The sequence below is a fragment of the Wolffia australiana genome, chromosome 4, assembly GCF_029677425.1.
Source record: "Wolffia australiana isolate 7733 chromosome 4, ASM2967742v1".
NCBI classification, from domain to species: domain Eukaryota; kingdom Viridiplantae; phylum Streptophyta; class Magnoliopsida; order Alismatales; family Araceae; genus Wolffia; species Wolffia australiana.
This window is the reverse complement of record NC_135838.1, coordinates 8,867,691-8,939,779: the sequence shown is the minus strand read 5'-3', so window position 1 is coordinate 8,939,779 and position 72,089 is coordinate 8,867,691. Positions and strand designations below refer to the sequence as shown.

The window sequence follows — 72,089 nt, the reverse complement described above, 5'->3', positions numbered from 1 at the left end:
CGTCGCCTACCCCGTAGTCGTCCTACGTCAAATGGCTTTGAAAAAATGTTTTTGAACACAAGTACATCAAGTGTTTGAGGAAACGCAGAAACGGATATGTTTTTCAAACTTTTTTCTTTTGATTGAAATCAAGTTATTTTGATTTTGAGGGGGATTAAAGAGAGGCTTCCGCAATATTTCTTTGATGCACTATAGTATATCAATAAAAGATATTTAAATTTTGATCACTAACTAGACTTCGTCACCGTTTGGGGGTCGCTGACGACCATATGACCATATGGCCAACAGGATTATTATGGGCCACCTCGCCCACCTCTGGCACCACCAAAGTCGTATGTGCCGGCGCTTACCTAGGCGTCAGACGAACCATATGTTGCCCCGGCGCCACCTGCTGCACTGTTAGTCACGCATGTTGCACCATACCGTTTTTTATACAGTATGGTTAGTGGCTCCACTTGCACCGCATGTGCAAAGGAACGCTGACCTGCCGATCGGACAACCTGCCGTAATTCTGGAAATTGACTATAAATAAATAAATAAATAATATAAAAATCATATAAATCCCATACAATAATCCTATAACAAATATCTTACCTATATAAGTAGTGATCTATAATTGAAAATCTATTGTATAGTTATATAAATACTTCCTAATGTGTCGTGCTACCTCTTCACTCACTAATATCCCTCTATACTTATACTTAGTACATTATAGTTAATACTCTCTCTTTACCTATCTTCTTAGTATATAAAATTAATACTCTACTGCTTCTATTATATCTAAATATGATATCTAACTCCTTAATTCTTTATTATTCTTAGTATATCTAGTACATATATACTCCTAGATATTTGTTTTCTATAGTTATCTTATTAAACTAATATCCTATCTACTTGTTAATTCCTCTTACTACCCTATTAATCTATATACTTACTAATTACTTAATTCTTCTTATTATCTTTAGTATTATTACTAGATTTTAATATATAACAGCTCGATTGTTGAATATTAACCTAAAGGCCAGTCCCTGTGGAGACGACCTTACTCCAACTATACATTTGAGTCGGTTCTATATTTTATCAAATTTATTTGATTGTAAGCAAATTAATTACAACGACAAATTTAAATCAACACTGCAATTTGCCTTGGTCAAATTGGCGCCATTGCCGGGGACTGGCGTCCCTTAGGTTGGTTTGATTTCTTGAGTTGTTATTTTCTTTATTATTACTAGTATTTTCTATTTTTTTGATTTGATTTTTTGAGTTGTTATTTTCTTTATTATTAATAGTATTTTCAATTTTCTTGAGCTTAACGTTGCAGGAAAATAAATTTCATTTTATAGAGGCTAATTGGGAGAAATCCAAGGTGACATATTTTCTCCCTAATTAGGCTTATTTTAATTGAAATATTTCTATACTTGCTTGCATTCTTTCTAATCCTGTTGTAGGTGTAGAAAATATTAAAAAATACTTCAAATATAGGTGAAATTTCATTTTCGAAACTCTTTTATTTCACCATTTTTTATATTTGTGTATTCTCTAAATGTCTATTTTTTATGAATTTACATTTTACCCTCTTGAAGATATATTATCGAGCATCTCTATGTACCTATCTTCTCATGCTGAAACATGAAGGGAAACTATAATTGGAATCATGATCATTCAGAGCATGAAGACCCATCCTCACCATGGGATAGGTATGATTCAGCGAGTAGTTATCTGATATCGTACTCACAGCACATATATTCAGATATCCAACAACACAACCCTACCCCCAACTACTCTGTACCTCATCACTATTATGAGGGTGATCATAGCCGTTACCTAGCACCTCATGGCTTTCCTCCAAAATTTCACCCAAATTTACATCCTAGAGAGGACTCGTTCCATAATACAAGCCACAATTATTCATATTGGGACGATTACTCCTACCCCCAACACTCTCATGGCATACCTTACAAGTATGATGGATCCCCTACACATCATAACATATATGATCGCTGGGATCAAAGCACGCCCACGACAGCAAGGGAACCTGCTTTCTATGCACTGGATGCAAACTGGTCATGGAAGTTGTTGATCTGCAATGCCCATAGAAAAGAACAACTCGTAGTGTCCCTCAATGATTTACATGCATATATTTGTGATTTGTGGCCCTTACGAAAAAGGGTGACGTGAACAATCTATGTGTTCCAATGATGGGAATGCTTAAATTATGTAGCGACATGACCAATACCTTGCCTCTTATACATAGGGAATGTGAAGTCTATGAGATGTTGAAATTGAGACAATTGATCAAGAATCTCGAGGACAACATATTTAGAGAGCACAAGGAGTTAGGCAAGAGAATCCAGGAGATCATTTATGAGGATGACTATGAGGAGTTCTCTCATGATAAATGGGGTACAGAAAAGCAAGATGAAAGGCGGTCTAATCACCTCCATCCACCTAAGCAAAGTGAATATCACACTTGTGCTTACCATGAGCCACAACAGGAACATAGTTTTTCTCCCTTAGAACAGGAGAGAAGTTAGGAACTATATTACTCTCTTCCTAGAGAAGACTACACATATGCCATGGATGAACCCCACTCATCCCCCCCCGAGCAATCTATGCAGGATGTGATGATGGAGCAATTAGAACTAATCAGCAATAGATTAGATAAGTTAGAATCTCACCATGATGATGACTCTCATCATAATTTTGGAAATGAACCAAAACATATCCCTAATTGCACATTGGAAGAACTCCTAGGGAAGGATGCTAGCGTCAACATGGAGATGGAGCATCCAATCCTTAAGGATAGTGATGTATATCCCATGATTATCAGAGATGACAAAGATGATACATACAAGTTAGATGATCATACATTTAGAGGACATGGCACACATTTAGAGTCCTCTTGTGTTACATTAGAAAATCTACCAGAGGAGTATTTAGGATGCAATTTGGTGATCGAGCCTCCATTTTATGAGGATTTTGATAGAGCTTCTATGATCAGTATAAATGAAAGGGAACATACATTTGAGGATCTTATATGCATAGGAGAGAACACATGTTCATACTCTCGTGATTTTGAGGGTGATGAGAAGTCAAATTTAGAGGAACCACTTGAGGATCAAAATCCAAAAGGTTGGCTTGAATTTTTTAAGTACATTGAAGATCATTTTAGAAGGGAAACTTTTCCGTTCATTGAATATCTTTTAGAGGATCCAAAGCACCCTCACTTCCCACTAAGAATGAAATCATACTTGTTAGAAGTCAAGGGATTTCTAAAGTCAACCTTAAAATACAAATATATTCACATGGGCGTAGAATTTATTTTATGAAATTCTATGTCTGACTGAAGACTATAAAATCAGTACTTGTTGGGAGACAACCCAGTCCACAATCTCAGTTTGATGTTTCTAGTTAATTTTAACTTTATAGTTAAAATTTTATTTGCTTCCAATAAAATGACTGAGGAGGTGAATCCGTCGAAGCCGACACGTGCCGTAGAGCAAGCCGACCAGGAGGATGCCAAGCTATTGGAAGCCAAGGAGCTAAATAAAATTGGTTCTTTCTACTTCTGCTATTAGTGTTTTTCACACATATCATCCACGAGCTTGAGTTATCAATGTGGGTAGTGAATTTTATTCATACCGTGTGCTACATTAGATGCTCCTTCAAGTGCATACGCACATAACCCACTCAAAAATTCAAGACCATAATTTCTTAGATGAAGAATGACCAAGGGGTCTGGCATCTCTAGAATAGTGTGGTGAAACACCTAAGGACAAAGAGAGGTGAAACTAGGAATCTATCACACGATCATGATCAACATTCCTTCGTGTCTCATCCGAGAGTATAGTGTGTGATTCCCTGTATTACCTAGTGAATGAACATGACCAATCTGAACTTCTGAGCCTATTTTCCGATCATTGATTCTCACCTTATAGCTTTGAGACATGCCGTAAATCTCTCATCCCATGCCTAAGCTCCTAAACACATAGCTTCGTCCTGCAAGTGATTAAACTCTAACACCTACGAAAAAAAAGGTAGAAGTTAGATGAATAAGAAGCAAGATATGGAGCAAGACCAGAGAAATGTGCGATCAATATGCCTCATATATTTTTAATAACGGAAGGCAAAACAAGCCAGAGCCAAAATACAAAGGGGAAATAAAAAAAGAGCTAAGAGGCATCAAGCTTATTCATCCACATTTTCTCAAATAGAGTGGACGACAGTATCGATGTTTAGCTAGATGGTGAGTTCAATGGATGTTGGATAGTACCAAAAGAAAGAGCCGGATTGGAATTCTACGAAGTGTATAGAGAAGCTTGTAGAGGATTCAACTCTTGACGAGCCCAAGTGGAAAGAGAGAATGATAAGTGGTGAAAACATCCCTAGCCTAACCCTCACTTTCAAAGGGAGCTAACCCACTTGAAAGAGAAGTAGACCATAAAGTCAACCATCATCACAAGAAGAATTTTGGCTTGGTTATGCGTCATTGCTAAGGGAGTAGCAATGTTTAAGTAGGGGGGGTGTGATAGACCCAAAATATGTGATGTAATTATACATATTTTAAGGGCATTTTGGGATCATTTCATGTAGATTTTACCTAATTTCATAAAATATTGCATCTCATGCAATAAATGGAGAAAATTAATAAAAATTGCATTATAATATCATTCTTTATGCATGGTATAGAAATTAAATATTTCTTAGTTAAAATATAAATTTAAGACTTGTTTAATTTTCTAATGTGTATTTAGTATGTTGTTTATGAAAGTGCAGGAATGAAGTCTGTATTGAATTTGAAGAAACAAATAGAGAAAATTTAATAGAAAAGAGAGAGATAAATAAATATGTAAAAAAGGGGCCTTATTGGGCCGGTTAAGGAGCAGACCAAATGCCGGGCCTCAAGCTAGCAGCCAGGCCAGCGAGCGCAAGGCACTCAAGCTGGCCCAATTGACAGTGAAACCCATAAACAAGGAGCCTAATGCGTAGGCCCAAATCGAGCCCAGCACAGGCAAACAGAGATTGCACACGAGAGGCATGTATTTTATTTTGACTCAGTTATTATAAACCACGCAAAATTTATACACTACGTCATTTTTTAGAAGTTTCCCATATGGGATATAAATCCCATAACACATTTTCCGACCGCGTCAGGCCGGGCCATAAAATGAAAATATGATCGCAGCCTAGCGGGCCACGATCATAAGGAAATAAGAAGAAAAAAAGAATCGGGCTTTGAACCAACCTGGCCTGAAGCCCCTGCCTTTTCGGGCTTATTTAAAGAGGGGGATATGATATCAGCCGTCCGATCTTCTTCAAGAAGATCGGACGGTGGAGATCTATCTCGCCAAATTTAACTATTTTATTTCTTTTTTTAGGCTGATGCGGCCGCGGGACTCATCGACAGACAAATGAAGAGGGGTGAAGGGGACATGTAGTGCTGATGGGGCAATGACGACGCATGCTGATGTGGCTCTATGTATATAGGATCATAGGGTCCACAACTGTGATTTAACCGCAGCTCTTGGCATTTTATAAGAATGATCCAATGGCCAGGGGCATTAACGTCCTCTCTCACCCCTGGCTATCGATAACACCAGCCAAAGGCCGTTCTTGGCCGACGGGGGGGACCAGCCATGATCCAACGGCTGGGGAGGGCCACCAGGGCCGTTTCCCTCCATCAGACGGCCTCTAGGGTCCCTCCCAATGCGTTAAAAGGGGCCGAATGCTCCAAATTCCATCATCTCTTGACTGACATCTTGCGGCAGAGGATCCATCATGTGGCGGCAAGAACGGTAGGAGGGCCGTGGCAACCTCCTGATTGTCCGAGAAGCTCTGGGAGGCTTCTAAAAAGAGCTAGGATCGCTTGATTCTGCGCCAGAAAGGGAGAGAAGCGAGGGGCAGAACGCATACTGAAGTTAAGTGATGGTGATCGGTGTCGCCTCCCCTGGCCTCGATTCAGGGCAAGAATCCAGTAATCTGAACTCTTCTTTGTTGAATTTCAATAGTTTCATGGTTAAATTTGGCCTCAACTTTGATCCAAATATTGTTACCTCAGCGTTTGCTAGACATTTCATCATACATTTCACGTTTTCGATGAATATACTTTCATTTACCTAAGCTTACCCCTATCAAATTTATAAAAATATAAAAACCTAATCTACTCCCTCTTCCACCATTGTTTAGGTATTCTGTCAAACACCTCACGGGTGTTCCATAGAAACATCCTTTTATAATCTAGCTTCTCTCTTAAAATGTATATAATACATATAAAATACATATTATTAATTATAAATACTATATTTTATATCTCTTCCTCGACCCCCTAACGGGCATTTGATCACGTACCTCTCGGGTGTTTGACAAAATTGACCCAATAATTCTGGAAATTGACTATAAATATATATATATATAATATAAAAATCATATAAAATCCCATACAATAATCCTATAACAAATATCTTACCTATAAAGGTAATGGTCTATAATTGAAAATATATCTTACAGTTATATAAATACTTCCTAATGTCTCTTACTACCTCTTAACTCACTAATATCCCTCTATACTTAGTACATTACAGTTAATAATTACTTAATACCCTCTCTTTACCTATCTTCTTAGTATATAAAATTAATACTCTACTGCTTCTATTATATCTAAATACTATATTTAACTCCTTTATTCTTTATTATTGCTATTATATCTAGTACATATATACTCCTAGATATTTGTTTTCTATAGTTATCTTATTAAACTAATATCCTATCTACTTATTAATTCCTCTTACTACCCTATTAATCTATATACTTACTAATTACTTAATTCTTCTTATTATCTTTAGTATTATTACAATATTTTAATAAATAACAGCTTGGTTATTGAAATATATGTGGCCAGCAAGCCAATCACACATTCCATATCTAGTTCCATGTTCATTAATAGAACATATTCATTATGGTTCACGCGTGAAGCTTATAATGAAGTCCATGAATACATGATCCGACCTAGTGAATTATGATGATATCACAATACGGAGATCCTTAGTCTTTAAGCATGTGTCTAAACATTCATATTCGAAGGATACACGAGAAGGACATCAAAGTATCCGAACAGAATAGCACTATCTAGCCTCACTCATATGATATGTATGGTCGTTCTTGTAGCCATTAGTGTGGAGACACTAAGGATAGATGGTGGGTACTTTTCATTAGAAAGAGTTCAATCAATGGATCCGTACGAATCCCTGAATGGTATTATACCTAACTGTGAGTCAGGCTGATTGACATCATGACTGTGTAAGTAGTCCTTAGACTTGAGACACCAAAGACATTTTGTGGATGGACAGTTGTACTTTGGCTTTGTCCAATGAGTCTCTAATCATGGAATTCTAAACGGTCTTAGTGCGGGTACATCAAGAAGTTTATGAAGACGATTAAGTTGTCAAGATAGGATCGTCCACCCTCGGTATAAGAGGTGACAGCTCAAGGAAGATGATGTGATGAAGTCCTTGGCCAAGGGAGTGAAATATCAGAGAAGAGTTCTTCAATGATTTTCCGAATGCATCAGTACTAACTCGGATGACCGACTAGGGTTTGACAGTTGACCACACCGTAGGGTATCCAAGGAGCGTCAAGTGGATGAAGGATTATACATACACGATAATTGATGACGAACAGGTTCCATGAGTGAGTTGATACACACTCCTCTGTATCTTCTAGGACAGGAGGTGTAGCTTGGCACCCCATGCGTTGGAAACTCGACCTATCGATTGGGTTAAATCGATGCAACATTAATAAATACATATGATGATATGGTTAATTAATTTGGAAGGCCAATACAGGTTATTCGGCGACTGGAGTCTTTAACTAGACTGGTACATGGGCCTAGAGGGTCACACGCAAATGGTCTTTTGGACGTCAGAAGATATACTAAAGTTTTGGGGGTTTTTTTGAAAAATATCCACTAAGTATAAATAGGGGAAGGCCCTGAATGAAATTCACCCACGAAAGAATTGTTCAAGGGTCATCCTCCTTCTCCCACATTCCAACACCCCTTCTCCATCTCCAATGTGATCGGGATGACGTAAAGACGCCAACGGAGAAAGAATGAGGCTCGTCAACGAGAAGGAGGAGATCCGATGTGCCAAAGATCGCGTGGATACATCTAGAGGTTGCACATTTAAGTAGCTTGACTGGGCTCCATCCAGGATCTACGAAATCACATATGCAACCTGTGTAAAGGTACATTGTTTCAATGATTTTAATGATGCCGTTCGATTCAGTCAACTCTTCCGCTGCGAATTATTTCGATTTATTCATCCATATCTAGCCCTCTATAACCCAATAATGACATGGGTGACCTCTCATGCGTCTCACACGAGGATACCAGAATTGGTGGGCTTACCAAGATATTACGAAAGAACGAGAAGGATGGTGTGAGACAAAGGGAAGATCCTACGATTACTTGGAAAGTCATGTCCTGGAAGCTTAGAGATAAATATATTCCTAAGCTCTATATGACGTGACTCCTCTTGAAGTGGATGGATATCAAGCATGGCAAGTGCAAGGTAGGCAACTACATTGAGGATTCGAGGAGCACAGTATTTGCTGCAGATCCAGATCACACTTTTGTGCATGGCCTCTGTCTTGAGTTGGGTGTTAAGGTGTTATAGCAATGAGTTCTCTTTCAAGGACACGACTCCCCCGACAACCCTGATCTCCTTGACTAACTACAGTAGGGCTTTGCCGATTACTACCCTCATGCTGCTGCCGATAGACCCGTCGAGTGTTGTCCGCTCATCCCGCATTCATCTGCAACCGGCTTGCGAGCACCCATCCACTTGCACCATTGCCAAGCCATCGGTGTTGAAAATACCATATTAGCCCTCTCCCCTGATCTGCACTTCCACATTGATAACATGATACATTTTACATGTTTTTAGTACTGCTAGTTTATAATTTATCATGTTATTACTTGAAATGACCAAATAATTGTGCATTGGCTAGAAATTCCAACTTTTGCACATTATGTTTATTTTTTACTAACTTCACTAACTTGTATCAGTTTGATTATTGATGAGCATTTTATAGTTCCAAATGTGCAGAAATTTACAAGAATTGGAAGATCCATTTCTGGGGAAATTGGAGAATTTTTGGGAGCTAAGTGATAATCAAAATGGGCTGAAATAATGAAACATTGTTGTGGGCTTTTAAAAGAGAAATCAGAAGGGCTTGGGGCATGGCCAGACCTACCTATTGGGCCTTCAAACACCTTACAAAAGAAACAATCTGAAAATTACAAGGCAAAGCTCTCAACCAATGGAGAAAAAGAGGCAAAATGGCAAGACAAGACAATATAAAATGCCCAAAGGGGTATCTTAGTAATTCTTAAAATGTATAAATATTATTTTCCTCCCTCACTTCCCCTCATTATGGACATGCTTTAGCTAGTGGCTGGTCAGCAGGACGGCGCATATTTCAGGATATAGGTTGTTCAACGTGCTTAATGTAAGTTTGTTGAAGTTTTCATTCAATCTTATCTGTTTTTTTCATTGACAAACGCCTTATCCTGGCATAATAGAAGGATCTAGACTTGGGAGGAAGCATTGAGGACTCACCAGGCTTGCATTGAGGTTTAAGGAACCTAGGTTTCCATTTTCACATCATCATCCATCCGCTTACCCTTAAAAGCCATCACTTTCTCATTCTAAACATTCAATTCCCCTACTATATCTCTCTAGAAAATTTGCATTCTATATCTTGATCTTGGTACATATCCCTAGTTCATCCTCTTGAAATTTCACAAAAATTATCCTTAATTTTTGCCTTTGAATTCTATCTCAAACTCCTATATTCTCTCTTCATTTTCTCTCTCTATCTCTTCATTTCAGCCACATTTCTCTCTCTAAAACAGTTTCTTACTCTCCATAGAATGTATTACAGTCTCTATATAGATCCTCCTTCGCTATTCCTTTCAAATTTAACAAAAACAAAAGTGTGTAATATTTCCATGATTGAGGGCAAAAAAAGAGGAGAGTGGGTCAAGCCCAACAGGGCTTAGCCCATTTGGCTAAGTATTTGATGGGGGCCCATCCAGATGACGCTAGGACGGGACAACTCCAGCCACACCGAGCTGCTCGCGCCGATGCTTGCCATCCGGGGGTTAAGTACTCCGCGTAAGCATCTTATTTTCGTCTTTTATTTGTTTTGTCTTTTTGTTAATTTCGTTCTTGGATTTTACGGACTGGGCCGGTGTTTGGGCCTCGTCCTCGTTATGTTTTAATTTTGCTTGTAACCGTTAAAGAGAGGCCGAACCACGTCTCGTGACAGTTCTTGCTCTCCATGATCTCACTTGGCACCTATCCTCACTATATAAGGGGATAGCATGCCCAAGTGAAGGTTGAGGCATTTGTTGAAGAAAATTTACAAGTCGTCTCCATCTTAGTTTAGATAGGAACTAGAGTGTAGAGAGGAGTGGCTATCCTCGTCCATGACAAGATCACTCCGTGGTTAGAGCCCATGCCGTCACGTCGAGATCACTCCATGATGACGTGTCTCAACACCCCGTCGAGGCTACTCTAGGAAGCCTAAAGATTCAAGAACTCGTCAACTCTTGGCCAGAAGACTGCTCCATCGAGATCATTCCGAAGGTGTTCAAGGTTCAAGATTTGTCACCACTGGAGGAAACGTCGTCGACCGTCCTCGTCAAGATCACTCCGGGTATGTGCCGCCGATGTCCTCTCCTAGAACTCTGGCCATCGTCCTGCAAGAACCCGCCCCTAGGCTAAGAACGTCCCCTCTTGGATTCTGGGGTGGTTAGCCTTCAAGAAGACCCCCATCTTGGCGGTCACTGGTCATCCCACGCTATCATCAACCCTAGCGCAGATGCTGCACGCGCCGGGTCCTTCCACCCCGCAACATGCCCGCCTGCCCGTGCGCCCGACCTCCTCTACCATGCGTCGTCCACTACTGCGGGCGCAGGTCTTCCCTTCGCGCTGTGAACTGCCCATGGCCAAGCGCCTAGGCTCCGCATGCAGTGCCCAGATCTGCGACCGGCGTCCTGCACCTCACCCCGGCCTCGCGCATCACGCATCCTCCACCCCGTGCACTGCGCAGCCAGGCGCCCCACGCCGTGCGCTCGGCCACGCGCGTGTCCCAGCTGCACACCCGCTTTCTAGGCCCCCGCGCGCTCTCACGCCCTGATGAGCGCGCACTGCGAGTTTCGCCGCCTCGCCTACCACGCGACCATCCTCACGCACCTCGCCCTGGCCTCGCACAACGCGCACCCTGCACCCCTCGCACCGCACGGCTAGGCGCCCCACGTCGTGTGCTCAGCCACGCGTGCTACGCGCCCCAGTTGTGCCATGCGCCAAAACCGCATACACCCTCGTGGTCCCATCCCGTGCACCCAACGCACTCTCCAGCGGCTCTGCTTTTCATCCCAACAGACTCTCTGTCGGACACCTCCTATCATCACATCTCACACAACGTCTCCGAGCCCGCCATCACCTTGATCACGTAATTCTCACTCTGGCGTGGACTATCATCAATCAGGTACCTATCTGTCTTCCCTCTATTATTTCCAGCATTATTATCTACTGTAGTGCCGACACCCCCTATCACTACCTCTGCCGAGCTTACACAACATCGTCTATAGGATAGCCAGCTTGTCGAGTGATAGGATTCTTCTTGCGGCAAAGGGTTTTAATCGTTGACTTGGACGTTCGACATCTTTGGGCCGTTAAACGCCCCTTACTCCTTAGACGTCATAGTTGGTCCCAAGGGTCAACGGGAGTTTAATCTGATCAATATCTCGTTTATTGATTGACGACGACTTTCCCTCCTTATTTGTGGTCGCCCCATTATTGCACATCCAAGGGTTTCCTCTCTCACCGGGCATTCATTCATATTAATTACGAACCCAATCATCTTTTCCTATGACGTAATACGAGCCGTCCGATCCCGGCACACCATTGTATTACATCAGTATTGACTTGGCCAAATTCAGCTGAACCTCAGTGGGTTGACCGACAAAAGAACCACTGGTCATCTGGTCTGCCGCTACAGCCGTCGCTCCGCCGCTACAGCCGTCGCTCCGCCGCTGCTCCTCTACAACCGCTGCCGGCGATCGATAGTAAAGGTATTTTCCTTAGTTTTTGTATTTTAAAATTCCAAAAAAAATTTAAAATCCTTAAGATAATGTAATAAATATTTAGTGTTTTAAACATCTACAAAAATTTTTAAAAAAATATATTTACCTCTCATTTTAAATATTTCCAGCTCTTTGTATAAATTAAGTTCAAGAAATTCAAAAAAATTATATTTCATATATATAGTGTTAATTAAAATTAAAAAAATTAGTCCCGATGTAGACGTTGCAAACGAGTTGCATTGTTAGGGTTTGGTACCCATCAACCCCCCTCGCAAACACTCGCCGATTTGCACCCTGCGAACTGTGCTCCCATGTGATATGACCTTATATCGTTCGAGCGATACGATAACCTTGAGCTGCGTGTAGTCGTTCCCTCTTGCTGAATCCGCAACAAGGTCGCTTCTTGTTCACTTCTAGATCAAGAAAGCACCAAGAAGTCCACCACTTGGGGTGGGTTCTTGGGTCGGCGTCGCCATCAGATTGCGTTAGTGAAATTCTCCATCAAATTTCCCATCATGTTCGCCGTCATCACAGCCTCCGCCACTGCCAACTTGCTCGTCTTCACCATGTTCATCATCATGAACGCGCCATAGATTTTTTCAAGAACCGCCACCAGTCCATTCTATTTGCTCGATCTTAAATACGCCATGCTTGCATCCATCTCGACAGCTTGAGACCCCTCCGCGTGCAATTGCATGTGCCAGCCCAACACGTTTGGCGCCCATCTCCACCGCCCATGAATGCGTGCACTTGCGTGCACACGTGCGACCTTGTGCAGCCTCGTGCACGTGCAGACGAATACCTGATTGACCGCTTGCGCCAGCCTTATGTGACCACCGAATTGCTTCTTGGAAGATCAAGGATCCTGTTCGACCAAGAGATCCTTTGGATTATGGTACTCTCTACTACAAGCTGCAGCTTCTTTCAACCAGTCTGATCACATCATCGGGTCTCTCTACTCTGGACATGGAGCCAGCCAATTCAGGTTGAATTCTCCCCTGCTCGCAGTTTGTTTACTCGCTATAGTATTGTTGAAATTGTGTTCTGCTGCAAACAAGAGTTCGACTTGATGTGTAGCACTTAGCCTCTGTTGTTGTGAGAGATAGGGAGTTCTTTCTAGGCACTATCATAGGTTTACTGAAAGAGATTGGACGCCATTGGGTAATTCATTTTTCCTCCCATTTTTGTAGCATGTAATTGGTCCGAAGGGATATTGGGAAGTCTGATTTAGACCCAATCAAACTCCGTCAATTTAATGGATCGTACGAATTGAACAACACTATCTCGTACTTGACATTGATTTTAAAGGATTGCATCATATTAATATCGTATCTCGTTGTACACCCATACCCACTTTGTGTTGTAACACATGATGATGGATCCCGGCTCCTATGTACTTCATCATGTGGGTATCAGAGCCGGTCATGTTAGCATTCACTTAGCACGGTTGGTCCAATATCACCCTTACAACTTTTAATTCGCATTGTGCACGACATATTTTGAAATTCAAATCATACATTACACGTCATTCCATTTGCATCTTCGAACTCGTAAAAAACCTTAGCAGGACCATTGACCATAAGGATGGTTCAAACTAGGGCACAGCTACGGAATATTGTAGACCACGATAATGTCGAGGAGGATCCCATATATGATCCCGACGGTGTGGATCTACTACCCAAAGATCCACAATCGGATCAGTTCCAAGCTGAACATCCTAAAGACACAGAGGTTGAATTACCTCCTAGTGTAGTTAGGGACACTGCACCAAACTAGGGGTTCAAGTTGATTATAAATTTAGATATAACTAGGTCATTTGTAAGGTTATTAAGGAACCAATCAATAATTTTATTACCTTACTAGTAGTACTTAGTAAGGGTCGATCCCTTAGGGAGCTAGGTGGCTAGTTAGGATGAATTTCAATAAGAATTTTAAGTTTCAGAATTTTTAGTTGTTAAGATGGATTATTTTCAACGAAAAAATATGATTACTATTTTTACTAGGTGTGGAAAATTTTCCATGCAAAGCCTAGACAGAATATGATTACTAAGATTTTTTTCAGAATTGTTTATTGTCTCTAGGGAGAGATAAAAAATTCTGGAGTTAATTAGGTTGTAATTCCCTTATCCGGTTCAAAGTCGTTGAACCGGATGAGAGAGAGCTGACTGAATCGTTACCGAACTGAGTTAACTCAGTTTGGTAATGATTTGCGACAGTTTGAGTAAAGAGCGAGAGAGAGCACGCAGTCGTGGGAGCACAGCCGCTGAAGGGGCGCGCGGAAGTGCCATTTGTGCGCTGGGCTTCGGCGCTTCACCATTAGTTGTGCTGGTTGAGGTGCTTTCATGTGCAACGGACCAAAATGATGATATCTGGAGTTCCAGATATCGTTTTAACACGTGTGAGTAGGCATTGGATAGCTTAGGACGTAAGGGTTAAGACTGGGGGGAGGTAGAATGAGAAGAAGAAAGAAACCTTTTTGTCACACCCAAGGGGCCCAAGGTGATCTCTTCAGCTCCTACCACCTGGCTTCAAGGTTCAGGACGCTCCCTGAAGACTCCTTGCACCTTCAGGATGAAGGTGGACCTAAGCACTAGCTTAACAAGGAAGAAAATGAATAGAACAATACTCAAATTCTTGGATACCCTCAAGGAGGGTGAGAGGGGCCCTTTTATAGGGGTACATGTGTTTTCTTCAGCCATTCTTGGTGGTTGGATCATCGATGAACGTCTAGGATTGAGGTCTTCAGGCCTCAACCCAGGTAATCAGACCCCAACCAACCAGACTCTTTCCCTCTAGGTTGAATTTGGAGGGAAAAAAACAAGTTGGTTAGAGTTAGAAAAAATAATCCCTAGCCCTTGGATTTGAGCTGGAATGGATGGATGGATGGGTTCCACGTCATGAATCCTGGACTGGATCCTGACCTTCAGCTCTCCACCAACCAATAACTGCCCGCTGGAGTCCCCCTTAGGTGTCTTGATCATCCTGAAAGCCTCCAAGGACCTTCTAGAAGGTTTTCTTCATGCTCCTTCACAACAAGCCTATCGATTGAGTCTGCTCCACTAATTAGCATGTATCTTCTTATTCATAGCTCCATTTGATCTGAAATTCTGTCCTACGTTTCAAGACTCATGTCTTGACTTCCTCATAAAATTTCGTAATTTTATGACCATCGAAAGCCAATATTTGACCGGAAAAGACAACATACTAGGGAAATTGTTAGATTCATGTCCCACTTGACTCATTGGGTCTAGTGGGGTTTAGAAATATCCCATAAATCCTAGACAATGTAACTTGGTAAAATACATGTCAGAGCATTGATGGAAACCTCAATTGAGTAAAAAGGTAGCTTTTTAATTATTGGAAAAAGTGGAAGACATGATCTCATTATTATGTAAAATAATAGTTTTTGATAGTGTTGAACTGAATTTCAGGGTAGTTATGATGAAGAATGCATGCAAATGACTACCGTTATTGAACTTTATCACACCCTGGGTCCCTACCCGTTCTAGTGGGTCATCTAGACCCATCATTCCTACAGGATTTGAAGACTGTCTAATGTGCTTTGGCTTATTTAACTAGGCAGCTGTCGAGCGGGAACTTAGTCCCCACCAAGCCGACAAAACCCTTATGAGGAGTAGTCCATTTCCACCGTCGGCCAGGGAAGCTGTACCACCACCAGCCGGACGATCCAACGGGCAACCTACATGCCAACAATGGTATCATCGTCAACAGCATTGGAAGAATCACCGACGAAGATCGCAACCTCCGGAGCGGTATCGCTTTTTGCGATACCAGGAAGATTGACACTATCCTTCGGATAGGAGCTTCCGTCAACCGGAAACTTGTTATTTTCCACAATAGGATGTTCCCGTTCATGCAGAACCACCTCTGCGAAGTCATCAGAATGATACTGAAGGGTACCCATACGGGATGGCATCACCGCCCTATGCCAGAACCAACACACATGTTGTGCCCCAAGCGCAAGGTTACCCGATAGGCCCGAATGGACCTCCGTACATTGCTCGACTGAATACTGTACCCGGACCATATGGTTCAACTATAAGCCATATTTACCACCGCACCTCACCCATATGGGGCGCCTCCAGTAAATTCCATGTATCCAACTCAGTATGTGCCGGCCCACCATACACGCTGCATGAATCCTACAAAGTTTCGGAACCTCAACCAGTGCCACCAATGGCATATCAGGTGGAGTCAATTGCTCGCCCTCCACCTTAGTCAACTTATGGGCCGCTACCAACTTACGGGCCAACTGCCCCCACGGCCACCCAAACGGCACATCTACATCAATACGGGCCAAGAAGCACCTCATGGATATGGGGAGTACACCCCACTGGCAGCCCCAAATGTTACCCCAACACCCAAACCCATAGATTATTATTGGCCACAAGATGTTCGATGTCAAGTACTAGTTCAATGTCATTACGATGATGACAAGAGAGATCATCGTAGGGAAGCACATAGGGCTATGCTCTAGAAAAGCGCTTGAATGGAGGTTCGCATATATGAAGGTTTAAGAAACCCCAAAGTTTACACGGACTGGGAGTCCAATCTGGAAAGTTATTTCCAGTCGTATGACATGGATGATGACTTATGTGTGTCATACAATGAAGCTCGGTTTTGTGGACAAGCCAAAATTTTCTGGAAGAATGAGAAAGAAGCGGCTTGATACTGTGGAGAACCTTCTCCTACTTGGGAACAAATGTCAAGGTGACTTAAGGATAAGTATGTTCCCAATCTGTATATGACCCACGTCGTGCTTAAATCAATGGATCTTAAGCAAGGAAGGCAAAAGATCAGTGACTACATTGAGGAATTTGAGGAATTCCGGATGCGATGCAAATTTGTGGAAAGTCCACAAGTCAAATTTGTGGAAAGTTCCTTATACATGGTCTAAGAAATGACATAGGGGTACGAGTGCTGAAACAGAATCCAGCCACAGTGGACCAAGCTTATCGCTTGGTTGAGAGTAACAAGTACACAATAGACGATGGCCTACTCTGGCTGCACAATGGATGATAGCCTCCAATCCTACCGCAGCCACTGCTGCTAGAACTTAAGAGTAACCCCGGATAGTCAAAGGGGACTACCACCACCTCTAGAGTTACTTCACGACTGACTATAACAGTGACTATGGCTCAAACCACATCATCGGTTGTGTCTACGGCACTGCGGCCACCGCCACACGTGAACCCATGCAATGTTTTAAGTGCAAGGGACTTGGACGTTGCTGAACTGATTGTCCATCACTCTTGCACATGGACATTCATGGAAATCTGATAGAAGCACTGCCGAAAGACAACTTGGAAATCGGTGAGTATCCAGGAGAATTTCCGAAAGGAAAAGAGTATGAAGAGGCCCACGGCTATATCCAAATTACTCCAACGGCACCCTTTTCAGAGCAGCAAGTAGTGAATTTACGGATTCAAAGGGATGGGTTGGAAACCGTGAGCTCAAGCACCACTTGATCAGCTTTTAATCGAGCTCCCGCCCCTAACCCCACAATAGCATTCACAACCCCACGGGCAGGAACAACACATACTCAACCATCAGTACCGACATGCGTGGTGAATAACAAACTAACCAATCCAACAACAGCAGTTATTTTACCACCGTTGACACCATCTTCGTCACCCGTACATGTTGACACCACTCAGTGTACCTCTATATTCTATTTGTACATCAAGATTGGAGGAAGTACTTTCAAACTGATAATGAATAGTGGCAGCTGCATAAATGTAGTGTCGGAAGAGATAACAAGTAAACTGGGATTGACACTCATACCACATCCCACACTTTACAACGTCTCTTGGATTAACACTTCTACGTTACCCATGAAATCACAATGTCATGTTCCGCTCAAGATGAGCACCTATGACTAGAAGGTGCTATGCGATGTTCTACCAGTGAAAAATTGGTAGCATCATTTTAGGAGGACCATGGTTATTTGACCATGACGTCCAGATATCCGAACGAGCCAACACTTACTCATCCAGTATCCATCGGCTAAACAACAGAATCCACCATGAGCACCCACTCCGGCTCACACCTGACAAACCCGGAGTCCAATGATCATGAACGAATGTATTTTTTGTCCACAATTACACAACAACAGGAGAAACACACCTGTTTGCTTTGCGTTGACACTAGTTACTCCTACGAAAGAACTCAAAACCGGTACCATGGCCCCCAAAGTCACACAACTTATGGAAGAATTTAGTGAGGTTTTCCTAATGAGCTACCTAATGAGCTCCCTTTGATACATGAAATACAACACGCCATCAATTTGGCGCCAGGAGCATCACTCCCTAATTACCACACTACAGAATGGATCCGATTAAGTATGAGGAACTACATTGACATGTTAAAGAACTTTTGTCAAAAGGGCTTGATACGTGAAAGCCGTAGTCCTTGTGTTGTTCCGCCACTACTAGCACCTAAGAATGATGGAACACGGCGAATGTGTTGTGATTCTCAAGCCATCAATAAAATCACAGTGAAATATAGATTTCTGATACCACGAGTTCAAGATTTATTTGATGAGATGGCCAGTCCAACAATTTTCTAAAAAATAGACCTACGAAGCGGCTACCACCAGGTCAGAATTTGACAAGGAGACGAATGGAAGACCACATTCAAAATTAGAGATCATCTTTTCGAATGGAGAGTCATGCCTTTCAGGCTCTCCAACGCACGGAGTGCCTTTCAACGCTTAATAAACCAGGTACTACAATCATTCATTGGAAGATTCATGGTCATCTATTTCAACAAAACTTTGGTATATAGCATCACGCGAGATGAGCACCCACATTACTTAAGAGATGTTTGCACTACCTTACGATGGGAGAAGCTCTATGCTCACCCTAAGAAGTGTAGTTTCTTTATGACCAAAGTGTCATTTTTGGGATTTATCCTGTCGGCATGTGGAGTCGCTGCCGACCTAGCTAAAGTACATGCCATTACGTCTTGGTCAAAATTACAGAACATTCTTGATGTCCGCAGTTTTACAGGCCTAGCAACTTTCTATTGAAGACCTGTACCCGGATTTAGTGGCGTGACTGGACTAATCACTGGTTTAATTCAAAGAGAAAAATTTGAGTGGACACTTGCAGCTGATAGAGCCTTTGACCTGCTCAAAAGACTCATTACAAAAGTGCCAGTCCTAAAATTACCAAACTTTTTGAAAGTGTTTGAGGTAGCTTGTGACGTTTTCGATATTGGAATCTGAGGCGTCCTCAGTCAAGCAGGACATCCTATTGAATATTTTAGTGAAAAGCTGAATAATACACGTAAGTGTCACAATAATTACGATCATGAATTTTATGCTTTAGTACAGTCACTGCGCTACTTGCCCCACTATATACTGCCCAAGAAATTTGTCCTATATTCGGACCATAGTGTCCTCAAGCACGTACATGATCAGAAAAAGGTGAGCAATCATCATGCTAGGTGAATCACCTACTTACAAGATTACACATTTGTAATCTTGTAAGTAGACGCTGTGAAAATGGAAAGAATAACGCTGTGGCTGATGCCCTAAGTAGACGGCCATTAGTTCTGAATGTGATGCGTACTCAAGTCATAGGATTTGAGAAAGTACAATCAGAGTATGAAGAATGTCATGACTTCAGCCCAATTGTGCAAACTATTAAGGAAAGAACCGACCCCAAGTTACACGACTATTATATGTCAGAAAGATACCTCTTCTACGTAAAGAGGTTGTGTATACCACGTACGTCACTACATGACTTCTTAATATGCGAAACTCACGCCGCAGGACTTAGTGGTCATTTTGGTATAAAAAAAGCAATCGAAGCCGTAGAATATCAATTCTACTGGCCATCGCTTAAAAGAGATGTTGGCAAAATAGTCTCACATTGCCTAACATGCTCTCGTGCCAAGATGACAAAACAAAATTCTGGCCTATACACTCCTCTTCCTGTACCGAGTAGACTGGGGACAATCTCAGTATAGACTTTGTCTTGGGACTTCCTAAGACCATTGGGTGACATGATTTAATCATGGTCGTCATTGACAGATTTTCAAAGACGACACATTTTGTGCCATTCTCCAAAACTTCCGACGCTTTCCGCTTCACTTGTCTATTATTTGACAACATAGTGAAACTCCATGGATTACCAAAGACCTTGTCTCGGATCACGATGTGCGATTCATGATTTATTTTTGGAAAACATTGTGGGTTCTCATGGGAACACAGCTAAAGTTTTGTATGGCTTATTCTCCACAAACGATGACCAAACAGAAGTTGTCAATCGTAGCCTTGGCAATTTATTGTGATCAATTGTGGGTGAAAGCATCAGTTCATGGGATTTAGTGTTGCCTCGGGCCGAATTGGCATATAATCCTACGGTAAACCGTACAATAGGTAATACCCATTTTGAAATAGTTTATGGTTAACTACCCTGAAACCTCTAGACCTGATGCCATCAGATGAACTTGTTAGAATCTCTGAGAAAGGTTTAGATTTTGCTGAGCATATAAGAAACATGCATCATAGCATCCATTCTTGCATCGCATCTCAAAATGATAATTACAAGGCAATTGCTGATAAAGGACGATGGTCCGTGAAGTTCACAGAGGGAGATCAAGTCATGATTAGATTATGGCATGAGAGATTCTCCAGGGGTCGCTATGAAACTACACCTTTGAAGCGCCGGACCTTTCTCGATTCCCCGGGTGATCAATGAAAATGCATACGGGGTGAACATCCATCCAGTGCGGGGGATTTGTCTGAGCTTTAACGTAAGCGACTTAGTGTGCTACCATCCCATGTAACCAGCTTGTAAGCCTCACAACCTCTTTAGCCTAAGTGGTAGTGAGAATGAAACCCACTTGCCGCCCATTGATACAGTACTGCAGGAAGTAATCAATAGTAGAAGGGAGCGGTTGGACTGCAAATTTAATATCTGATGGCAAGACCAACCTTCTTTGAAGGACACGTGGATCATGGAAGCCGACCTTCAACAAATTCGGCCAAAGCTAGCGCAGCCACTAGAGGACGTAATCGGCACCGACTCGCTGGAGTCGAGTTCCTCTCACCCTAGGAGAATGATGGAGGACCATCTTGCTATCGACAGTGGAAGACGCCATCAGCCACACCGAGCAGCATGAGCTGACGCCCGCGACGTGGCGTTCAAGTATTTGGCTTAACAACATGGCAACAAGCATTTTTCTTTTATTTTCTCGTACATTCCAAGTGTAATTTCTTTTTGAGTTGTGGACGGGCCTATCAATTTTTTATGCCTCGTCTATTTGAATTGTTCATTGATTTCATTGTTTTGGAAAGGCCGCTTGTCTAGGGACGGTTCCTTCCCGTTTTGGCCCAATTGGGCATGCCTTCAACCCTATATAAAGGACGGCATGCCAAAGAGGATCCTCGGAGTTGATTTTGAAATTTGAAATTGAGTTTTCATCTTGGCGGCCACCTCTCCCCCCCATGATAGTTTCATGTATTTTTCTAGCTTAGAACATGGGGAAGATTGCTTGCCATGCCTCCAGCCACGTCGAAGACTATGTGGGAAGAAACCATCGCCAGCACCCCTGTAGTCATTCCCTCTTCTGAATCCCCAAGAAGGTTGCTTCTTATTCACTTCTTGATCAAGAAAGCACCAAGAACTCCACCGCTTCGGGTGGGTTCTTGGGTCGGTGTCACCATCAGATTACATCAGTACAATTCTCCATCAGATTCGCCATCATGTTCGCCGTCATCACAGCCTCTGTCGTTGCCAACTTGCTCGTCTTTGCCATGTTCTTTCTCAACAGTGAACTACTTACAAAGCCAGTAAGTCATTCATCTTCATCATCATGAACGCGCCAATATTCTGTCACGAACAGCCACCAGTCCATTCTATTCACTCAATCTTGGATACCGCATGCTTGCAGCCAACTCGACTCGCCCAAGACCCTCCGTGTGCAATTACCCATGCCAGCCCAACACGCCTAGCGCCCATCTCCGCCACCCACGAACGTGTGCAGTTGCGTTCACTCATGCGACCTTGTGTGGCCTCATGAACGCGCAGACGGATACCTTGTCGACCTCTTGCGCTATCCTTCTGTGACCACCAATTGTTCCTTGGAAGATCAAGGATCTTGTTCGACCAGTAGATCCTCTTTATTGTGGTACTCTCTACTCCAAGCTGCAACTTCTCTGAACCAGTCTGATCACATCATCGCGTAATTCTGCCAATTCAGGTTAAATTATCCCATACGCTCGCAATTTGTTTACTCACTATAGTACTGTTGAAATTGTGTTCCACCGCCTACAAGAGTTTGACTTGTTGTGTAGCACTTAGCCTTTGCCATTATGAGAGATAGGGATTTATTTCTAGGTACTATCACAAATCTTTACCGAAAGGGATTGGATGGCGTTGGGCAATTCATTTTACCTCTCATTTTTGTAGCATCTAATTGGTCCGGAAGGGACGATGGGAAGTCTGGTCATGACCCAATCAAACTTTGTCAATTTAATTGATTGTACAAATTGAATAGCATTATCTCGTACTTGTTGATTTTAAAAGATCCCATTATATTAATATCGTATCTCGTTGCACACCCATACCCACTGCCTGTTGTAACACATGACAATCAATCCCGGCTGCTACATATTACATCGGAGTTCTTCCCACCATGGGAGGATGATGGAGGACCACCCCATTGAGCACGCACCAGCTTGTCATCAACCACACCGTGGAGCCCAAGCCAACGTGAAGAACACAAGCTTCCATTGCGAGGCTTAAAATCACATCCGCCTCGTGTTGATTTATATCATTTTTATGCTGTTTTATGATTTTTACGGATTTACGGAGGGTGTCTTCATATCGCCAATTTTTATTTCGTCACCCGTGGACTATAGAGAGGCCCCCTCCTGGGTGTGTACGGGCCTCCCCCATGAGTGTCTGGTGTTCTTGTGTCTTTTGTTTACCCATTTTGAGGGGGAAGCCATGCATGGCTTCTTCCCTCTTAAAGTGCCTTTAGGGGAGGAGCACACTAAGCGCTGTCCCCCTAAAGGAGCCCATTAAGGCACTTCTGGCCCCCCCTTCTTTCACACTATTAAGGGGTCTTGTTTTGGTCCGATTTCTATTGGAAATAAAGAAGAAGAATGGCTTGCTTTTTTTATTAGTTGCCTCCCATTGAACTAGGGTTACTCCATCCTCGTTGCCCAAGGTCATCCCCAAGCTCCTCACCTACAATAAGTGGGTAGGAAAGTCCATCAACAGCTTGCCGTTGTCGTGGAGAGCCTTTGTGTTGGCCAAATACACCACTCATTCGTTACACCTAGCGGAGCATACAAAAATCATCTCGGAGGGCCGCTGGTGCATTACTAAACCGGCGCCTAGTCTTCCCTCGCCAAGTGCCATCACCAGGTTCGAGGCAGTCTTCCGCTGCTTGATCCTCATGGTAGCCATGGCTGACTCAGCTAAAAGACTCTCTCCTTGTCTATAGTCGGCGATGTATAGTGGGGTGTGAACCCCATGACTAGTGGACGCGACTAACTACTCGCCGGTTAGCAGAACGAAACGGTGACGCTTTCTTTCCCACCAGCACCAACCAGGTCGGGTCCTAACCCCCTGGGACCCCCTTTCTACAGCGCTGAAGTCGCCATCCTACCTTTGACTGAAGTGTTAATGCAACGCTATAGCATTCTACATCGTTGCTCTTTGGATCCTTGGTATTGTCAGGGTGGCTCCACTGCCCAGTTTTTGTAGGATGACTTTGCTGATCTCTTTGGTGTTGTTCGATACGTTCCTCGGTCATTGATTGACGATCTAACCATGATGTAGCATCCGCTAGATTGGGCTGACCTTGCAGTGACATTCCCAACAGCCCATTGAACCCCCTTACCAATGCCCATTGACGAGGACGCCTCCTGCCATCTGATCTGCTATTTCAACAATGGCTCAGGTGCTGCAGATCCCTCTTGCACTCTTCGGACAAGGGGCTCTTCCCGTCGCCCAATTCTGATAATCTCAAATTTTGATGTGAAATAATGATTTTTAATGACTTTCACTAAGCTTATTGTGTGAGGATTTATTAACCTCACAGACCTAGGGCAAGCAAGGGTCGAACCACAAGGAGCAGGTAATTCTCTTAGTTTTTTTTTCAATTCAATCTCTTCTGTTCAATTCTTATAATTTAATCTGATAATTGTTTTAAGATTTAATAAATTAAGGTTTCAAGTATCGGTTTAAGAATTATGCTTTAGTAATCTTAAATTTAAAATTTAAATTTCAATTGTCAGGTCAGATCTGGACTTGGTCAAAATTTTATTAAGCCCTAGATCTGCCCAAAAAGTGTGGCCGTGTGTGGGTGTGTGCGGTAGTGGTGTGCAGCATTTATGGAATCAGCGCGCAGCTGCGTGCGGGCGTGTGCAGAAGCAGCGTGCAACAGAAATGGCTCTGGACTTAGTCAAAATTAAACTAAGTCCTAGATCCACCCGAAAAGTGCAGCCGTATGTGGGCGTGTGCGGCTGTGGTGCACGGCTGCATGCAGCGTGTGCGAACTTGGTGCACGGCTGCGCACGGGCGTGTGCGACAGCATGGGTACACGGCTGCGCCCGGCGTGTGCGAACTTGGCGCACGGCTGCGCTCCGGCGTGTGTGGTCAAGGCACGCGATTGTGCGCAGGAAGATGACATGACGGAGATAACACCATGGAGGCACACAACTGGCTTATCTAACGCTAAACAGGTCTGGTTGGATGGGTTAAAAATTTACAGGTCTGTACTTTCCAACCCAACTTAGACCTGTCTTAAGAGTGATCAAACAATTAGTGAATTCTGATCAATCACACATACCTTGTGTCACGTCTCTTCATGCTTAAGATGCGATCTTCTTTCTTGGAATCTTCTCAGTTTTGCCCTATCACTCAACTCAATTGTTCATCAATAATGGAAGGTCTACAGAACTTCGAGTCATTCATGGCCTAAACTTGAAAATTCTAGACCACCTAAAAATAGTTCTTAAGAAAGTATTTATAGGGGCAGTTCTCTCTCATCTGCTCTTGGATCTATTGGACGGCCAGGATTGTTATAAATGTTTATAGTCATAATAAAACATATGTTTGATCCACGCGCCCTCCTTGTTGGATTTTCATCCATGTTCATGACCTCTCTTCATCGTGATGTCTGTACTCATTTAAATAAAGATGAGATCCAATCCACTTGATTCTCTGAATCAAGTGGGGTTAGTAAAATTCATACTTGAATAGTAAAGATAGAACTCATCCTTATTTTCATCATTTTGTGGCATTATATTTGCTAACTAAGGATATGATTAATGCCAAATGTTTGGTTAATTTATCACAAAATTATGTTTACCAAATACCCCTCAGCTTAGATCATACTAGTCCCATAGTAATGAAACATAAGTAAAGATAAATGATGTTCAATAATTGACTCCTTGTTTTGACGGCTCCTGCTTTCTTTGCTCATCAAGGGAGGTCTTTTGTCAATTGAACATGGTCAGCTTGGGGAAATTCGCAAAAGATATATTTCAGCCTTCACCAAAACTAAACGCACTTCTGATATACAGAATACATATAAGTAAGTACATATATATGAGGTAGGATTGAGTTAACACCCCAAGCACATTACTGAACAGAGCGTGGAGAGTAATGCTAATGCTTTCCCAATACTAATGGCCATAATACAGCTGGCTCAAACATATGGGAGACAGCTTTTCCACTTTTCTTTTATTGCACATTTGCTGCATGTTTGTCATATTTGAGATGACAATTCAAACTTAGCTTTTGAGGTATCAAGCTTTTAAGCTTTTAGTACTTTGGTGCAGCTTCTTTTGATTTGCTTTTAGTGGCGCTTATCCACCACCCATATGCCGTCCTTAGTAGACCGGCAGCTTATTCCCCAAAGAGGTTTTGTATCCCTCTATGGCTCAGGGACCTTCACTGAAATCAGTAACTAATATTGCCTTTGAGCCAACACTAGCCCTACCCTCCACTAAAGCTAAAGGTTTCATGCGTGTAAGTGTTAACTCAACCCAAAGTGGTTGAAAAGATGAGAGAAATATAATGATAAGAATTGTAAAATTCAACGTATATGAACATCCATGCACTTAGCTTGGCTTAATTCACCTCAGGATATACTTTAGCTGTCAATTATTTCAACTCCAAACATCCTCGATAAGAATTTTAATGCTCAATCTGTCATTACTTAGATATCAATTGAGATCATCAGATATCATTTCCTTGGTTAGAATGTGTAAATTTTTAGAATACCTTCCCCCCTAAAATATGGCATGTTCCTACATGTTGATAATTACGAAATTTAAACAGTTAGCGAGAGAAGGCAAACCAAGGAATGTGTAGTCTTTGAAGGTAAAGAAGTGAGTCAAGTTGGTGAAGACATAGTTTGATCCGTTTTTCTTCTGGTGCCTTGAACAGCCGAATCTGCAAACTTAACACAAAAAAACCAAAGTGAAAGGGAAAGAAAGCAATAAAAGCTAACTAATATTTAGATCATGCTGGCCTCAATAGGAGGCTTTTCTACAGATATATTAATAGGTCCATGTAAGTCTTCATCTTGTAAATACGGTTTAAGTCTTTGTCCATTTATTCTGAAGCTTTTTTGAGATTGGGGATCTAAAATCACAACTGCTCCATTCTCAATGACTCGCTTGACAATGAAGGGTCCATCCCACCTAGTTTTCAGTTTTTCGGGAAATAATTTCAACCTTGAATTATAAAGCCAAACTTTCTGATTTTCTACAAATATCCTTCTCCTCAGACTTTTATCATGAAATGCTTTCATTTTGGCTTTATATATTTTTGAATTCTCATAAGCATCATTTCGGATTTCTTCCAACTCATGCAATTGAGGTATTCTACACTTTCCTGCTTTATCCAAACAAAAGTTGAGCCTACTAATTGCCCATAAAGCTTTATGTTCTAATTCTAGCGGTAGATGGCAGGTTTTTTGAAAAATAATGTGAAAGGGGGACATTCCTAAAGGTGTTTTGTAAGCTGTCCTATAGGCCCATAATGCTTCTTCTAATTCCTTAGACCAATCTTTCACATCAGGACATATTATCTTTCTTAGTATCTTTTTCACCTATCTATTACACAATTCAACTTGACCATTAGCTTGAGGGTGATAAGGAGTAGTGACTCGATGATGTACACCAAATTTCTTCAGAAGGTTTCTAAAATTATAATTTGTAAAATGAGTACCTCCGTCACTAATTATAGCTATAGGACATCCATATCAATAAAAGATATTATTTTCCACAAAATGAACCACTACCTTACTATCATTGGTCTTAGTAGGTATAGCTTCTACCCATTTTGACACATAATCAGCTGCCATCAAAATGTATCCATAACCATGAGAATTTGGAAATGGCCCTACAAATCTATTCCCCACAAGTCAAATATTTCTACTTCTAATACAGGCTTTAAAGGCATGCGGTCCCTCTTATTAATATTATTTGAAGCTTGACATATTGGTGGCGTGGACGCCATAGCATCGACACCAGACGCGCCGCCGCCATCAACCGAAGTCAACACCTCTGCCACGGACACACCGCCACAGTCAACCGACGTCAACACCTCCCCCACCCAAATGCTGCAACTGTGTCCGCTACACACGTCTCCACACACGCACGCTCCTTCACGCATCATAACACGTCGCCAACGGCAGATCAACAACTGCCCCTTGGCGTGACATGAAGCACGTCTTGCGTCTTTAATTTCTCGTCTTTAAGTTGTATTTTCTCTTTCCTCCGAGGCCTATATGTATAGGCCATTGTTTCAAGAAACAGTTAGGCAGTCATAATTCAAGAATCGAGTTTTTTTTTTCACTCTTCTTGGAGGACTACCCAAGCCTCCCTATCCCTTCTTCAACCTTACCACCGCCGCCTCCGCCGCCGCCGCCGCCGCCGCCACCACCTCACGTCATCGGTCGTTGTCCTCCTCCTCCTCTCCCTTCCTCCCCTTCCTCCCTTTCCCTCTTCTCTCTCTCTCTCTCTTTCTCTCTCTCTCCCTCGCCCTCCTACAACAACCACCCCAGGCCGCCCAGGGCTGCTGCCCAAGGCCGCCCAGGGCTGCCGCCCAAGGCCACCCAAGGCAACCGTCTCAGGGCGCCTAGGGCAGCCTGCCCTAGGCCGCCCAAGGCAGCCACCCCAGGCCATCCAAGGCAGCCGCCCAGGCTGCCCAGGGATACCTCCCAAGGCCGCCCAAGGCCGCCCAAGGCAGCCACCCTAGACCGCCTAGGGCTGCCCTGCAAGGCACCCATCCTAGGCCGCCCAGGGCAGCCCGCCCTAGGCCGCCCAGGGCAGCCCGCCCTAGGCCGCCCAAGGCAGCCACCCCAGGCCGCCCAAGGCAGCCACCTAGGCCACCTAGGGTTGCAGCCCTAGGCCGCCCAAGGCAGCTACCCCAAGCCGCCTAGGCCTGCCAGGGCTACCGCCCAAGGCAGCAACTTTGGATCATCCTGGACGGTGCCCGCGTCCGTCTCGCCCGTGTCTACGCTCGTTAGTCTAATTCTCTGCTAGGGCCATACAATGCCCGGAACGCCTAGATCCCATTGTGTAGTGGGCCGCTCAACACCCGAAATCGCCCAGTCTTGCCTCGATCAGAATTTGCCGCATCGTCTTCACGCACTACGGTGCCGAGGTACGCCTGAACTCTTTGGTGTCGATGTGTTCTCCGTCCAGTATTCCACAAGAAGTCTCCACCGCCGTCAGCTTTGTTTTGATTTGGATTTTTCCTAAAACTCTCTTCGAGTGTTTCTATCGTGACATGAATTCGAGTATTGATTTTGGTGTTTCGGCATCGTTGCGGTGGGTGAAGACAGTACTCTCACCCTCGACGAGGATCGAAGTTGCACCACCAGTATTTTATCGGCTTTAAACTCCAACTTCGAACGTGTGGATTTTTGTGGTCCGTTTTATCCCTCCCTTACCCAATCCTTCCATTACCATCCACCCGTCCTTATCATTTCTCCGTCCCTCTAGTCGCCCTTTTCCCTAGCTGTCCTGCATCACATATTAAGCATGTAGAGTAAAATTTATGTGGTCTTGAAATAAAGAGGGCCATAAAAATCCCGTTTCTAATATTTTGTGAGCTGTTACCTTGGTAGAGTAGTGTCCTCCTCCCGGTTTTGCATTACTAAACTGCAGTATACTCTTCTACTCTACTTCTCGTACACACCTCCTTAAGATTTGATCGATCCCTTGATGGAATAGTTCTGGTTCCTCCCAAAAATAAAATCTGCTGTCTTTGATAAGTTTCTATCTTTCATGTGATGTCCATCCTGTAGGTATTTTTTCTGAGACAAGAAAATTCACCATCTGTGCAAACTAAGGAATTTCTGTTCTTTGTGCTGTTAGAACATGTTCATCAGGAAAATAATCATCTAGTAATGTTGTTGGGTGACGTTTATCTAGGACAAGTGATCAGCAACCACATTTTCACAAACTTTCTTATCCTTAATTTCTAAGTCGAATTCCTGAAGTAATAAAACCCATCTAATCAACCTAGGCTTAGCCTCTTTCTTTGGTAATAAATATTTAATTGCTGCATGATCAGAAAACACAGTAATTTTACTTCCTAGAAGATAGGATCTAACATTTTCTAAAGCAAATATAACTGCTAGTAATTCCTTTTCTGTAGTTGTATAATTGAGTTGGGCATCCACTAAGGATTTACTAGCATAATAGATTGCCCTAGGTTTCTTATTTTTTCTCTGGCCTAAGACTGCCCCTACAACATAATATGAAGGATCACACATTAACTCAAATGATAAGGTCCAATCAGGTCCTTGCAAGATGGGTGCTTGTATGTGTGCTTCCTTTAACTTTTCAAAAGCAGTCTTTGCCTCTTAAGTTAATTCAAATTCATGATTCTTAGATGAAAGGAAATTAGTAAGTGGTTTTGAAATTTTTGCAAAATCTAAAATGAACCTCCTGTAGAAACCTGCATGGCCAAGGAAACCCCTAAGAGTTTTTAGATTAGTTGGTGGTGGAAGGCCCTAGATGATCTCAATTTTGGCCTTGTCTACTTCCAGTCCACGATTGCTTACCAAGTGCCCCGCCACCACTCCCTCCTCCAGGTTCAGCTGTCCCCATTTTGAAAAGCATTTTTCAAAGGTGAGGTTAGCTCTTCTAATTTTTGGTTGGTCTCTTTGGTTCTTGCATGTAATTCTTACTCTTTGATGTTGACCTGCAAAGTACCTCCTCTTTTTGGCTGTATGTTTCTTCCATTGTGGTTTGCTCCTATTTCTTGTAAGGAAGTTTCTGCTACTCTCTAGCATATCAAAAACTTCATCTTCATAAGCAGTATAAAAAGTTCCACCGGTAGCTAGATTAACTTTATTCTTCGTAAAATCTGACAATGATTCCTAAAAACATCTGAGCTAATTGGCAATTTTCATATCCATGATGAGGACATTTTCTAATCAAATCACTAAATCGCTTCCATGCTTCACTAAATGCCTCACTTTCATGAGGATGTAAATTATAAATTTCTCTTATGTAAAAAATTGTATTCGAAAGGGGATAAAATTTGTGTAAAAATTTGTTTTGCATTTCTTCCTAGGAACTAAATATAATCCCTAAATTTTGATACCATGCAAAAGCTTTATCTTTTAAAGTCAATGGAAAATATTCATTTTTAATGCTTCAGTAGATAGACCCGGTACATTTTGAGAAGAACACCAGATATGAAAGTCATCTAAAAATTCCAAAGGATTTTGTGAAGTTTGACCATTGAATTCCGATAAAAAATTTATCAATGCATTGTTATACCTAAACATTACCCCCTTACCCACATTTATATTTATGTCAGTCGGTCGTAAAATTCCTGATGGGGTTGATCTATCTAGCATTATTCTCCTTCAATCTTGGTGCTGATGTCCTTCTTCTGCCATGGTTTTTCTCTCTTTGGCTTGCTTTGTGATTGATGATTGTCGAAGTGAGTATCTTGGTTGAGTTACTTCCTTTTCTATTCTTCCACAAGCTTTAGACCTTGTTACTACCATAAATCTCAAAGAACTATTAGAAATATAATAAGCTGAGGAGTTTTAATCTTTCAGCTTCTTGAAAGGAAACATAATCAATTAAAAAGAAACAATAATTTCTAACTAATGTACCATGCTTCCCGGCAACATCGCCAATTGATAATCTCAAATACTGATGTGAAATAATGATTTTTAATGACTTTCACTAAGCTTTTCGTGTGAGGTTTAGAGGTAGTCAACAATCTATTAACTTCACAGACCTAGGGCAAGTAAAGGTCAAACCACAAGGAGCACGTAATTCTCTTAATTTTTATTTCAATTCAATATCTTCTATTCAATTCTTATAATCTAATCTAATAATTGTTTTAAGATTTAAGAAATTTAAGGTTTCATGTATCGGTTTAAGAATTATAATTCAGTAATATTAAATTTTCAGATCTGGACTTGGTCAAAATTTGACAAGTCCTAGATCTGCCTGAAAAGTGCGGCCATGTGTGGGTGTGTGCGGCAATGGTGTGCAGCGTTTATGGAATCACCGCGCAGCTGCGTGCGGGCGTGTGCAGAAGCGGCGTGCAACAGAAAGGGATCTAGACTTAGTTGAAATTCAACTAAGTCCTAGATCCACCAGAAAAGTGAAGCCGTACGCGGCGTGTGTGGCATCAGTGCACGGCTGCGCACAGAGTGTGTTGTCTTGGCGCACGATTGCGCACGGCGTGTGTTGTCTTGGCGCACGGTTGCGCACGGGCGTGTGTAACAGTGATAATTCAGATTTTGGGGTAATTAGTGATGAGCTAACTTCACTAATTAGTGTCGTTGGTTTATCCGGATTAAAACAACAAAAAATTATAATAACCTTACTAGCGTAGGGAGAGTAAGGGTCGATCCACAGGGAGCAAGGGTTTTCTTCTTAGGAATTTGTGCTTTAGTTTTGTATTTTTTAATAATTTTAGAGGTAGGTTTACTACATATGAAGATAAATAACTAATTAAATAAAAATATAGAACAAAGAAAAAAAACATTATTATAATATTATAATAATATGAATAGGCAGAAAATAATTTTTTGGTATTTTTTAGGAGTATTTGAAAGCTAAAACAAAATAGGAAATGAAACAGTTTGGCGCTCTGGACTTGGTCAAAATTTGGCTAAGTCCGGATGCCAAATGGGGAAGGTTCCTTGGTGGAGGAGAGAGAAACAAATGGACTGTACTAAAATCACTCTAGAATGAGTTCTAGAACGAATTTTAGAGCGTGGTTGGATGCAATGGAACTGTCTGGATATTGGCTAGCTGATCCAAGACTAATCAAAAGACAGAAGACGAACAAAAAAGAATGAAAAAGGAGAAATAAGAAGGTAACCTCTTTGTCACACCCGCTAAGGTCCAAGGGACTTCTTCTTCTCCTTTCCACCAGCTTCTTCAGCCCTGGATGCTTCCTGCTCAGCCTGGCACTCACTGAGGTGAATGGATCTATGACTCAATTGCACTTAGGCCACCAAACATTACTTTGGATTGAATCACAAGATGAATTTTACAATAGGGTGAAGGGGTTTATATAGGGAGAGAGAGCAAAGGAGAGCCATTGGATTTTTAATACAATGGATGGCCAGATCTTCTTTTCAGGGTCATGATCCACGTCCATTATGGTCCTCTAATCAGCATTGAGACCTTTGAAATACCCCCTGGACGTTCAAGGTTTCTTTCCTTAATTAGCATTAAAGGTGCTATCTTTAAGTCTCCACCCTTGGATGTTTTGTGGATTGAATGGCTAGATCTTCTTCTCTGGCATGGATCCACGTCCAAGGTTGTCCTCCAATCATCATTTAAGCCCCTGAAATATTCATAAATAATCATGACTGGACCTTCCCCTTGCCCTCCTTTCTTTGGCCCAACATGCCTCTCATAGTGGGCTTAGTGGAGCTTCCTTAGTGGGCCTTTAGACTAGAGCCAACTGTCTTGCTTTGGGCCTTCTTTCTTGGCCCAGGGTTGTGGCTGAGCCTGCTCCTCTGGTCCAAATAGCTTCCTCTTCATTTAATTATCCCCTTTATTCATGAAAGTTTCACCTAATTCCTGCATCTTCCACATAAACTAAGAAGAGAGTGAGATTCATTCCACTTAACTCATTGAGTTAAGTGGGGTTAGTCCCACAAATGATAATAATTAACTCCAAATTAGAAAAAGGTGATTTTGGTTCATGATGTTTCACAACTTAACATAAATGTTGATAATATATCCAAATAAAGATAAAGAAGTAGATAAATTTGCTGAAATTGCACATATATATTACTATCATTTTGGATTTATCAAACAGCAGCGGCATGTGTGGACTTGGCACACAGCTGCGCGTAGGTGTGTGGGGACTTGGCGCACGGCTGCATGTGGGCGTGTGCACTCGAGGCACGTGACTGTGCACAGGAAGATGACACGATGGAGATAGCACCATGGAGGCACACGATTGGCTTATCTAACGCTAAACAGGTCTGGTTGGATGTGTTGAAAAGTTACAGATCTGGACTTTCCAACCCACATTAGACCTGGCTTAAGAGTGATTTAATAGTTACTGAATTTCGATCAATCACACGTACCTCGTGTCACGTCCCTTCGCGGCTAGGATGCGATCTTCTTTCTCTGAACCTTCTGAGTTTGGCCCTATCACTCAACTCAATTGTTCATCAACAATTGAGGGTCTACAGAACTTCGACTCATTCAAGGCCTCAACTTGAAAATTCCAGAGCACCTAAAAACAGTTCTTAAGAGAGTATTTATAGGGGCTGTTCTCTCTCATATGCTCTTGGATCTCTTGGACGGCCAGGATTACTATAAATGTTTATACTCCTAATAAAACATCTGCTTGATCCAGGCGCCCTCCTTGTTAGATTTTCATCCATGTTCATCACTTCTCTTCATTGTGATGTCTGTACTCATTTAAATAAAGATGAGATCCAATCCACTTGATTCTCTGAATCAAGTGGGGTTAGTAAAATTCATACTTGAATAGTAAAGATAGAACTCATCCTTATTTTCATCATTTTGTGGTATTATATTTTCTAAATAAGGATATGATTAATGCCGAATGTTTGGTTAATTTATGAGGGCTCTTCCCATCACCAAATGCTCACCTTCCCCTTCGAGAGCGAGACCATCGTCTTTCCACTCAGGTTACTTCCTTTGTCCCCATTCCTTATATATCGCAGTATAATTATCTCCTTCATTGCCGGTCTCTGTTTGTTCCTTTTCCATGACAGACTCTAATACGACATTGTAGATTAGCCCCTCTCTTACGTAAGGGCATGTCTTTGATACTATCGGGTTGGCTCATCCAGGACGACGACACGTACACCATCAGATGATGACACATTCCTTACTCAATTGGCCTTCAAGCAGAACTCACAGATCATTGATAAGCTCGAATTTATGTGTTTTTTACTGGTTATTTAGCAGTTCAGACGTGTGAGGTTCAGAGCTTATGCAACAAATTTATAAACCTCACGGCGTAAGGCGAGTGAGGGTCGATCCACAGGGAGTAGGAGAAAACAGCAGAAATTTCCTTCATTATTCAATAGATATGTCACTTATCAATTTAAAATAAATATTAAACTCTGTTAAATGATCCTCAGGAAAATCACAGAATTCCTCTTTAATTCCCAGTTTAGTCGAAAGATTTAACTGCTATTGCTCTGATTAAGTTAAAGATTTAACTTAATAGAGGCTGTCTACAGAGGAGTTCTCTGTAGACAGCACCTTTGCCCTTGGGGGCAAAGGATCAAACACCTTGCGTGTAGGGTACCTGAGCGCAAGGTGTTTGCGTCGGCAGCGCGCGTGCGGCGGCGGGTGCGCGGCGCTGCTGCGCTGCGGCGCGGCGCTGCGTGCGGCGGCGGCGCTGCTGGCAGCGCTGCGCGGCGGCGTGTGCCAGCGGCGCTGCTGCACGCAGCGCTGCTGCGGCGCGGCGTGGCTGCGCGCGGCGCTGCTGCGCCGCGGCGCGCTGCAGCGTCGCGGCGTGGCTGCGCGGCGGCTGCATGGCGCTGCTGCGCTGGCGCTATGGCTGCGGCGCGCGGCGCTGCTGGCGCTGCTGCTGGCGATGCTGCTACGCGCAGTGGTTCTGCTATATCAAAGGGATTTTTGGGGAGGATGATCAGAACAAGAAAGAAACAAAGTTCAACCGAAATCAAATCTAAAACGAAACAATCCTCAGTTGGAAAACATTGGAAGATCTTGTGACTCTTCCAACCCAACCAAAATTGTCTGAGAAGAGAGGGATTACAGGGCTGAAGCTTGAGATTTCCCCACGTCGGGTGTCACGTCCTTGCGGCGAGGCGTGGTTCTTCAATCCAAGCTATCTTCAGTCTGTTCTTCCTCTCCAACTCCAAAAGCTCATCAGCTCCTGGAGGGTGCAGAAATCCTCTTCTCCAAGCCCTAGTTTCCTTAGAGAAAATTCTGAACACCTAAACTCCTCTCTCAAGAGAGTATTTATAGGTTTTCTCTTAAGTCATGCCCAGGGGCATTTTCGTAATTTTTGCCACTTCGAATTTTTGCCCACTTCTGTTGATCCTCCTCTCTTCCTTGATCTTCTTAACCTGTTTCTGAATGTTCACTAGCCATAAAACGTTAAATATATTCCACTTGATTCAAAGAATCAAGTGGGGTTAGTGATTTCATAAAACAATACATATGCATGAACTTAGCATGAACTTAGCATGAATTCACAAGATAATTGTAATGAATTTAAACTTGAGAACTTGATTATTTGATGACATATTTTAGAGTCATCAAACATCCCCCAACTTAGATTATTACTAGTCCCTTAGTAATGACATGCAGGTGAGAATAAAAGATGATCTCAAGGTGAATTTTGACTTCCGATAACTTTGATTCATGCTCTTCTCAAGGAGTATTTTCAGCAATTAAAATTGACCAGCGTAGAAGAAATTTAGGATCTATCTCAGCCTTAAACCTCAACTAAGTGCACATGATCTATGGAGTACATATAGTAAGTACATAGTATATGGAATAAGATCGAGTTAACACCCCAAGCGCACTACTGAACGAGGCGTAGAGAGTGGCATTAATGCTAGCTCAATACTATGGCTATAGTAGCATCGGCTCAAACACACGGAGACAGCTTTTCCACCTTTATTTTATTTGGCATTTGCTGCTTGTTGGTCATTTTGATGACAATCAACTTTAGTACTATGATGCAAGCTTTTGCTTGTTTATGCGCAGTGCAGCTTTCACTTGATAGTTTGGTGGCGCTTATCCACTACCCATGTGCCGTCCTTAGTAGACCGGCAGCTTATTCCCCCGACGAAGTTATGTATCCTTCATGGGTCAGGGAGCTTCACTCACGTCATAATAATACTGCCAATGAGCTAACACTAACCCTACTCTCCACTAAAGCTAAAAATTTTCGTGCATGTAAGTGCTAACTCAACCCGAGGTGGATGGTGAGGTGAGAGAAGTATAATGGTAATAGATATGACTGTCGTGGTATGGATCGTAGTGCACCTAGCTAGGCTTACTTCACCTAGGATTCCCTAGCTGGCCACTCTTGCATTTCTACCCTTTTGAAAAGAATCGAATTATCATGCATATCATTGGACAATCATCTCCTAAGATCATCAAATATCCATGGTTTGTGCATGCAAAAACGAAAAAAATTTCATGGATAATGCATGTAAATGTACTCCCCACCCCCCCTCAATAAAAGGCATGTTCCTACATGACAAATCATAATTGAGAGGAAGGAGAAAGGAATACCAAACCATGGAAGGAAGGGCGGCGATCAGCATGCGTGGTGTCCAGTGACGTGTTAGGTGGGCGTGGATCGGAGTGGCTGCACACGAGAACAGAAACAAAAACGCAGAAACAAAAACAAAACAAGGAAAGTAACCAAGCATAGAGAATAGGAAATGTACTAAAAACAAAAACTAATCGGATCATGAACTATCATGCGATGGCTTTTCTAACGTAATATTCATGGGGCTGTGAAGATCGTCTTCTTCTAAGTAGGGTTTGAGCCGTTGCCCGTTCACAGTGAATCGTCTTTGAGACGTAGGATCTAAAATTGTGACGGCTCCATTCTCAAAAACCTGCTGAACAAGGAAGGGACCATCCCATCGCATTTTCAATTTACCTGGAAAGAGTTTTAGTCTAGAGTTGTAAAACCATACTTTTTGATTCTCCAGAAAAATTCTTCTCCTCAAGCTCTTGTCATGAAACATCTTCATCTTGGCTTTATAAATCTTCGAATTCTCATAAGCCTCATTTCTTAACTCTTCCAACTCATTCAATTGAAGAAGTCTATGCTTGCCGGCTCTATCCAAATCAAGGTTGAGTTTTCTAATAGCCCAAAGGGCCTTGTGTTCTAACTCAAGTGGTAAGTGACAAGCTTTACCAAAGATAAGGCGGAAGGGAGACATGCCGAGAGGGGTTTTGTAAGCTGTCCTATAAGCCCATAATGCCTCGTCAAGCTTCCTAGACCAATCTTTCCCATCTGGACGCACTATTTTCCTCAAAATTTTCTTAACCTCCCGATTGCATAATTCCACTTGGCCATTCGCTTGTGGGTGATAAGGGGTAGTGACTCGATGATGAACACCAAATTTCTTGAGGAGGTTCCTAAAGTTGTAATTTGTAAAGTGTGCTCCTCCGTCACTAACGATCGCTCGTGGGCATCCATATCTATAAAAAATATGTGTCTCAATAAAATTAGTCACTACCTTGCTGTCATTGGTTTTTGAGGGGATGGCCTCCACCCATTTGGAAACATAATCGACAGCCATCAATATATATTCATACCCATTTGAACTAGGAAAAGGTCCCATAAAATCAAATATTTCTACTTCTAGAATGGGTTGTAGAGGCATTCTATCTTTCCTACTTATGTTGATGGATGCTTGGCATGATAAACATGTGTTATAAAACTTTTGAGCGTCTTGAAATAACGTAGGCCAAAAAAAACCAGATTCAACAATTTTATGTGCGGTTACCTTAGCGGAGTAATGTCCTCCTCCAGGTTTGGAATGGCAGAATTCCAATATGCTCCTTTGCTCGCTCTCGGGGACGCACCGCCTCAAAATTTGATCTTGGCCTTGATGGAATAGCTCCGGGTCTTCCCAAAAGTAAAATCTTGCATCTTTAAGCAGCTTCTTCCTCTCGTGAGACGTCCAACCTGTTGGAATATGCGCATACCAAGGAAGCGATGCTCCTTGTGCGGTTAGGACATGTTCATCCGGAAATGTATCGTTTATTAACGCAGGTTGGATATTTAAAATTCGAGAGAGGTGATCTGCTACTAGGTTTTCACATCCTCGCTTGTCCTTAATCTCCAAATCAAATTCTTGTAATAGTAACACCCATCTAATCAACCTATGTTTTGCCTCCTTCTTTGCTAATAAATATCTAATAGCTGCATGATCAGAAAAAACAGTAATTTTACTTCCTAACAAATAAGACCTAAATTTTTCTAATGCAAAAATAATAGCCAGTAGTTCCTTTTCGGTCGTAGAATAATTCAGCTGTGCATCCACTAAAGTTCTACTGGCATAGTAGATGACCACGTGTTTCTTGTCAATTCGCTGGCCTAACACTGCACCTACTGCAAAATCAGAAGCATCAGACATTAGCTCAAAAGGAAGGGTCCAATCGGGCCCTTGCAAGATAGGTGCATTTACTAAAGCTTCTTTTAATTTATCAAATGCATTCTTAGCCTCTAGTGTTAGTTCAAAATCATTATTTTTAGACGATAAAAGGTTTGTAAGCGGTTTAGAAATTTTGGCAAAATCAAGGATAAAATGTCTATAGAAACTCCGTGGCAGGAAACCCCTAAGGGTTTTTAGGTTGGTTGGAGGTGGAAGGCCCTGGATGACCTCGATCTTGGCCTTGTCCACTTCAAGCCACGGCTGCTTACCATGTGGCCCAGCACTACTCCCTCCTGCACCATGAAATCAGATTTTTCCCAACTTAGTACGAGGTTCGACTCAATGCACCTCTTCAATACTTTGGTGAGGCTAAGGAGGCAGTTTTCAAATGTGGATCCAAATACAGAAAAATCAGCCATAAATATTTATAAGCACTCCCCCACTAGATCGGAGAAGAGTGCATTCATGCATCGTTGGAATGTGGCGGGTGCATTACATAGCCCGAAAGGCATACGCCTAAAGGCATATGTCCCTACAGGACTCGTGAAGGTCGTCTTCTCTTGGTCCTCAGGATGGATATTCACTTGGTTATATCCTGAATAACCATCAAGAAAACAGAAATAATGCTGCCCCGATAATTTTTCTAGTATTTGATCCATGAAGGGTAATGGGTAATGATCCTTCTTGGTAGCCTTGTTCAATTTCCGATAGTCAATGCACACCCTCCCCCTAGTGGTTAGCCTCTTCTGCACTTTCTCTCCTTTATCATTCAGCTCAACAGTCACTCCTGACTTCTTAGGAACCATATGTACCGGGCTTACCCATCTACTATCGGAAATCGCATAGATGACGCCGGCATTAAGCCACTTGAGAATTTCCTTTTCGAGGACTTCTCTCATGTGGGGATTCAACCTCCTCTGATGTTCTCTACAGGGTCTAGCTTCATCTTCTAGAAATATCCTGTGCTCACAAATTGAAGATGGAATTCCTTTGATGTCATCAAAAGTCCACCCTATGGCCGATTTATGCTCTTTAAGCACTTTGAGTAAGCTCTCTTCTTGTGTTGGAGTGAGGGATGAAGATATAATCACAGGTAAACTTTCTGTACAGTCCAAATAGGCATACTTGAGGGTGGAGGGAAGTGGTTTAAGTTATGGGTGAGCTTTTACTTCTGTAGAGTCTAAGAGTTCATCATCTAGCTCTCTACTTTCTATGTTGGATAGGTACTCCTTCACTCTTCCCTCTTCTCCTTCATTTTCTGTGCAGAATCTGAGCTCTTCATTGCTCCCTAAGGGGCACTTCATCATCCTAGAAATGTCAAGTTGAACTCTTTCCTTCCCTATCTTAAACTCGACAGTCCCCTTTTCCCAGTCCATGATAGTCCTAGCCGTCACTAAAAACGGTCTTCCTAGAATGATAGGAGCCAAGCTAAAGTCTCCTGAAATTTTTACATCAGTTACTATGAAATCTACAGGAATTTCACAATTTTCTACAGTGATAGTGACATCAGTCAATCGTCCCTCAGGTTGCCTGACCGTTCCGTCGGCTAAGAGTAGGTCCATATGGATCTCTTCAAGCTCCCCGAAGCTGTATTCCTCATACAATGCCGTCGGAATGATGCTGATGCTTGCTCCTGTGTCTAACAAGACTTTTGAAAAAGTCTTTCCTCCTATGTCACATGTGATAAAAGGGGCACCAGGATCCCTCTTTTTTATAGGTATGTCATTTAAAATGCTAGAGGCATTTTCGGAAAGTTTAACAACTTCCCTATTCTTTCTATTTGTGCAAGAGTCCTTAAGATATTTCTTAAGTGATGGTGCACACCTAAGCATGTCTTCCACAGTGACTGTCATTGTGGCCTTCCTAAAGTTCTCTAGCAACCTGTTTTCATAATCAAAGACAGGTTTCTTTCTCATTAGGGCAGATGGGTAAGGTATGTGTTGCCCACTTGTGGAAGGTAAGGGTTCATCGTCGTCGGGAAGATCCTCTCCTTCGTGCTCCCTTGACTGCTCTTTCTTCCTAGCGTTCTCTATAGAATACCTATAGGGATCCTGAAGTTCTTTTCCATTCCTCAATCTTGAGGCTGCCAGAACTTCAGGATCCAATTCATCCATTTCTTCATGGCTAGAATGCTGAATATGATGCAAATTGCATGGATTGATGACGGGTTTCGTAGGAAAACGTTGAGAAGTGCAAGTGTTTTCTGCAAGGATACCTTGGGACTCAGAGGGTGGCCTGAAACTCTCCAGCAGCTTCCTCATTTGCTCTTGTGACTCCAGCATTTATTCGATCATATCTGAAATGACGGGGGTTAATGTAGAGAAATCAGGTTGAGTTTGAGATGAAACCTGATACTGTTGTGGAGGCCTGTGCTGGAATTGTTGTCTCTGCTGGAACGGGGGCTGAGCTGCCGGCTTGTTTCCTTGGTGGAAGGCCTCTCCGTTTTGGAAATTTGGCCGCTTTTGACCTGCCCACGGTTGTTGCGGCTGATTGAAGGCCTTCACCTCTTCTTCCATGGCTTGGCAGGCTCCATCTTCATGTTCCCTGCTAAAACAGAGAGAGCAGATCTTAGCTTTGATGATGGGAGAGTTACCTAGGAAGACATTCTTCAAGGTAGAGGTGAGCTCCTCCAATTTCTGGTTGGTCTCCCTTAGGCCCGCTTGTAGCTCTCCCTCCTTGGCGTTGACCTGCAGAACTCCTGCTCTCTTGGGCTGCACATTCCTCCCATTCTGATTGGCTCCAATCTCCTGCAAATCAGTTTCTGCAACTCTCTCCAAAATATCAAAAACTTCATCCTCATATGCAGTATAGAACGTTCCACCGGTAGCGAGATTTACTTTGTTTTTCATAAAATCAGAGAGAGACTCATAAAATATTTGGGCTAATTGACATTGTTCAATGCCATGGTGAGGACATTTCCTCAACAAATCATTGAATCTCTCCCATGACTCACTAAAAGCTTCTCCATCATGAGGATGGAAATTGTGAATTTCCCTTCTATAGAAATTCGTTTTGGAGAGGGTAGAATTTTTGCAGAAATTTTCCTTGCATCTCATCCCATGAGTTAAAGGTGATTCCTAAATTACGATACCAAGAAAATGCTTTGTCTTTCAAAGTTAGAGGAAAATATTTCATTTTTAAAATTTCTGTAGAAATTCCTGGAACGTTTTGAGATGAACACCTAATATGGAAGTCATCAAGAAATTCTAAGGGATTTTGAGCAGGCAGTCCATTAAATTCAGGTAAGGAATGAATTAATGCATTGTCATATCGAAAGGAGATACCGTCACCGATGTTAAGATTTACATCAGTTTGACGTAGGCTTCCCGACGGTGTCGACCTGTCAAGCATGGTCCTTCTCCTCTCATGATGCTGATGAATCTCTTCAGCCATATTCTCCTGCTGAATTTCACGTTCTGTAACTATAGAATCTGGAGAGGTGTCTCTAATATCCTTCTCTGCAGATTTTTCACCAGCTCCTGAACGTGCTACTACCATAAATCTTCAGCAAACGGTTAGAATAACAATAGGCTGAGGATTGTTAAGTCCTTCAGCTCTAGGAGAATCAACAAAAATGACTGTAGATTCAGGAAAATGATAGTAGATTTGCAAAAAAAATGACTGTAGATTCAGAGAACTGACTGTAGATTTAAAGAAAATAAAAATTCCTACTGTTATACCGTGCTCCCCGGCAACGGCGCCAGTTGATAAGCTCGAATTTATGTGTTTTTTACTGGTTATTTAGCAGTTCAGACGTGTGAGGTTCAGAGCTTATGCAACAAATTTATAAACCTCACGGCGTAAGGCGAGTGAGGGTCGATCCATAGGGAGCACGAGAAAACAGCAGAAATTTCCTTCTTTATTCAATAGATATGTCACTTATCAATTTAAAATAAATATTAAACTCTGTTAAATGATCCTCAGGAAAATCACAGAATTCCTCTTTAATTCCCAGTTTAGTCGAAAGATTTAACTGCTATTGCTCTGATTAAGTTAAAGATTTAACTTAATAGAGGCTGTCTACAGAGGAGTTCTCTGTAGACAGCACCTTTGCCCTTGGGGTCAAAGGATCAAACACCTTCCGTGCAGGGTACCTGCGCGCAAGGTGTTTGCGTGCAGCGGCGCTGTCACGTGCGGCGTGGCTGCGCGCGACGCTGCTGCGTCTTGGCGGCGTTGCTGGCGTGCGGCGGCGCTGCGCTGGCGGCGTTGCTGCGCGGCGCTGCTGCGGCGCTGCTCGTGCAGCGCGCTGTTGCGTCGCGGCGTGGCTGCGCGCGCCACGCTGCTGCGTGGCGCGCAGTGATGGTTCTGCTATATCAAAGGGCTTTTTGGGGAGGTTTGGGGAGGATGATCAGAACAAGAAAGAAACAAAGTTCAACTGAAATCAAAGCTAAAACGAAACAATCCTCAGTTGGAAAACATTGGAAGATCTTGTGACTCTTCTAACCCAACCAAAATTGTCTGAGAAGAGAGGGATTACAGGGTTGAAGCTTGAGATTTCCCCACGTCGGGTGTCACGTCCTTGCGGCGAGGCGTGGTTCTTCAATCCAAGCTATCTTCAGTCTGGTCTTCCTCTCCAACTCCAAAAGCTCATCAGCTCCTGGAGGGTGCAGAAATCCTCTTCTCCAAGCCCTAGTTTCCTTAGAGAAAATTCTGAACACCTAAACTCCTCTCTCAAGAGAGTATTTATAGGTTTTCTCTTAAGTCATGCCCAGGGGCATTTTCATAATTTTTGCCACTTCGAATTTTTGCCCACTTCTGTTGATCCTCCTCTCTTCCTTGATCTTCTTAACCTGTTTCTGAATGTTCACTAGCCATAAAACGTTAAATATATTCCACTTGATTCAAAGAATCAAGTGGGGTTAGTGATTCCATAAAACAATACATATGCATGAACTTAGCATGAATTCACAAGATAATTGTAATGAATTTAAACTTGAGAACTTGATTATTTGATGACATATTTTAGAGTCATCAATCATTGGGAGATTTGTCAGGTCCCGAGATTGCTCTATGTCATCACCTGATTTATGTCTTGGATCATTTGGGGTACCTCATGTTGAATTTTACTATAATTGCCCGCACCTTATCATGATGTTGTATCATTACCATGGATGTTCCCCTGTGGTGTAGCATGAGCCGGTCGACCCAAACCGTGTGTTACATCAGCGGCATTGGAGCAAAGGCTCACAAGCGGCATGATATTGTGCGGGCAGCGTGGCATGGTGCAGGTGTCATGCCTTAGTTCAGCAGACGACACTATTTTAGGTGCGCGAGTTCCATAAGTGCGGCAAGCAGCCATGCAGGTGGTGTGGTGATGCTAGATGATAGATGATGCAGAACGATGGGACTGACCAGGTAGGGTATGTTAGCTTGAGTAGGGTAGGATAAATCAGACCACAGTGCACACGATTGAATTCGAAGATTGAAATCTGGTGTAACTACTGATGGTGCAGCCCCTTTCCCCGATTGAGGGCAGAAGTACTGTCTTTCAACCACCGTGGTTAAACAAGCGACAATTTCAATAAATCGAACAGTCTATCATGAGAAGATTCAAAAGTGCCTAATCAACTAATCACGGGAAGATTCAAAAGCATATTCAACTAATCTGACGATGGTCGAAAAACAATCACGGAACACTAGAGGAAGAACACTAACACCAGAGAAAGTAAAATTACCTCGACACTAGAGCAGTGCATCATGGCAATGCGAGTAATTTTTGATGCGTCATTGGCGGGGGGGAGTGACGTTCGCTTTGATAGGGTGTCACGATTCCAACTACGGGGTCAATTGGTTGGGGGTCAAGGGGGGAGTCACCCCCTTGTGGGATTCGAGGCAGCCGCGGGACACTAAAAGTAGAGAACGCGTGGGTAGGTGCCCGCATGGGCGAGCGATTGCTTGAGCGGGCGGCCGCGTGAGCAGGTAGCCGCTTGGGTACGAGGCCACGTAGGTGGGGGGCTGCGTGCGCAAGTGTCTGCGAGCGTAGGCAGTCGTGTGGGCGGGCGACCGCGTGGACGGGCATCCATATGGGCACGCAGCCACATGCGTGAGCATTTGCGTGGGCAGGTGGTCGTGTGGGCGGGTGCCGGCGTGGGGGGACAACTGTGTGGGCGGGCAGCCGTGCGTGCAGCTGGTGCATGCTGGTGGATGTACGTACGGCTGGTGCGGGCTGGCGCCTGTGCTTGCGGGCGATGCGAGTGGACGTGCACGCAGCAGGCGCGGGTAGTTGATAGTGCATGCGGGCGCAAGAGGATACATGGCATTCTCTTGACGACTGCGGCGGCGGCAAGAGGCACCGGCGGCTCCTCGGATAGGAGATGGCTGTGGCAAACTTCATTTTAGAAGAAGGAACTTCAGTTCCAAAAGAAATTCACCACGTCTTTCTTACAACATTGGCCTATGTATTGGCCTTAGAGGAAAGAGAAAATAAGATAACCATAAACTAAAAAACAACCTAGTATTAATTGACATTGGCGAAGTGTCAACGTGTAACGTTAAAGGATGATTCTCAAGTTGGCATTGGTGGCGTGTTATGATGTGAGACATCTCGTGAGAAGCTGGAGGCACGCACAGTACTGGTGCATTGTCGTAGTTGCCATCAATTCCCCCGAGGTCATAAGAACTAGATTCATCGAGTTGCTGTTAGAAGTCTCTAGTGGGTGATTGGTCAAAACCAAGGGTTAAAATTGATCTTAAGTTGTTTGTAAGGATAGTTAAGTACCAATCAATAATTTTATTTCCTTACTAGTATTATTTTAGTAAGGGTCGATCCCTCAGGGAGCTAGGTAACTAGTTAGGATGAATTTCAATTAGTATTTCAAGTTGAAGATTTGTATAAACCTCTTTCGTAATGTTTTTAGTGATTAAGCGAGTTTATGTTCAATTAATAAAGACGATATGAATTTTAGCAAGTGTGAAAAAATTTCCGTAGGAAGCTTAGACTAAGAATGATTTTTGAGAATTTTTCCAGAATTTTTTATTGTCTCTAGGAAGAGATAAAAAAATCTGAATTTAATTGAGTGAGAAAAGGAGAGTAAGAGAGAGATAGCGCACAATGTGGGCGCTTCCGCCGCTGAATGGGCAGGCGGAAGGGCCTCTTGTGCGCTGATGCTTCAGCGCTCCGCCGCTGGTCGCGCGGGCGGAGGTCCTCTCACGTGCGGTGGACCAAAACCACGATATTTGGAGTTCCAGATATCAGTTTGACACGTGTGAGTAGGCGTTGGAAAGCTTGAGACGTTGGCTATCTCCTTAAGGATAGCCTGGAAGCTTCAGAAAATTCCAAGAGGAGATGGGATGAGAAGAAGCACGTAACCTGTTTTGTCACACCCCAAAGGGCCCAAGGTTGTTTCTCCAGCTCCCTACCAACTGGCTTGAGATCCAAGACACTCCTAGAAGACTCCTTGCACCTCCAGAATGAAGGTGGACCCAGGAACAAGCTCAGAAAAGAAAGAAAGTGAAGAAAACAATACTGAATTCTTGGATGCTCTCAAGGAGGGTGAGGGGGGCCCTTTTATAGGGGTACATGTGTTTGTTTCAGCCATTGTTGGTGGTTGGATTGTGGATGAACGTCCAGGATTGAGTTCTTGAGTCCTCAATCTAGGTGATCAGGCCCCAACCAACCAGATTCCCCCTGGCTATAGTTAGTTACAACTGAATCTAACCAATGGGAAGGGAAAAGAACAAGTTGGTTAGAGTTAGTTACAAGTCATCTCTAGCCCTTGGATTTGGGCTGAATGGATGGGTGGATGGGTTCCACCTCATGGATCCTGCGCTAGATCTCGACCCTGGGCTCTCCTGCAAACAGGATCTACCTGCTGGAGTCACCCTCATATGTCTTGATCAACCTGGAAGCCTTCAAGGATGTTCTAGAAGGTCTCCTTCAAGCTCCTTCATACCAAGCCTATTGATTGAGTCAACTCCACTGGTTAAAATTCATCTTTTTCTTCATTGCTCCTTTTGACTTGAAATTTTGTCCCAAGCCTCAAGACTCCTGTCTTGACTTCCCCATAAAATTTCATAATTTTATGATCATCAAAGTTCAACCTTGACCTGAAGAGTCAACACACTAGGGAAATCGTTAGATTCATATCCCACTCGACTCAATGAGTCAAGTGGGGGTTAGAGATATCCCTCAAATCCTCTTAAAAGTGAAATCCCAAACTATGTAACTTGTGAAATGCATGTCAAAGCATTGATGGAAACATTAATTAAGTAGAAAATGTAAGCTTTTTAATCATTGGGAAAGTGAAAAGGCATGATCTCATTACTATGCAAAATAAGCATTTTTGGCAATGTTGTACTTACTTTTAGGAGATTTAAGATGAATAATACATGGAAATGACTACCCTTATTTGAGTTTATTAGTGGGGCCAGCAGATCTGGGCTAAGGCGAGCCAAGTCCTCTTCCAAGATCCACGTGTCATCTAAGGTTTGCCCTGCCAACAAACAATATACTTTGGCACCGTTCCATCCTTGGTGAAGGTGATTACCTCATCCAGTATACCCTCGGTGTTTTCATGCCAATTGGAATGTAATGTAGAAGGAGTGGACAAGTGAGACTTGCTCGCCAGAAAGTCCATGGGTAGGGACGGGTCATTTGATGAGAGAGGTGGGCCTTTATATTAAACCAAATCCAAAATATTGAAAGTGGAGATTGTCCCCCATGTAGAGGCTATATCAACGACATAGGCATTTTCCCGAACTTGCTTGAGGATCGGGAATGGCCCGACACTATGGGCGCGAAGCTCGGTAGACTAATTGGGAGAAAAGCTCTCCATCCTTACCTTCAACATCACCATGTCACCTTCATTAAATTCGCAAAATGATGGTGCAAATCTACGGTCTGTTTATATTATGCATTACTACTCATGATGTGTTGATGAATGTTCTCATGTAGACATCTATTATGATTGGCAAATGACTCAACATCGTGTGAGACTCTAGAATGCGGCGACATGGGAATTAGATCAGTAGGTTTTGGAGGTGGGTGACCATAAACAACTTCAAAAGGACTCATGCCAGTGGTGCGAATAACTGATGCATTGTAGGCAAACTTGGTGTGCCGAATGATACTGTCCCAAGATTTTAGGTTATCCCCAACCAATGATCATAATAGATTGCCTAGGCTTCTATTAACGACTTCCCATTGATTGTTAGTTTGGGGATGAAAATCAGTTGAAAATTTGAGTTTAGTTCCTAAGAGAGGCCAAAGGGTTTTCCATAACTAACTAGTGAACAAGACATCATAATTCAATACTATACTTTTTCGAAGACCATGTAGGCAGACAACTTAATTAAAATAGATTTGGGCCACATGTGAAGCGTCAAAAGTTTTGGAACAAGCAATAAAATGAGCCATTTTTAAAAAATGATCAACAACTACCATGATGGAATCACGATGCTTATGAGTGCCGAGGAGCCCCAAAACAAAGTCAATGCTCACATCATCCCAAGCTTTATGAGGGACCGGAAGGGAAGTATAGAGACCCGTATTCTATTTTACCTGCATAGAGAGGGCACACACGACATCAGGATACAATATTTGCAACATCTCGTTTTAGGGAAGGCCAGAATAATTTATGCTCAACAGATGTGATTGTCTTATCTCGGCCAAAGTGATCAATTAGGCCTCCGGCGTGTATTCACCAAACAAGAAAATCTCCAAGTGAAGTTTGTGGGATGCATAGCCAAGGATCGTAGAAAAGGAATCCATTTTCTAGAATATAGTCCTAGGTCTTCGGATTAGGGCCTTTTCCCAAGAATGGAGGATAGGCGCGAAGTCTGGAGAATCTATGTAATGGTCATTTAATTGCTCAAAACCAATCACTTCAATTTTCATGACATTCAACTAGCCTTTTCCCAAGGAGTGGATTCGCCTACTTAATGCATCTGCCACTCAAATTTTGACTCCTCTCTTATGTTTTAAGACAAAGGTGTACCACTTGAGATCTTCGACCCATCTACCCTGCCTAGGATTTAATTTATGCTGTCAGTGAAGGTATTTCAATGCTTCATAGTCAGAGTAAAGAGCGAATTCTTTCCAAAGCAAGTAGTGTCGGCAATGACGAAGCGATTGAACAGTGGCATAGAGCTCTTTATTATGTGTGTAATACTTGTGTTTGGCATCATTTAATTTTTCACTAAAGAAGGCAACAGGATGGTTTTCTTGACTCAATACTCCTCCAATCCCTAAACCCGGTGCGTCACATGCGACTTCAAATACCTTATTAAAGTCGTGTAAATGGAGTATGGGTGCCTTTGTCATATTAGTTTTCATATCGTCAGAGGAACTTTGGGCCGATGGTGTCCACTCAAAATGATTACATTTAAGTTACTTGGTCATTGGTTCCATGATGGTACTAAAGTTTGGAATAAAATGGCGATAGAAAGTAGCTAAACCATGGAAGCTACATATATCATGGACACTTCTAGGGGTAGGCCATTGGGTTATGGCATTGATTTCAGCTGGATCAATGGAGACACCTTGTGCAGATAGAATAAACCCGAGGAATGAGAGTTGATCAATGAGGAATGAACATTTCTTAGGGTATGCATATAGTTGTTCGGCCTTTAAAACTTCACACACTTGGCGTGGGTGTTGCATAGGTTCAATTCGAGATTTACTATATATGAGTATATCATCGAAGTAAACCACCACAAAATCCCCAATAAAATGTTTAAGGATATGATTCATCAATCCCTGGAAAGTGTTGGGGGCATTTGATAATCCAAAAGGCATGACTTTCCATTCGTATAAGCCATCCTTAATTTCGGAAGCAGTTTTCCATTCATCCCTAGGGTGGATTTGTACTTGACGATAACCGCTTATTAGATCGAGTTTTGAAAAGATGACTGAATCAGCCATCATATCAAACATGTCATCGATGCGTGGGATTGGAAAGCAGTATTTCACAGTGATTTTACTGATAGCCCTATTATCAATTCACATGCACCAACTCGCATCCTTTTTTCGCGCTAATAGTGCGGGGACTACGCATGGACTAAGACTTTCCTTAATAAATCCTTTGTCCAAGAACTCTTGGACTTGTCGATGGAGTTCCTTATACTGTGTGGGGTCCATGCGATAGTGGGGAAGATTACGCAAAGAAGAACCAGGAGTGAAATCTATGGCATGTTGGATGTCGCTCATAGGCGGAAGGGAGTTAGGTAAATCCTCCGGGAATACACTCAAATTCCGTCAGTAATTCTGAGATTTCAAGGGGGGGGAGGAGTGGAGCTTTCCTTGGAAGGATTGGGAATCATGGCAAGACAGACAGTTAGCTCGTTATCTAATTCCTGTTGGAACATATGTTTATTGAGAAGACACTAACCTAATGACGTCGATTTGTGTATAGGAGTCTTAGGAGTTTGAGTGTACGGGTCCCACGTAAGGACGACCTAAGACAGTGCTCCCAACTTTCATGGGTAATACATCACACAAAACCTTGTCTTCATATGATTGTACCTTGAGGGAAAGAAGACATTGCTTTTTCACAGGGATCGATGTGACATTGATCCATGAGACATAATAGGAATGGAGATGATCAATCAATGGCAACCCCAATTGCGATGTCATGGCATCAGATACCGTATCGATACAACTACCGCTATCTATGATTGGCTTGCACATCTTATCTCTAATTTTCACATAGGTGTAAAATATGGAAGTCCTCAAAGCGGAATCTTTAGTGTATGGTTGGGTAAGGGTGCAACGAACAATACCCCTAACTGAAGTAGAAGGTTCACCTCAAGGAGGATGTGGTGGGCAGTCACTGATTCCTATGAAGCTTACCAAACCATCATCGTGCATAAATTCATCTACTACATAGTTCTCTACCCTATATTCTTCCTCGTTGATAGGTTGTTCTTCTAAGGTGGACTCGATATGAATGGACTCATGACCTATGTGTAAGGGTGGAGAGGGGCACTAGGAGGCTCTATGGCCATGTCCGTGGCACTTAAAGCATGTCATGTCGGATGAGCCGATTTGTGCTGGGTTAGGTTGAGTCGAGGCCTTTGCGGTATAGTTGAGAGAGGAAGATGTATGACTATTGGGGGGTAACGGAGTGAATGATTGTGGTGAGGGAGCAGGAGCACGTTGTTCAGCAGGAGTACGATTTGGAGTGGGTACAATTTGGGAGAGCTAGAGGTGGGTTGCGAGGAGTAGACCTATTGGAGTAGGAAGGATAGGCGCGACAGGGCTATTGTAAAGAGTCTTGCGGAGTTCAAGACCCTCTACAATCTGACTATCCTGTTCAAGCATGGCAGCCTTTCGAAAAAGTAACTCCATCCCCAAATAAGGATTTAGTCCGGTTCTAAAGGGGGATATGACAACTTGAGGATTCGCCTGAACTCGACACCTCATATAAAATTTGTTCAAATTAGGTGATGTATTCTGACACAAGGCGCCTACCCTATTGTAACTTATGCCATTGATCCAGGAGATTATCTAAATAAGCAATAGGTACATATTTCTTACGTTACTTATCTTTCATTTGCAGCCATGTGTCTATTGGTGCCTCTCATTGGTTACAGATTGAAAATTCAAGATTCTCCCAAAAAAGTTTGGCCTGACCTCCTAATTTCATCTTGGCATATTGATTTTTTTACCTCTCGAGCATATCAAAACATTTGAAGTAACTGTTTAGCTTGGATTCCCAATCAAGATATTCCTTAGGGTCTCTAAATCCTTCATAATACGGGACATCAACTTTGACACTCCTCTGAATCTGTTGCCACTGATTGTCGTGCTCCGGACGATGGTGATCACGAGGTTGTACCCGATCCTCGGGATGATAGGGATTGTCTAGTTTAGGGCCATTCCCATTCCATCCTCAGCGTCTATCTTCAAGCGCATAGGGATCATTTCGTAGTGGATGATTCCTATCACGGCCTCAGAGTCTATCCTTAGGTGGATAGTAATCATCACGGGGATGACGATTTCTATCTTGCCCTGTACCTTCTATCCTCGAACCGATGGGGATCATTCGACGGTGGATGATTCCTATTACGTCTGAAGGTTCTATTCTCAGGCTTATAGGGATCGTCTGGACAATTCCCATCGCAACTTGGGGTTTAGCATTAGGAAGATTCAGATTGTCACGCTCAGGATGATTCTGATTACGACCTCCGTATCAATTCTCAGGCCTATATGGATCATCATTTTCTAGATGATTTCTATCATACTCTCAAAATCTAAGCTAAGGTGTGTATGACTTGTTGGGATCACGTCAATTCCTATCACCAACCGCGAGTTTCTAAATGGTGAGTTTGCTCAATAATCGCATCAATAGAATTCGTTAGATGGCTGTCCATGTTGGTTAGACGTGTGTTGCATCACGAAAACCATTTTGGACAATGTCTAACATGTGGTTGACATCCCCACATGATGAGGATGGTTGAGCAGGTGGAGACGACTCTGCGATATGGATATAAGCCTCGCGGTTATCTATGGAAGGATCGGTCATTGCGGCGATGACTAGTTTGCCCGAACCTAGATGCATGCAAATGAAATGAAGATGGATGACGTCTACGAATGCGAAATGGGTAGGCTGATACTGGTTCGGCTCTCATACCAAATTGATGCATGATGATATGTGATGCAGGATGATAGGTGATGCGAGATGATGGGATTGACTGGGTAGGGCAGGCTAGCTTGACTAGGGTAGGATGAATCAGACCACAATTCACACAATCAAATTCAAAGATTTAAATCTGGTGTAAATACTGATGGTGCAACCCCTGTCCTCGTTCAAGGGCAAGAGTACAGTCTTTCAAACACTATGGTTAAACAAGCGACAATTTCAATAAATTGAATGGTCAATCATGAGAAGATTCAAAAATGCCTAATCAACTAATCACAGGAAGATTCAAAAGCCTGATCAACTATTTCCACAGCGGTAGAATTACTAAGACACTAGAGCAGTGCGTCGTGGCGATGGGGCTAATTCTTGATGCGTCATTGGTCGGGGCGAGTGACATGTGCTTTGATAGGGTCTCGCAAAACCTAAATCGTATATGTGGTGTGCACTTGCAGAACGAAGGTTTGAAGCCCTTGGATACTGAAAGTTGTGGTCGCGTGGGCGGGAGACTGCTTGGGCAGGCAACAACGTGGGTGGGAAGCCGTGTGGGCGCGTACTTGCTTGGGCGGGCGGCCACTTAGGCGGGTGGCTGCGTGAGCGGGCGTCTACATGGGTAGGCAGCTATGTGGGCGGGTGGCCACTTGGGTTGGCGGCCGTGTGATCGCGCATTCGAGTGAGCGGGTGCCCGCGTCACCGGGCGGGTGCGAGGGCGGATGTACATGCGGCGGGTGCGGGCTGGTGGTTGTGCGTGTGGCCAGCACGGGTGGACGTGCACGCAGCACGTGGTAGCCTTCCCATGCAAGAGGCACCGGCGACAAGAGGAAGGAGGACAGGTGGCCTTCTCTCGATGGCCGCGTCGGCAAGAGGCAATGGCGGCGGCTCGAACAAGAGACGGCTAGGGCAAACTTCTTTTTAGAAGAAGAAACTTCAATTTCAAAAGAAATTCACCGAGTCATTCTAACAACATTGGCCTATATAAAGGCGTTAGAGGAAACAGAAAATAAGATAAGCGTAAATTTTTTAAAAGTCTAATATTAATCGACGTCAATGACGTGTCCATGTGTCCCGTCAAAGGACGGTTTCTGAAGTTGGCGTTGGTGACGTGTCATGACGATGGATGTCTCGTGAGAAGATGGAGGCACGTCTGGTATTGGTGTGTTGTCATGGTCGCCATCATGCAGCAATTGAGCGGGTGGTGTGGTTAGTCTAATTGACAACACAAGCGTCTGGCCGGTCTGCTAGGGTAGTCAGGCACATAATGCAGGTGGCTAGGCAGACCACGTAGGTGGTCAGGCAAGCAATGTAGAAGCCGAATGGGTAGTAGGGGGATCCGGTTGGTTAGTGAGGGTGGTTGTGATTGGCGTAGGCAACCAAACAGGCCATGCAGATGGCTAGGCACGCGGCGCAATAGTTAAGCGGCGGTATAGATGGTTGGGCGAACGGTGTTGGCGACCAGATGGATCATGCAAATGGCCCAATGGGTAGTGCAATAGCCGAGTGGGTAGAGTGAATGGTAGGGTAGGCGCGGGCAGCAACCGAGCGATGGAGGTGACCCGAGATGGTGTGGGCGGTGCAGATGGCGGTGCAGGCGTTGGCGTCAAAGCGTGTGGCACGAACGACTAGGCGACGATGCTCATGTGGTGATCAAGTACCAATAAGAATGCACGGGTGGTGGTGTTGGCAGCCTCATAATTCCAAATTAAGGGGTGTTTTGATTCAAAGCGAACTAAAAAGTTTTATGAAAAGTTTCCACCTTTACACTTTATAACTAATATAAGGAAAGTAAGGGGTGGATCCATAGAGAGGCCGAAATTTAATTTCAGAATTTTTGCTCCTAATTGGGGGGGTGAAGACAATGATTTTAAAGTGAAAAATACAATTTATGGGATTTTTCTAGACTTTTGGGTAGTTTCAATAATTTCATCTGTTTTAAGTGAACGCCAAAGTACAAACAAAGACCCAAAAAATATTCATACCCTATTTTCCTTTATTTTTATTACTAAAATTAATAAAAATGAATATTTTTAGAATTTTATGGGATTTCATTTAAACCAAAAACAACTATACGTATTAAACGAGAGTTAGATATATTTTTAGAATTTTTTAGCTGTTAAAACGACTATAAGTTGATTATAGTAAATTTCTGGGTTTTTACTCTTTTTTTTGGACTTGATATATGCACAAAGTATTTTTTATTTTTCTAATTTTTACCGATTTATTAATTCTTAAAATATGTAATTCACCTACTTCCGTGATGGTGCGGTGGCGAGGTGGCGGTGCAGCGGTAGTGGAGCGAACAGATAGAGATATTTTAGAATGAAAAATAAACTTTTTTAGAGAGAGAAAATGTGGAAATGAAATGACAGATGGAGAATGAATAGATAGACAGAGGAAAATGAACAGTTAGTGTAGAGAGAGTTTCAGAGCCAATTTTAAGGTGTCAATGAAAGAGATTCTATATTAAATTTTGAGGGAATGAACTAGTGGTATGCATCAAGGTCTAGTTAGAGAAAAAATAAATTCTAGAGAGAAAAAAAATGCAAAAATAAGGAGATAGAAAGAGAAAATGAAGAGCGAGTGCAGGAGTTTCAGATGGAATTTGAAAGTGCAAATGAAGAAATTTCTTTATGAAATTTAAAGGGAAGTAACTAGGTATAGGGATTAAGGTCTATATAGAAAAAACTTAGTCTAGAGAAAAAAAGTATAGAAAATGAGTGTTTAGATTGCAAAATGATGGATTTTAGGGTAGATGGACGGATAATGATGGAGAAAATAGAGATCTAATATCCAAAAACCTCAATGCGAGTTCACTGAGCCCTCAATGCTTCCTCTCAAGTCTGCATCAGTATATTTTGCAAGGATCAGCCATTTTTCAATGCAAACAAGAGATGGGATTAACAGAAAACTTCAATAAACTTATATTAAGCAGGTTGAACAACTTGGATTTTCAAAAATGCATTGTCGTGCTGGCCTGCCACTTGCAAGAGCACATCCAAAGTGCAGGGAAATGAAAGAAAAAAATTCTATTTACACATTGGGAGAATTACTAAAATACCCTTTTAGGCATTTTTATTTACATTTTCTTGACATTTTGCCTCTTTTCTCTATTCTTGGGAGCTTCCCCTTATAATCTCTAGCTTCTTTCTTTATAAGGCTTTTGAGAGCCCAATGGACAGGATAGGTAGTGGGCCATCTTTCTCAGATTTCTCTTTTGAAGGTCCACAACTCACTTGATCCTGTAAAGCATATTTGTAGATTCACTAAGCTCACACAAATTCCTTAACTATTTAAGAGTTATCATCTTCCCATTCCTGTAAATTTCTGCACATGTGACACTATAGAATACACATTAGTACAACAATTGCTTTACTTCAAAGAAGTCAAGGATTTTAGTAAAAAATAACCATTGGGCTGTGGACGATGTGAGCGGCCGAATGACAACCTCCCCCTTCCTCTTATTGTCCTCTTCTTCTCCTTCATTCTTCTTCATTTCCAAGAGACCATCGGCTGAACAAAAATTCCAACTAGGAAACAAAAAATTTGGTCTGACCTAAGTTGGGTGCCCATCATCCTTTATATAGGGTTCACTATGGAGGCCCACTGAACATGGGGCCCCCGTCTATGATAAAAACACTTCAAATAAAATACAAAAGGACTATGCTTGACTAGGGTATGGCCTAAACATGATGAACACAACAAACATGATGATCATAACAAACCCGATGAACACGAGGATCACAACGAGTATGTGTTGGGGAAAAACTCAAAACACCTGAATACCCGTACATGCATACAAGCTGGTTTTACCCTAGGTATGTGAACCCCGACATCTTCACCTTCGCCTTGGCATGCTAGTCAGGCTGGACATGAAATGTCGGGGCTATCACTGACAAGGGTGAAGGTTCCGACGACGTCTCTAATGGAGGGGGACTACTTGCTCCATCAAACGATTATGTTGTTGCCCGTGGCCAGTATGCATCCTCGACTATCCTCGGCATGTCCTACCAGGTTACCCACTACCACTAGCCCTTCGATGGCTCCCCCGTGTCCCTCGAACTAGTGGCTGCTCTAGCACACCTGTTTGATGCCGCCCAAGGGCAAACAGCACCAATCAGAGCACTGCCCCTTCTGTGCCTTTGGAAAATTTGGCCCCAACCCGACAACCCTATACAAGCAGTGACATCACCCGTCAACGAGAATTTCTGCATGAGTGGTCATCACCCTCACCTCGACCTGCTAACGGTTTAGGCCCCCATATCATCCTAATACCGCATTTGTGTTAGGGACTCTCTTCATTGCTGTAAGATCAGCATCATTTGCGGTGACGCACGTGGACACTCAACGGCGGTGATCATTCCCCACTAGTTGACCTTCAATTGTATCACTTGGGTCATTGGGGCTCATCCGCATGTCATTTACTTCTCGTATCATCCCGGATCAGTAGGTTTCCTATCATACTTCTCGTGGGATTTTAAAATGTTGCATCATTTATTCTCATTGCATCTCGCAATCTTGCCCTTCCCCTAGGATGTGATACAAGCTGTACAATCCCAACGCCTCGTGTTGCATCTTCCTGGTATGTGAGCCAACCGTGCTAAGCTTTGTGCTTAGCATCGTAAGTAAATTATCCTTGTTTCTGCATTTAAGTTGAAGGCATCACATATTTTGAAATTCATCGCACATGCATACATATATCACGTACTTGCTTTTTCATAGCTAGAGAAAACCCCATATTTATGGTGTATTTGGCATTTGATGATTCAAACACATGGCCAATCATGGTCCGCCTTAGATGGTACACATCATGAGAATCACGAATCTGATCCCAAGAATCCTGATCTTCAACTAGAAGACCTCGTTAGTTTGCACCATCACGCACCTTGCACAACATCGTCGGCCCTGAGTGATCTATTCGAGCTAGTATGGACCTTCCTCCGAGGATCCCTACTCCCCCTAGAGGGCTGCCAATGAGCACGCCCCTACCCGATTAGATGACCGCGGCAGGTAGTATTCCCATCGGTGCCAGAGCTGGCACTAGATCTCACCTCACTCCAGCAAGGGTAGATGACATCACCCACTATCCCGTAAAGGCTCTAATGAGCGATAGCTCAGAATCCCCACCACCCACGACGTAGAATCTCGACAACTCGAGCACTAACACACCTCTACTTGGCATGTCTAACGCCTTGGTGACAACAGAGACACAGATCGCCACCGCCCAGCCGGTATTGTCTGTCATGATGAAATGATGACCGATATTACTACCATGGCCGACCGCAAGACTATCCATAGGCGAGATTTCTGTCATGGAAAGAAACATCTGCCTCAGCCAGTTACCACTTGGAGGATTCCATCATGACTACCATGATCGATCTTATGGACCGGCGCGTGTTGAGTATCAGGCCCGTGGCACATACACCGTGCCATGTGTGCAGACCTATCCACCAACACATGAGGAGCCTACTACCGACTAGCCCCTTAGATGACTCTGACCCCATATTAGTGTAACATGACAGATTCCATGATCAAACTGCTTGTGTTACACCATAAGGAGGACCATCCAGTCGATCATACCCTAAACCATCACCAGCCACCTCATAGAGCCTGAATTGACGCGAATAACCCACGTTTCCACTATCAGGTTTGAGAAGTGTTCCCGTCGTCTTGGTACGTGTCGTGATCATTTGTGTTGTTTACTCTTGATGGCTCGATCCTCACGTTCGAGCCCATTGTTGAGTTGTATTCTTTTTTTTTTTTGACTTATAGGGTGGCCCTTTCTACTCAAGTACAACCCCATCATATGTGTTTTAATTGCTTGATTAGAGTGGTTACCATCTATCCGGGAGCGAATTCATGTTGGGTTTCTTCCTCCCCTAAAGGACCCTTAAAAGGGAAAGCCCAATAACCTTCCCATTTAAAAGGGCCACATTTGGGCATTCCACAACTGCCTTGTTCTCCCTATAAAGAAGGGGAAGGAGGTGGATGTGGGAGGGAAGCATTCTTGTTCTTTTTGAAAATCCAGATCTGAATTAGTCTTGTAGCTACTTTTATTGAGTTCATTTGAGTTATTGTTCGAGTTCGCCTATGAGTTGATCTTCCAATTATTACACTCTACAATGACGAATTGTTAGAGTTTGCACAGAAGAATCAGAGAATTGGAGTCAGTGAATACTTGTCAGAATTATTTGATTGACAATTACGATTACACTTGTCACTCCGCAGCATCGATAATCAGACCTCTTGGAAAGAATTTGAGGAATCTAGGACCATTCGTTGTTCACCATTCGATTGGATGTCGATCATCTATTGAAGATCTCTTGGTAATTTTCTAGTCTCCGAGAGAACCATCCACTCGTGGAGCAGCAATGAACACATAAATTTTGTTTGCCAATATCTTTTTACATCAAACTACCAGCGTCGAGGGTGTTCTTTATTTTACGTTATCCAACATCGATATTACTCCAATGGAAGTGCTTTTTGGTGCCATTGTGGGATTTATCATCAATGGCGCAAGACAATATAACCTTTTGCGGATGATGTATTGCCGTTACCTTCCATTTGACTCCGATTTGTTTTCCAATAGACGATGTGTGAGTCTCAATTGGATTTATTATTATATGCCAATCTATGCATCTCCGACTATGAATTGGTGCATGGTCTTTCTTGTCTCTGGGCCCTGCAAGCTCGACAAGCCTATTGCAAGTTGATATATTCTGTACCTCGGCTGCATTGATATATTCCAACTAGGGAATGGCAAGCTTCATCAGTCACATCACACGTTACCATGATGGAAACCTCATGGATGACGTGACCGGTGATGTGACGGTGACGTTGACGGTTTTAGGGGTATGTGACGTTGACTATCGCAGATGACGATTGGGGCATCACGGTAACAAGGTGCTCTAGACGTGTGACGTGATGGAACAGCCATCACGGATGACGGCCGCTCCGTTATTTCAAAATATAGGAAAAAAAATGTATTTTTAAACGTGTAACTTTTTCTAATCGCCAGAAATTCCCTTATATTTATCTCTTGATATCTCCCTATATGTTGAAATATATTTATATTGATAAATAAAAATCAATCTGTAGATATATCGATCGATATGCCGAAATATGCAGTTTGTCCATCATTTGTCTATATTTTAATCTACCATGCTATCCCTCTATAGTAAAATGAAGACACACCAAAGACCGATCTAGTCTTCCACGAAGAACCATCATAAAAAAAAACAAGCGTGACTTCAAGAAATTCAGAATGGCAAAAAGAAATTTGTAAATAGGGTTTTACCCGTCACCGGTGATGGTGACACCATCACGGAGACATGGACATGGCGTGATGCCCAATAGAGGTACGCATAACGGAATGTGATGGTTTTTTTTGTATTTGCTGGGACGCGTGACATGACGGTGACGTGATGAAACTTTGGCCCCCTCACCATCCATCATGTTCCATCATCCATTCTGTCACGTCTCGGACGTGTTGTTCCCTAATTCCAATAGTAGTCAATCACCTCGGTCGGGTGTACACATGGTTACCAAGATTTGGTCTTCATTGGGTCCTCAATTTCGGGATACAAACAATAACTTCAGGGAGCAGCTGGAATGAACGCCTGCAACAACATATTTCTAAAGATCACTAAGTCAATTGGCGATTATCAACGATCCTTTCAACTAAAGTGATTCCACTCCAACGTTGCCATCTTTAAACACTCCATTTCTTTGGTCATGATTGTGACCTTTGCCAACCATTTGGGATCTAAAACTCTCGCTCTATCCTGGACCTGGCACCATTCTCCAAGGGTTGTGACGTCCAAGGGTTGTGACGGTCGCCTATCAAGAGATAAATTAACAGGTCATTACTCCCTCTTCCTTCTAATATTACATTATCAATTGCGCCTTTCAGTACAGATTTACAATTGCTATGCTGCCCCGATATAGTTTGAGTGTGAGATAAGATTAGCCACTTTATCATAATTGACTACTTCCTTGTCGGTATTGGATCATCATCGTTTCTAGTGATTGTGTGGATGCATATAGACGACGACGTGTCCCACTCCATCTGCGTTTGATTTGGCCAAGAAGATCATTGGGTGCTTGGCTATACCAAATCTTTCTCGTGTCATTATCTGGATTTCGCCTCACATCATTGGATCCTGACATACCTCCTCGTTGATTTCAAAACCCGCACGTTATTTTCATCATATCGCATCATGTTTTGCAATTATTAGCCTATGTTGTAACACAAACCAAGCCTTCAAGTACATCATGTTACATCAGTAGTGGTAGTGGGCATGGTGGCGTCTAATTGATGGGGGACCATCTCACCAGCCGGACAAGGGACGTCATCACACCTCATTATGAAGCTAAAGCAGGCACATGCGATCGTGACTTCTTGGAGCAGATTCATGAAAAGACCATTTCTTTGAGCTTTCTTGGAGATTCTTGAAGAAGATTAAAGAAAAGGCCCTATATTGGAGCTTTCTTGGAGTTTATTGGATCAGATTCAAGAAAGGGCCCTCTCTCGGACCTTTCTTAGAACTTCTTGTAGCTTTCTTGGACCTTATTGGTGCTGCTTCACAAAAATGTCATCTCTTGTAGTTTGTTAATGTTTGTTGGAGTTTTCGTGGAGCTTATTGGAGAAGATTAAAAACGCCCTCTCTAAGAATGCATGGCCTGCAAGAAGCACGTCAGTCTCTTGCTTGCCATTGTCTTGGCTCCGTTCCCGGCAATCACCTCTCCGCCTCACCACTCAGAACACTTTGAGTTAGTGACCTTGCCAGGTTGTACTCTTTCCTTGACTTAAGTAGTATAAATACTTACTCTAGTGCTGTTTTCTGTAGCATGCTCCGCTGCCAGTTTTATCGACGATTACTAGGATTAGCCACCTACTTGTTGAAAGGTAGGGATTTCTTGTGATAACGACTAAGGTCCCTTGTAGTAAAGGCTGTGGACATCTTTGGGCTGCTCGTTGTCCGTGCATCGCTGGTTCAGAGTGTTCAACATGGGACATCGTATGGTGGTGAAAATCACACCAGAGAGTTATTATCCCGGATGGCAACAAAGCTACGTATTTGTAGCACAGACCCATCCTCTATCCTCCAACGAGTGGGTGATCCCACGTACATCATAAAAATCCTTCCCTTGTGGGGGATTTGCTCCACATGTAACATGGTAGACCTAGTTCCACACCGACCCCCCATTTCTCCCTCCTGATTTGACATTTTTAGAACTCAGTGTGAGGGAGTTTGCCGAGACCACCCATCTAGTACTGTCACCGATTGGCATGAGTCAATCAAAAGTAAACGGTAAGAGATAATTCACCATGCACGGGAGGATCCCTTGCGAAGACTCTTGGTGCAAGGATAAGAACGCACATGTGCAGGTTCTACGTGGAAGCCCAAGAATGATCTACGACGCTGGTAGGCAAATCTCCATCAGTCGTCGCCGCCTAGTGATGTAAGACACTAGTGTCGGGATAGACGTTTCGTGTTACAGCACAGTAAAATAAGAATTCCTAAATGCCAAATGTTATGCGTGCAAGTATTTAAGATAAATATTTGATGAGCAATAACAGAACAGCGACTAACCAGGTGAACAATCAAGTAAATTCTCAATGAAGCTTGTCCAGTACCACCAACTATTATTAAAAATGCATCTCCTTGCCTCCTCTCGTAAACTCGTGAAATAAGTAATCAGGGCAGACTCCTGATGACCCTCAATATCACTATAATGTCTAGGCTGAAAGGAGCATTTTACGGCTCAAGATTATTCACACTTCTGTTATCAGGAATCTAGTCTTCTACCCCAAGAAGTACCCTACCTCTCAACAAAGGTGGCTATCCTATTCCAGTTGTTTTCAATTTAAACGTGGAAGAGAAAATGATAGGGAAAGATGGCATTGCAAAAGGTAATAATACAAAAGATGAAAGGGAACCGAGATGAACCTTGCCTTTTAAGATGATGTCCTGCTAATGTCCTTCTTCAACGTCGCGATTGGGACAATTGATTTCTACTTCAGGGCTTGCTTCACTGGCCGAGGCAATTCGAGCATCGAACACAACACCAGCATTTCCAAAACTGAGGACAATAGCAAGGGTGTTAAGTGCATGGCTGGTCAAATAGGCAAGCGTGCGACCAACTCTAGGCGAGTCGCGCTAACTGGCGCGCGAGGGTGCACGACAAGGGCGAGCATTGCACGTGGATGTCACGTAGAGACGCCAGGCGTGTGCACTATCAGGAAGATTAAAGGGGGCGTCAACAACATGCAGATGAGCGCACGATCGACACGCAGATGTGCGCATTGACAGCGCACAAACGGCGCATGGTGGGCGGCACGCAGATGTGCGCATGGACAGGGCACAAGCGACATCTGGCAGACATGCGAGCGGTGCGCTACAAGCGCGCAGGAAACTTGCAGCCTTGTAGGGCTCTAATGCTGGCCAACGTGCTATCGGCGACTGGAATCATGGACACGCCTCCAATAAGAACCGGCTAGTCATGGGCGAGAATCGGTAGCATGAACGGACAGCAAAATCGGCTAGTTGTCGGGTGGCAATGGCGTTGTTGACAACGATGATTCTGATGTTGATGGAGATGGCAGAGACGTCCAAGCTTCCCAGGCCAACAAGATCGACCTTAATCTTCAAGACAAGACCAGATTGGGCTATTCTTGAGGGATATTGGCAACGTAATTGTATAGGAAGACCTAGATTTCTTGAACGATCCAAGAACAACTGGGCGTGAAGAAGATGATCTCGTCAGCGAAGCTATGGAGTGATCTCAAAATGGAGGCGAAGGTGGCGACATAGGGTACCACGTTCTCCTCTTCTACAACTCTAACTGCTATCTATTCTCTCTAAGAAACACATAAGAAACTTTCAATTTTCAAATTTGAGAAATCCTACTTGCACTTGGGCATGCCATACCCTTATGTAGGGAGGATGGGTGCCAAGTGAACGACCGTAGGGGGGAAAGAAAATGTGGCTAGATGAAGTCCTCATCCTACACAGACAATGAAGGAAACAACTGTTACAACGATGAAGGAAATTACACAGACGAGGCCCAAACATAATGGCCCGGTCCGACCGTTTGGCGAAATTAAAATACAATGACGTAACAACAAAAATAGCATTCAAAATTCACGAACAATTCAAATCGAATACTTGAAGTCTGGGTTGCGAGCATTGACACGAGCACCTCGGTGCGGTTGGGCTCATCCCTAGTCGGTGTTCTCACGATCGTCTCCCATCACCTACAACCCCAACTCACTGGAGTCGAGCTCGTCTAACCCCAAGAGGATTGATAGAGTAGGAGATTCCCTTCATCAGGAACGATGCCGAAGCCCACGCCGTTGACAACGATTGCCGCTGGCTCGAGCCTTGCCAGATTGCCACACCAAGAGGAAGGCGTAGGCATTCCAACTCTTGTTATTTTTGGGCCATATCACCTTGCACAACCAATTTATTTTATTTTCAAACCTCTGTTTTCCTCTTTTTTTTATTTGTCTGTTTTAAGGGGCTCCGTATGTCCAATGGGGCCCACTTGTGGACCTCCATTTAGGGGTCCGTTACCATTCCCCATATAAGGGATGGAGTGGGAGCCCTAGCAACGCGGTCAAAGTCCCCTAAATGGAGGTCCCCCGCCACCACACACAGTCCCCGTGATCACCACGGGCTGCACTCCCCCGATGCCTGCGGCCACCAGCTCCGCTGGCATTCATTCTCCCACGCCGCTCGTGGCCGCCGTGACCACTGTCGTGACTGCCTTCAGCCAAGTTCCCACTCCGCCTACGATCATCGTGATTGATACCGCCAACGCTCCCGTGTCACCCACGGCCTCTATGACCCACGTTCGCAATACCCCTACACCACCCACTGGCTGCGCTTCCGTGACAACCCCGACCGCTGCCACTAGACTATCGCTATTCGCCGTTGTCCTCGTACCCACATGTAAAGACTGTAGTAGCCGCCAGGAACCGTGCTTTGGCACCGCCCGCGTCCGCCATGGCCATTGTCATCGGACCGCTGAATTCCAGTTCCCAACGCTGCTACCGATGTGCAACATCACACCGTTGTGGTCCACCACTGCCGCCTCCAAGCTGCGTCACCTTCAAGCCGCCGCCACCTTCCCACATCGCCGCTCGTGATGCCATGCCCGCCGCCTGCACCGCTGCATCCGCCGCTGCTCACAAAGCTGTAAATGCCATTCACGCTACCGCCAGCGATGCCTCTTGGCAGACCGTCTACATTGCCGCCTAGCCCCCGCCATCGCCACACCTTCACCCCTTCTTTATCCCCTTTTCTCCTACCTCAAAAATCTTGAGCCGCGTCAACGCAGCCAATCGAGGGACACCATGCCCATCTCCCGCACAGCTCTATTGATTCCGCTCACAAGTTTCTGCATTGATAAGTATTACGATTCGGGGACGACGTCACTATAGAGGTACTTCGCTTCCCTTGTCTGTTAGTTAATCTATCTTTTTGTTGTATTTCCTTAGATTGCACTCCATTGTGTTTGGGTTAGAGTAGACGAGAGGATAAATGGACACAAGAGAACCTATTGAGCTTCTTCCCTAGGTGCGGGCCGAGCACATCCGTTAAGTGGGATCAGCAACGGACTCAGTCTGTTTGGCGCTGTAGACACTGTTGTCACTCCAATGAGGGTCAGGAGGGCACCGTCACCATCACCAGTTGGCCACCCTAGAGCCCGGAGCTTGGAGAACCCCAGGAGTTGGGGCCTACACATAATCTCTCCAGGAGTCTTTGTATCGCGTAGTCGTATCTCCGTAGATCCATACGCGACGGATGACATCTTTGACGACGTTTGCTATCACCCTAGTAGCCGAGCATCATCTCGATACCCCCGGGACGTCATCACCGATGTTGTCCTGCATCACTGCCTACTCCTACTGATCTTGTGCAGTGCACTTCAATCTTTTATGTGCACAACAAGATCAGAGGACGTACGTGTAAGTGGCTAGTAGTCAGAGAGAGCTGCATCAATGTATTGGAATTGTAATAGAAAATAATACCATAAAAGCAAAATTTATAAATTGTGAAATGAAATATTGAAACCAACTGAGTTCATGGAAATGAAAGAGGCTTAGATTTTTTTGAGTTGGTTTGTCATTTTTAATTGATATCATGTGATGATTTTTTATTTAACTTAAAAACAAAGGGATTAGGGATACATACCAATGTCAAAAAACAATATCCCCATCCAAACTCTTTGACGAAGGCAAGATAACTTGCAAATTAACATGTTAAATTCATAATATTACATTAAATCTGTGTTTTAATGGACATATCTGAATGTTATCATATATAAATGGAGATAAATAACTTACACCTAGATTTTATGATTAGTTTGAATTTTTAGTATTTTTTTACATGGCATTTAGCCTCATTACATTGAAGAAATATTTTTCACAATGCCTTAAATACTTGACTAAACATTGGTATGCACATTCCTAATTTCTATGGAATTTTTCCATATTGCTTTATATCTTTTTGACCAAGATTTGTCCGAGAAATGATTTTACGAATTTATAGAATACATATTTTATTAATTTGTCATTTTATATATATATAATATATATATATATATATATCATGTAGCATCCACATCATTCGCCCAAAATTCGGTCAAATAAGTGGATGCCTTTTTATAATATAATAAGAGCGAGAAGGAGAGAATTATTTGCTCATTATGGCATCACAATGCGCAATGCCATAATGAACGAATGATTGTCATAAAAGCCACCAACATGGCAGGGATGGTGAGAGAAAGGTACGGTTTGTTTTTTTTACATTAGTTTAAGTTTACTTTTTTGTTCAATGAATGCACGCGGAGAGTCGATCTCCACGTCCATTTATTAAACGAGAATATTCCAAGTGCGCTGATGTAATACGATCGGCCGGGATCGATCGGCTCGTATTACGCCACAAGAATTCGATGAATAATTTCGTGAATGATATGAACATATGACGATGAAGAAAACGTCGAATGAGCAAGACTCGGTCGTTTACAATAAGGGAAGAAGACCCCGCCGATCAAGGGGAAGATATTGACCCTAGATCAAACTCCCAATGACCCTCTTGACCGACTAGACGACTATGAGGTAAGGGGCGTGTGACGGCCCTAAGATGTTCGGCGTTCAAATCAAGTAATATCCTTTTAACCACAAAAATAAGATCCTATCTTTTGACGAATGTGGCTAACCCCATCCGTAGATTATATTGAAAGAGGGCAGCGGATGAGATAGGGAAAGACGACACTGAAGGCGGTAATAATACTGGGAATGACGGAGGGGAGACGAGAGGATACCTTGTATGTCGATAGTCCACGGCGTGGGAAATGGTGTCTCGACGTAGTCAAAGGCGATGGAGATTCTGCGTGGGTGAGGCACAACGAGGGCGGAGGATGGGGTTCTTGGCTTGTGATCACCCCAAGAATGCCGCTGGATGGTGGCTCGTGTCGATTCTTGAATTTCTTGCGCAGTAGTTGACGAGGAACACCAAGAAGGTGACGATTTCTTGAAGCCTTGATTGTTCTTGAGCGGTAGTAGATGAATAATGCCAAGAAGGTGGTGGTTTCTTGAAACCTTGGGGTTCTTGAGCGATAGTTGATCAAGAACGCCAAGAGGATGGCGGTTTCTTGAAATCTTGGTGGTTCTTGGTGGATGGCGATGGCGGCAGCGGGGATGATAGCCTCCAAGAAGAGGGTTCTTGAAAATAACCACCCACGAAGTCTGTGATAGAGGGGCATTTCTTGATCTTCTTGGATGGATCTTGGAAGAGGTCGATGGTGGCGGCGGACGACGGCGGCGGCGGGGATGATAACCTCCAAGAAGAGGTTTCTTGGACGTTTCTTGGGGACTAACAACCCAAGATTCCCAAGGAGAGGGCGTTCTTGGAGGAGGTTGGTGAGATCTTGGGGAGGAACACCGGCGACGCGTACCCGGAGTGATCTCGACGGTGACGGTTGATGATGCTTCTCCCTTGGTGACGCTTTCTTGAATCCTTGAGACCCCTCGGAGTGATCTCGACGGAGGGTTTCTTGGCTTCAAGAAGGGAGGAATTCTTGAATCTTTTAGCTTCTTCGGAGTGATCTTGACGAAGACGTTGAACGCGTTCCCACGGAGTGGTCTCGACGTGGGGGATGCGGGCTCTACTCCACGGAGTGGTCTCGATGTGGGCGGAAATAGCCAATTCCCTCTACTCTACTCACTACGATAGGTGGAGACAACAGTTGTAAAAATTCTTTCAACAAATGACTCAAATGTTCCTTGGGCATGCTATCCTCTTATATAGTGAGGATAGGTGCCAAGTGAACGTGGGGAGAGGACGAACCGTTGCGAGACGTGGTACGACCTCTCCTTACCATTTGAAAATAAAACTAAAATTTCAAAAGTAAAAGATAAAAGGCGAGGCCCAACATTGGCCCAGTCCATGAAATCCAAAGACACAAGCAAAACATAAACAAACACAAGGGAAGATAGAGATGCTTACGCAGGGTACTTAAACCCCGGGTAGCGAGCGTCGACGTGATCTGCTGAGCATGGCTGATGTCATCCCATCGTGGTGTCTCCAGGTGCATTTAAAAATTTCCGGGAAGCTCACCTTTTGGTTTTATTTTGGTCAAAATGAAAATGGATGGGCAACGTGGCGCATTCTCAATCGTTAAAAGGTATATTCACTCTCCTACTTTAACGCTAATGAATTCAGTTTTGGTCTCACACACCGACGTGGCAGCGCACGTTCTGAGAATGGAGAAAAACAATGTGACCAATTAAAAATGGCATTTTCTATCTAAGTGGAGGAGAGATAAAAATATAACGGCGTAGATTAATCCTCAGTGAAACGATGATATCTTGAGACCTAGACGTCTGATTGAGCTGAAAATTTGAGGGCATGTTTGTCTTTTACCCCTATACGGTCCATACGGCTGGATCTTTAAATAACGACTCTGGAAAAAGGCAAAATTTACTTTTCGAAGCTCTCCCCAAGGATTTGGCCAAGAAGGACACAGGAGTTGCTTTGGTAGTCGACAGATCTTGGTTATCATTGAAAAATGCAAATTTTTTATTTGATTTTTAAATGTCTTCTTGAACGAGTCTAAACTGCCAAGGCATGGGCGAAATGTACATGCGCTTGAAGTTGTTTTGAAATAAAATTAGCATTGCATTTTGATTTTGATTCGATATCTGATTTTTTAATATTTAGTTCTATATTGATTTGGAACATTTCTGCATTTTTTAGATTTCCAAATTAGAGTCGAATATCACATTTCCTCTAAATTCTAATACTATCTCTCTCTAGGCTCAAAATTCTACTTTCTCTCTCTAGATTTCAAAATTGATTGTTTCAAAATTCAATTAAACATCTAAAATACCTAAATCTAACATCTCATAAAAAAATCGTCCATCTTCATGTCCAGTTTTTAAACCCCTTTTTGTGCTTAGTAAATCCCAATTTTTAATATATATATAAATTGACTTATAAAATAGATTTTGGTTGGGAAATTGATAATCCGAATTGATTTGACCTTATAATAAAATTATCCTAGCTTGAGTGTCTTAGTTGAAAATGATAAAATTAAATTTATGTTTGAATTTAATTTTGATTAATTATGAACATCGTTAAGGTCTATTAAATGCAAAATTAATCCATTCTTGAATGAATTGATTGAGATTGGATAAAAGTTATTGCTTGGTGCCTCGTTGTGGTTCGACCCCTTGATTGCTCTCTACATATTATTTAGTGATTAAGGGTTATTATAAAATTTTATTCATAAGTGTGGAAGCCCAAAACAATGACGTAATTACACATCATTTTAAGCTTATCAAGGGATTATAATATAAAAAGGATTTTATCTCATTTCGTTCGAAGAGTTAAAGAATGAACTGTTTGGTGTGTGAGAGGTTTTATAAAATAAACATAACCATTAGTTTTATAGATTAAAGTCAAATAAATAATTTTTTAGTTCACATTTCTTGGAACATATGACTTGATGTTATGGGAATGTAATACTTATAGCTAATATGGACTTACCAACTAACTAGTAAAAAACTAGCTGGAATAAGACTATGAAAAAACAATAAGTAGATATTAAATACAGGGTATGGGGCTATATAGACTTGAAACATAGACCTTCTTAACAAAAGATGATTCATACTGATTTAAAGATGATGTAACATGATGGGCGTCGGGATCAGACGGTTTGTGTTACAGCACTTGACAGAAAGTAAGTGAATAAGATGAATGTATTCATGCAACATGTTGAGAAAACTCAAGGAGAAATGGGGTGGCAATAGCTGACTAGTCTGAGGACCAACCAAAGATTTGGGATTGAACCATCACGGCAATACTCCAAATGACCTCATAAGATCTACTAGATATATACAAATTAAGGCACATGACCTGTCTAGAGGCATCATTGACCTCTAATGATATGTGGTCTAATGGTTATCATGCGAAACTCCTATCTCTCGACAAAGTCAAAAATACCTTCAAAATTTGGGAGCAATCGGACGACTAGATCTCTAGATATTGCTATTTTACTAGCAATTAATCTCAGCCACTAGATCATTTTAATCTATCCTTCAAGCGGGCATCAGGTAGGCAAAAATGTCAAGTCACAATTCGCTAGGCATCTTCCTAGTTTTCTTTCCCCTTAGATTACGTGCTGCCATTTTTTTGCGTGTTTCGATAGAGCTCAACCTTTGCCATTACACGATGCCCTTGAGAGTCTAGGAGGGTGCCATGTCACTATTCGCATTTCAACACATAGTACCTTTTTGTTATTTAATAAATGCACGCAAAATCAATTCTGTATTTTTTGTACTTGGCTATCAATTCTATGAGGGCATTTATTGCACACAAATGCCAAAAAGAAAAAATAAATATACCTTTTCTCCTCACCGATTGCGCCAGGTAATCATCGAGGCAATGATTCTCTCATCATGGTATCAGGCATTGCAATGCCATAATGAGCTTATAAAAGTCTGATTTGGCACATCCAACCATTTGCCCAAATTTTCGGGCAAATGGCATGGACGCCATGTGATGGCGCGACACCATCCGACACCGCAGGACCGTCGTTCGAGGAGCCGGCATCGTCATCGAGCCCGCCGCCGACGCACATCCAGTCGACGCGACAAGCGTAAGCGACGACGCGTACACCCGGTTTCAGATATTCGGCGTGAGGACACGCCACCTTCGGATCATTTTATTTACTCGCTTCTTATTTCCTTTCGTAGTTTCAATTGTCTCAACCACGATGTAGAGAGGGGAAGTTCCCGCATGAGGATGTCTTCCCCTCCCCCCTTAGTGGGCCTTCATGAATTCATCTTTTCTTTTCCAATTCTCTTTCCCATTTTGTAGTTAAGGGGGCCCATTAACCTCTCTCCTATAAAAGGGAGGTGAGGGCGCCCACTCTTGACACTCTTGATATTTCTTTGAAAGTATAACGTTTTGGAAGTCAAAGAGTCACCTTCGGGAGGAGAAAAATAAGAAGAAAAAAGAAGAAGGAAGAAGAGAAGGAAGAAGAGGAAGAAGAGGAAGAGAGAAAGGAGAAGAGAGAGAATCTGCCCCAACCGACCTACCTCGCCTTCGCCTGGACGGCCCCGCCACATTCCGCCCGAACGCCGCCACACGCTGTCGATTCCGCTGCAAGAACCACCGCTCCCACCACCGCTCCCGCCGCCACTCCGCCATTAGTTGATCGTCTCGTCGCCGTTGGGAGGCCTGGCACCCCTCCGCGCCCATCACCGCTGGTCCGCCCCGTGCGCCAGTGTTCTCGCCACCGCCCCATCCTCAAGCGCCCGCCGTGTCACCGTGGGAAGGATAGACGTCAGTCCCCCAGTGCCCACTACCGCCGCGTTTGTAACCCCTGCCACGCAGCCGCACCCCGCCGTGCGCCCGCACTAAGCCTGCGACGCGCACGCGTTGCACCCGATGCATGCAGCACGCCGCGCGCCCACGCCATGCCCGCCTCACCGCCCCACGTGCCCGGCGTCGTGCATCACAGCCGCGCCGCCGGGCCTGGTTGTACCGTGTCGCGCCCATCGTGCTGCGACTCTACCGAAGCCCTACACCGTGCCCTGCCCGCACCGCGCTCCGCGCAATGCCTGGCCATCACGCCACCTAGCGCTGCCCCTGCCGCCTAGCACCTCGCACTGCCCCATCCGCCGACAGTCACGCCATCACCACCAGTCCACGCCACCCCGACGACCGTGCCCCACCGTTACTATTCTCCAGCGCCAGAGTGTTACGAGATAACCATCTAGGGCGCGACGAAGGTACTCCTCTCTTTACCACTCTTTACGTCTTTTATCTACTTCAGTGCACTTTCGTATTGCCTCCTCCGCGCTCGGGTTAGACGTAGGTGAGAGTGAGACAGGTTGAGAAAACGACGACGATTTCTTTGAGAGTCTTACCTGGCTGGTACGAGTCGGGCGAGCCCGATGAGTGTGAGCATCTAAGCGGGATATCCCCGTTCGGCAACGTAGTCGCCCTCGACCCTCTCGGGCTAGTTTCAGGAGGTCTGGTTGACCCTACCCTAGGCGATCCCGTCGGATCCCTGGAACGACACCCCCGCATATCGGCACTCGCACGTACTACACGTAGGATTTTTGCATTTTCCTTTTGCATCCATATCTGTCCATCTGCATTATCAGACGACTCTTGCCGTTGTCGTCCGATGGAGACCCTTAT

The 72,089-nt window shown here is 43.3% G+C and overlaps 2 non-coding genes across 2 annotated transcripts; both read left to right on the top strand.

Annotated features, from left to right (window-relative positions):
• Positions 1 to 30,573: 30,573 nt before the first annotated feature.
• On the top strand, positions 30,574 to 30,680 carry LOC144702815 (small nucleolar RNA R71). The gene has a single exon (XR_013581392.1). It is a non-coding gene; the product is annotated as a small nucleolar RNA R71 (small nucleolar RNA).
• An 11,013-nt stretch (positions 30,681 to 41,693) lies between these two features.
• LOC144702843 (small nucleolar RNA R71) lies at positions 41,694 to 41,799 on the top strand. Its single transcript, XR_013581416.1, has one exon. It is a non-coding gene; the product is annotated as a small nucleolar RNA R71 (small nucleolar RNA).
• The last annotated feature ends 30,290 nt before the right edge of the window (positions 41,800 to 72,089 follow it).